A 72,089-nucleotide genomic window follows, 5' to 3' on the forward strand; every position below is an offset into this window, starting at 1 on the left:
TTCAGTGTGTGATGTCACTGACAACGCAGTGGCCAAATTTTAAATCAAACATTAGTGTAGCAGGACATTTTTAATATATCGTCACAGCTTTACAGGCTTGTTTCATTTCTCAGAGACACATATTAAACCTAATCTCTCTCCATTGTTGTGCTACTTCTTGGTACTTGGGACTCAGTTACACTTGTAGGCCTGTTTTATGGTCTTATATTTGTCATTTAAAAAAACGTTCCCTCACCTTGGTTTGTTGCACAGCAGAGCAGCGACATCAGGACTGAAAGGAAAGCCCAAGAGATAAAGAATCAATAGACTTTAATGTGTTTTTGTTTAAATACTAAATATTCAGTACATGAACAGTGACCTCAAGCTGAGTGTGAGACTGATAAACAGGATGTGCTCTGTAGGTGGAGGTGAGGATGCAGTTTAACACCACCATAGTTTATCTGCATCATCGACCACTAAATCTGAGTTTTTAACTAATTTAGTGACGTGAAACTATGAAGCTGTTAAAATCTCCTGTTAAAGGCAAAAACCAGCCGGATTACAGCACCTGAGGCATCCACCTGTACTTCTTTTTATACTGTGTAACCACATTTACTGTTACAGCATTTTTCTTTTGTTATTAAAAGGTTTTAAGTCTTAAGTAAAAGCAAGTGCCTGGCTCTAACCCACAGGAGCCAAAAGATCTTAAATATACATATGACAAGAGCATGTGGTACTTACAGAGCGGCCACAGAAGAGGTGTTTGTCCCATCGTGCCATACAGATCTGAGACCTTTTTGTTCCACTGCAGCACTTGAGCTGCTCCTCCTTCCTCTCAGTAGCAAAGTTTGGGGGCTCTGTGGTTTCTCTGCAGCACTTCTCAGGGAAAAAAGTCCTTTGACCTTTTAGTTTTAACCTGAGATGTGAATCATGAGGTTTATTAAAGCAACAAACTGAAACTGAAAGAATAAAAGCCAGTTTTTAGGGGGGGGGGGGTTGTTTGTTTTTTGGGGGGGGATATTTATATCTGTCTTGTATTCTTTCAGGAATTTATTTGCATTAAAAATCAACACAGCTCTTTCTAATTAAAATAAGAACGATAATAATAATAATAATAATAATAACATTAACGCTACACTGTTGTTTCTTGTAGGAGAGGGATCAAAAAAAAAAAAGCGCCACGGCACATTTGTGCCAGCTGCTGGTCTAAAATCATTTTTCAAAGTTAAGGAAAGTGGAAAGAGATCCACAGAGAAACGCAGTTTTGCTGTAATAACACATGTGGGCTACACATAGCTGGTCTTTTATTTAAAGAACATCCTTATTTTCACTTTATTTTGTGTTTTTAATTACATCATTTTTGTTGTTGTTACAATGAATGAGATTCCCTGTCGTCTGTCTGAATGAAGCCTGCGTGTCTTCATCGTCACAGCCAGCGGGGGGAGCTCTGAAGTAAGCTCTGAAGTAAAAACATTGACTGAAGCGCTTTTACCCACGCACCCCACGCATCAGACAGGCACTGACATCCATTCAGACGCAGATCTCTGAAAAAGCAGTTACGTTTCGGTCATGGATCAAAGTTTGTGTTTGTTGTCACTTAAGCTTGATTTACACTTTTATTTTTTCTGGATGGAGGGGGTTTTTTTTGGGGGGTTATATTGGTTGGGTCTGAGTATTGTGAGGGTGCTCACAGGCAGTAAACAAAAATCAGGAAGTCCCGAAGTTACACTCTTTGTTCAGGGACCTGCATGCAGGCAGCTGACCTTAATGTATTCTAGGCTAGCAGTAAGAAAGCATCATTTCAAAAATGAGTTATATAAAGAGTGACGGTGGTGATAAACAGATGTTTGATCCAGGAACTGAGAGGAAATAACAATGTGATTAAGCTGTACAAGCTTACATAAGCGACATGTCAAAATGAAACCAAAAGTACTTCCCTTTCAAAACAAAACAAACTTCAACTTTCAAATTGTGCGTGCCTCTTCTCGTTTAATGTCTGCACAAATGTCGTCGGTTGTGGTCTTCTTCTTCTCCCTTCACATCTTACTGGCTTCTGGATTGAAAGGTGAGTTCATGCGTTTAGAGACAGGACGAACTAGCAGTGGAGGAAATGACTCAACCTTTGCTAAAGAAAGTGAACACTGCTTGATGATAGTAAACAATGCATGATTAATAATACTGTGCAGTGCATACATGATGTTGTTATGTTGCAGTGTGTGCATGCACTGCACGGTTGCATCGATAAAAATGTTAGGAGCTGGTATATGAGTAATTGATCTGATACCAAAGATGGAATAAAATGTTACTTTTACTTCACGGTTTGACTGTACTGGGCATCATCACCACAAACAGAAATGATTAGCTTATAAAGCACATTTCAGACAGACACAATTTACAATGAAGAGGACATCAATACAGGTTAGTGGAAATCTCACAACAGTGGCATGAAAGGTGTACAAATCCAAATATCGACAATGTTGATACCAATGTTTGTACTGATATTGAGATGACACTTTAGTTTCTGTTCCTCTCCTGCATATAATGCTGCAGTTTCATTGAAGAGGAGACCATGCTGTCTGTGTAGGAGCTGCTCTCACATGTCACAGCAAAAACTTTCTATTTTCAACCGAAAATGTTATTCACTGCATCTGGTGACGTCATCTCAGCAAAATGTGTTGTAGGATACAGCATCGACGGAAGTATAAAGTTAAAGTAAAAGTCATGATTCAGAGGTTGTTCAGAGGGTGAGGAGAGGATGATTTTTAAATGTACTGATTAAAGAGTGTGAACTCATGATTACATATTAAATCTAGAAAGCTTGAATGCAAATATTGTACTTTTCTTAATACAATTTATTTTAAAGCTTGTGTGACTTAATATTTTGCTAATTTAAAACAAAAGTGATAAAATATGATTCTTTACTGTTATAGATCAAGCTGCTGAGCAGTATGTGAGTCATTACAGTCCTCTCCCGCTGTAACATTAGAGCAATAGACACATTAATGAAACATGTATACTATTTGTTAATAAATAATAGTTTTATTACTTTAGGCACTTTAACCACATTTGGAAGCTCCAAGTTTTGTTTTTGAAGTTGGATTGCAACTGTCACTTAAATATTTATTCAAGTATTGTTTTTGCTGCTTCATACCAGGTTACCATGGTGACCTCACAAGCTGAGAGCCATTATTGTGACACTGTAAACTCTGACCTTCTACTTGTTACAACAACAATTCAGAGTTCAGTACTTGCTGTGATCCATAGTGCTGCTGTCAGAGGTCTCAGGCTGTGACTGTCTGCTGAAGTATAGGTGGTAGACATGGAATCCAACATGTTCTTCTGCATAATGCGTGTCCATGACGTGCAGTATAACACGCTATTAATGTTTTGTTTTTTCTCCTCTTTCTTTTTCATTCGCACAGAGCTCAGAGTGAGGCCTGGACAAGCTGCCACTCTTCAGTGTTGGGGTCCCAGAGATGCACACATCACCCTGCTGGAGTGGAGCAGGCCTGAGCTCATCTCACAGGGTTATGTGTTCTTCTTCCAAGACCAGCGCTCGTACGAGAACTACCAGCACGAGTCCTTTAAAGGCCGAGTGCAGCTGAGAGACTCATCCATGATGGATGGAGACGTTTCTGTGATTGTGAGGAACGTCAGGGTCAGTGATACGGGAATATACAAGTGTGAGATTACAACCAGCAAGACAAGCAGTGGCCAGAGAGTCGTCAGCGAGTTCAAGCACTCCATCAACCTCACAGTCACAGACACAGGTGAGTTCGTAGAGGTTGAGCTGACTGCTTTAACAGCACAGCTGTTTATAAGGGTTGCTGTTCCATGCTCAGAGTGGTTCTCTGTCCGTGTATGCTAAAAGCAGTGCCTCATGAAATCCTCACAGCAGGCTCCAACAGTGGGCTCATTTTCCTTCTGCTTCTATGTGATGTGGAAATAGTTTTATCCAATAAGAAGCTTCCTGTTGTGGTGGGTGGATTCTTATACCACACTTGTTTACCTTACAATGTAAAGCACCTTGAGGGTTGTGATTTAAATCTGAATTAAATTAAATATTTCTGCTTGTTTTATGCATTTATTTTTGAAAGGTTCTGCACATGATAGACATCCAACAGTTTGAAAAAGAAAACAAAAGTGACACACTCTCTGTCTAAAGCTGCTGAATGATCTTTTTCTGCTTCTGTTAACGCAGAGGTTCCCAAAGTGTGGGGCCCGCCCCCTAGGGGGGGCGCAGAGCCATTGCAGGGGGGGCGCGGTATGAAAAGAAAAAAGAAAAAAAAAGAGCGCTTGGACACTGCTAATGGACAGGTTTTTGACGGGGCTCCCACACAAACGCAAAGCAGGAGATGAAGCATCGCCAAATATGTTTCCAAACCAACTTCCTTCCAAGCCAAAGACTAGAAAATATGGTGAAGCATATCTTCCCTTTGGCTTCACCTGCACAAGTGCCAAGGTAGGTCTCCCCTGCAGAATTAGTTTTCCCTGCGTCGGGAGCAGCGCTGGGCTCTCCAAATCACGGACAAACAGTATCCCACATTCTTGATTTTTAGTTCACAAACACTTCTTGTAATAACTAACTACTCCTGACATACCTTTGACGTTGCGTGACGAACTCTGTAATCCTCGTCCACACGTAAACGCAAAAAAGGAGTTTTAAATAATCTCCGTTTTCGGTGAATCGCAACGCCGTTTACGTGTTGACGAAAAGCCCAAACGCATAGACACAGCTGAGTTTTCAAAAATACCCGTGTAGGTGTGGACGCAGCACTAACAAGAGTTAGTAGTATATTTTATTACTACCTGTAATTTATTGCCGTTTACTTGTATTTGCTTAATTGTTTACTAAATGTTTGAGGTGTGAAATAAACCGGAATGGAGTTTGTAAACAAAATATGGGTGTGTGTGTTTGAATTGAAATTTTTATTTCAGTCAACAATAACACAACAAATTATAATTTTTTTTGGAGTTTGGAGGATGTGTTTGTGCGGGGGGGGGGGTGTTAGGTGGTGGGGGGCGCGAGCATTTTTCTTGTAAAAAAGGGGGGCCTGGCAAAAAAAGTTTGGGAACCACTGTGTTAACGGATAAAAGTGTTATGAAACATGAGCACAGAGATGCTACCCAGCAGTTATTAACTAAATGGCTGCAGATACATTCATTACTTACTTTTCTGACATCCAGCTCACTGCCAGCAGCTTTGACATCACCTCTGTTACAGATATTTCAAAGTGTAAAACAAGAACTACTTTTAGCCTACCTGGTAGCTGAGTCTTCACACTTTTTTTTGCTCTGCAGGTTTCACAGAAGAAGACTCCAAAGAAAGAGGACACAAGGATGGAGGAGACAAGGATACATCTTTTCCTGTTATTATATTAGTTCTTCCATGCGGACTTCTTGTTGTTGTTATTGCTACTGTAGCTGTAAATATCTACAGGAAAAAAGGAAATCAAAATGCAAAACATACCAACATGATGGAAAGTGTAAACACTTTAAAAATGTAAATGTCATGTTAGCAAGCAAAGGATACTAACAGAGGCGCTGTGGGTATCAGAGTCAGAATATTTTATTATATCCCAAGGAAATTATAGTAGCACTGTCCCCTCAACCCTGCAACAGGGGTTCACCACCTCCCAACCCAGAGTCAGCTGATCTTCACAGCTCACATTTAGGAGTCAGAGTCCTACAAACATTTAAACTCCAACACTACAGCTTGACTGACCTGTTGTTAACTGGATAGAACACCTCTGAAATGAATTAGAACCTCACAAATGTGGTTCTGGAAGGTTCTGGTCAGAATTCCCATAAGCGCATTTGTAAACCCTGATATAAACATCTATCTCTCTCTCTCTCTCTCTCTCTATTATGTTATGTAATTTATATGTTTAAACCTTCCCAAATTTCCTTTGTCTTCTGAAAGATAAAAGACCTTTACAGCGTGTCTTTTATCCTGTCCTGAGCCCTATTCCTGATCCTGGTTGTTGTAAAGACCCACCTTTTAGCACATCCCAGCACACCCACTCACTTCACCAGATACACCTTGTTTAGTTCTCTCACCTTTGATTGGGTGTGGTGCTTGTCCTTAATTGCACTCACCTGTCACATGTTATATAAGGACTGCATTCACTTTTGGCTCACTCTTTCTTCACTCCCACATGGGGCGGCAGTGGAGGTGAGGTTCTGTTTGGGTTTTTGATTTCATGTGTTGTTTAAGGTAATTAGTAACTTAAATCTGTTTTCTTTCAGCGTTGGCAATCCATGTCTTTCCTTTCTGATTTTGAGAATAAAAGGAGAACCCTGTGAGTTAGTGATGGCCAAATGAAGCTTTCTGAAGCACTGAAGCTTGTATTGAAAAACGGTTCATTACTCGAAGCTTTTCAACACAGTCCTCTCCGGTGACATCTGGTGGCGAAAATTATGAAGAGCAGCTTGAATCTGCAAAATAAAACGGACTGCTTAATTATCACTGCTCACTCCACAGGGTGGAGTTCTCTCTGATATTGGGCCACCGTTGCGTTGCTTTGAACATGTATTTTTTTTTTCCTCGATTGGGGGGCTGAAAAAATTGTACTGCTTATTTGCTTAATACATTTTGATCAATAAACTTTCCTTATGTAAACATGCACCATGGTGTGGCCTTTCTTTGCTTATGACTCCTTGATGTTGGTAAATACAATAAGTGAGCAATATATATAATATACATATGATAATGTACAGCACATTATGGAGTCTGCTCCTGCTGTGAAGTCCTGCCTCTATATACTTGTGCATTTAATCACTGGACAGCTGGACAGGTATGTTCATACAAAATATTAGATTAGGCCAATTGTCCTATACATATTTTTGACCTAGGGGTAGGATTGATTGTGAACTGGAAAGGGAAAATGCTTAGGGGGCTGAGTACGGCTGGGTATCGTCACCTATTTGTAGAATCATTTTGATTCGATACAGGATCCGATTCAATTTGATTGGAATCTGGAAAGTTTTGCCTCAGACAATCAGAAATATTACAATTCTGATCATTTATCAGTATATATCCATATTTTTGTATCTATTAAAAGAAAGCTGACACTTGTGAGACTTAATTAGAGATGTAAACAGAGAGTTATGAAACCTGCAGCTGCAGAAGCCAGCGGAAAAAAAAAGATCAACACAGCGCGGACCCGCCGACACATCAAAATTTGATTCTGACGCGTCGGGTCCGCGCTCTGTGTTTACTTTTGTATGTTTTAGCTGTTTGGTGTTTGACGAAATTTTGTGAGGTTTAACCTGAGATGCTGGCGTTTCAGGCAAAATAACGTTTAATTTACAAATCGACTCAGGATTTTAATGAATCAATATCACTTTATTCAATTTAGAATGGATTGTAATCAGAAAAGCGATAATCAAAACCCACCCCTAATCATGAACTTGCAAAGTAAAAACATGATCTATGTAAGGTAGCCCTTTTGTTATTTTCATTTAAAAAGAGGATTAGTGTTACTGTGCGCTGGCCGAGTCTGTCTCTTTTCTTAGAAATAATTTCTCCTACCCAAGAGAAAATCCTCTCGCATGGAACAGAAGAGGCTGTGGAGTGCAGAAACTACACTGCAAGTTGGTAGATATGCAGGTATACGGTCTTATGGGTCCTGCAGACTATCACCTAAAAACAATAAACAAAATGACTTTCTAAAATGTGTAGCAATGTAATTTACCTATAGTGTCAAATAAATTTTTTTAGTCTTTATTAGCTTTAATTCACATGGAAGTGTTCCTAAAGTCATATGCTGTAATGATATTTACATTATGAAAAGATGATTTTGGACATTTCAAGTTTTTCACTTCTGCAGATAAAATAAATTGAGCAAAATCAACTCAAAATCCCGCGAATGATTCACTTCCTTATAAACCACTGAATCACTTGTGTTCTAAATGAAGCTTCGGACGTCACTGATCACGTGACTCTGGCCAAACGAAACAGTGCTTCTGCAGTGTGTTGTTTTTTGGGTACGCATCGGAGCGCCAGCTTCAAGCGGGCCATCATTAGTCTAATGGATAGATTTAATCAATAAACCATTCTTATGTAAACATGCACCATGGTGTGGTATTTCTTTGCCTGTCACTTCTTGATGTTGGTAAATAAAATAGATGCAAAATACATATAATAACATACAACACATTATGGCGCATGCCTCTGCTGTGAGGTCCTGCCTCCAGGTACTTAGCAATTAACCACTGGACACCTGGATATGTATATATATATATATATATTATATATATATATATTATATATATAGTGGAATGATCACCTCTTCGCTATCTGTCACCATCAACACACTCCACAAATCCCGTGAATGATTCACTTCCTTATATCCATTTGAATCAGGTACCGAAGCAGTTACGTGCGTAATGAAGCTTCGGACGTCACTGGTCACGTGACTTTTGCCAAACGAAGCAAGCTTCGACACAGTGCTTCTGAACCAGTGTGTTGTTTTTTTCGACACACGCTCCGGAGCGTCAGCTTCACGCGGGCCATCACTAAGTGTGAGTGATTGATGACTGCTTATTCTCATTCTAATCGGATGAGCCCATGATGATGACTACTTAAACTCTGAGCCTTCCTTCCTTCATAACACTGGTTCTGCCAGGGGTTTCTTCATGTTAAAAGGAAGTTTTTCCTTCCCACTGTTGCCAAAGTGCTTTCCCATAAGGGGTCATATGATTGTTGGGTTTTTGTATGGTCTACCTTACAATATAAAGTTCCTTGAGGTGTCTGTTGTGAGTTGGCGCTGTATGAATAAAATTGAATTGAAATTTTTCTTTTCTATCCTCTAGGCTGCAGCCTCGGTGCTGTTAAAGGGTTTGGGAGCAGCTGTTGTGCGGATCAATACTGAAATATCGATTCTAAGAGAGATTTATGTTCTAGGACTGATTCTCATATTAAAATATCGATGTTTTAGTAACGTTGGGGTAAATTGTTAGTTTATGATTAACAGGACACAGTGGAACGTGTCTAAACGATTGGTAGGAACTACTTTCTTCTTCCGTCTGTCAGTAATATGCAAAATATAAACTGTATAAACGCATCGCTGATACGTGCTCCTTCACTCAGTTCATTATAATAAGCGGAGTCACGTGTGGAGCAAAAGTGCTGATCTTTAAAAAATGGAAAATCCCCGCATCCTGTAAACGACAGATTCTCATTTGTTCAAATTGTAGAACCTTTAACGTGGATCGTATATGCTGGGTGTCATTAAAACATACACATACAGTACTGTACGCTTTAAAAATAAAAATGCAAGTCAAAATGTTTCATACATAAGACAGAGGCTAGATAACGTGTATCGTGTCATCGTTGTCGATGCTGGAGGAGGGGCTTTAGCGGAAGACCCGCTGTAGGCTGCAGTCTCTGGTCTGAGCAGGTTGGCATTACTCTGCTGTGACCTGGTGAAAACAGTCTCTCAGAGGAATGTGGGAGTTCCAGTCTTGGATCACAGCTTCTTCTTTTTTTTTCTTTTTTTTAACTGAAGACAGATTTGCTCTTATTTTTTCCTCCTTCGAAGTTTCTTATCTGGCTGCGGAGGCGCCTGACCGGGCTACCTGAGGATGGTGGGGCGTGCTGGCGCTGGTGTGATCTGGCTCCAAGGCGAGCCGGTGTTGTGCCAAAAAGTGATTGCCTGCCAATCACTTTTTGGCACAACGCCCGGTCGACAAGGGGGAAAGTTCAGCTCCGCCTCCGGACAGCGGGAGATAAACCAGACAGTTGTGTGCGAACGGAGCGGCTCACACCTGGAGCCCAAAAACAATGACTAGGTGAGTTCTTATTTCTTTATTCAGTGCAATGGCACCGACACCAAATCCCCACGTTGACTTCCTGACATTTGTATCTGCTCAAACTTCTTATAACAACCTTCATCCTTCACCATCACACATACGCTACACGTGTCTGTGGATGACCTTGGTGAAGCTGTGGGCTCTATTCCGTGCTCCCCCCCTCTCTGGTAGTGGGCGGAAGTCGATTTGAAGAAGCAGCGGCTTCATTTTGTGAGGGAGGGTTAACGTGTTGCGCTTTTCATGTGGCTGCTGTGAACTGCATGATTTTTCTCTCCACTTTACACTGTAAACCGTGTTTGTGGGAAATGTGCTGGATCAGCTCGGCTGCTGCTTCTCGCGGTAATGAAGCTGAATTACAGTCAGCTTGTGCGCGTAAAGTGAACTTCTTGACTCAGGGAACACAGTTTCAGATATAATAGCGACCTTTCCTTATATTCATGTGACCATCTCATGCTGGCATCTCATAGTTTTATATCGTGTAGTGTAAGTCAACATTTTATTCGTTGGGTAAAAACTGCAACCCTGGTTTTAAGAGCCGATCAGCAGCAGCAGAGGGCGTCAGTGATCAGCTTTGGTTTCAAGTCAGTTGAGCTTCGCTGTTTCTTTTAGTATTTGTACGTGCAGCCTGCCCACAGTTTAGAAAAAAAAAGGAAGTACTGAAGTTACACTGTGTGCAGGGCTCTACGTGTATTCACTTGGTGGAGCAATAAACGAACGAAAGTCTCAGAGCTGTAATGTGCAGCTGTCACTGTAGAAAAGCAACGACCAGCAAATGATAAGCATATGAGAGCGTTATGATCAGAGTACTGCTACACAAACAAACAGCATCACCTGAAGTATAGCAGATTTACACTCAGTGTCCAGTATATTAGGAACACCAAGCTCACACTGAGTCAGTCTAACCCAGAGGTCGTGCAGCTCATTTAATCCTCACTGATAATGGTTCAGCAGGATCACTGCTTATTATAACTGCTGTGGTCATTTTAAAAGCCGGCGAGGATTACTTCTTACCAGGGTCTGTGTCCTGATTTAAAATTATTTTGAACTACGATCTTTAAATCCTCCGCCTGTCCCCACCCTGACAAAGAGGAAGCAGATGTTGAAACAGAGATGCTACCAAAATTGGCCTATATGCTTGTGTTGTAGTCACAGACAATATTAAATTTAGTCACAGAGTGAGGTAAAGAAGGAAAATAAAAACAACTACATAAGCTGCCCGGTTATTCTGTACTTTTTTTTGCTGGGGGCCTTTGTGGTGGATTTCCTTCCTCCTCTCGCCCGTCCTCAGAGTCACGTGACATTAAGAAAACAACAACAACTGGAGGAAGTCCCTGCAGAGACGCATATCCTTACAGAGTTTGCAGAGCAAAGTAAACCACTGATCCTGTCACATTAGGATAGATTCGCTACCAATATCGGGCTTGTATGTGCCATCTATATTTGGATCGATCCGCCCACTACTACCAAACAGCGGGCCGACCGTTGTGCAACCTGCAGAAATGTCGTCTGTTGTAGTTTTCTTCTCCCTCCCGATGTTGGTGGCTTCTGCGTTGAAAGGTGAGTGTTTTGAGGTAACATGAACTGACAGGCTGCCAAAAGAAATGACTCATCCATCAAGGATGTAAACAGTGAAACAACGCACCGCAGCATTTTCACGCTTCCGGGAATGCAAACAGCTGCTGCAGCTCGTCTGATATCGTAGATGGAAGAAAATGTGAGCGACTTCAGAAAGAATTTGGCAACAAAAAGAATCTGTGTGATACTAACATGGTGCCAGGCAGTGGCGGGCCTAGCCTGTTTGGCTGTGTCAGTATTTCTTAAACAACATCTAAGTCAAAAAACGGAAATTAGTGGTGTGTGACACTGCAAATCTTGATAAACACAGTGACAGTATTGCAAATTTACTAAAGTGTTTCTGTATTTTACTGTTTTCCAAACTACTCCACTCTATATTAGATGTAATTTGTGCTCGATATAGTTTATTTTAAAATGTCAAATTTAAATTTAAAATTGTGCAGGTTTTAAAAAAATAAATCTAATGTATGTCATTATACTTTAAGCTACCAAGCAGTATGCAAGTGAGTAAATTTTCTCCAGCTGCAACATTAAAAGAATAAACTCATTATTAACAACATGGTGTACATGTTGTTAATAATGAGTACTTTCATTAATTAAGCTTTTTAAGGACATTTGGAAGCTCCAAGTTTTGTTCTTGAATATCTATCAAGTCTAAATACTGGTTTTGCCAACAGGTTAGGTATGAGTTACATGATGATCTAATAAGGTGAGAGGCACCTTTCATGATACTGAAAACTCTAAGTAATTTCTCCTGCTTTGCAGTAAAAGCCCTCTGCTTAATGTCAGAGTTTAATTACTGACAAACACACTTGCAGCAGGTCATGAAGAGGATTCCTCTCTGGTCTTGAAGGTTTGTCAGTCCAGATTCACTGCTGGGGTTTGTTGCAACACTCATAACTGAAGAACAGTTCACAAATTTAAATGCATGTTCATTTATAGAGACATGAGACACATGAGTATCATGTCGGAGAGCTGCAGGTATCCATTACTTTGAGTAATCAACTGATGCGTTTTAGACTTCCTCTGTTCAGTACTTCCTCACTGTCCATAGAAAGAAGCTGCAGTGTTGTTCTGAACAATGTATTTCCAACATGTGCAGTATAACATGCTATTATGTTTGGTTTTTTTTCTCCTCTTTCTTTTTCATTCACACAGAGCTCAGAGTGAGGCCTGGACAAGATGCCACTCTTCAATGTTGGGGTCCCAGAAATGCACACATCACCCTGCTGGAGTGGAGCAGACCGGAGCTCATCTCACAGGGTTATGTGTTCTTCTTCCAAGACCAGCGCTCGTACGAGAACTACCAGCACGAGTCCTTTAAAGGTCGAGTGCAGCTGAGAGACCCATCCATGAAAGACGGAGATGTTACTGTGATTCTGAGAAACGTCAGCGTGAGCGATACAGGAGCATATGAGTGTCAGATTACAACCAGCAGCACCAGAAATGGCGAGAGAGTCGTCAAAGAGTTCAAGCACTCCATCAACCTCACAGTCACAGAGTCTGGTGAGTCTGCAGAGGCTCAGCTTACTGCTGAAGCTCTGCAGCATGTTTACAGCATGAGTGTTTATGAAAGAGTGCTATGGATATCTGAAGTGTGGCATTTTTTTCCAGCTCAGATGAGCCTCTGGAGGCAGTTTTATCAATCCTTGTTTGGTAAAGGAGATTTTTTGTTTTTGTTTAACTGGAAACTTAAATAAAAACACTGCAGAGGATTTTAAATGTTTTCCCTTTGATTTGAGGCATCACATAGTCTTTGTACAGAAAATAAATGATTAAATAAATAAGACATTAGCTCAGACTTTAGTCTGGCTCATAAAATCTTCATTACATGTTTCAACAGTGGTCTTTAAGCTCTCTGCTTTTGTTTTCTATCTGTGTTAATATTTTGATCAAATGAGAAGCTTCCTGTTTTGGTGGGTGTTACCATGTTCGATACAGACTTCCTCGCAGTTATATTTATTGGTTGTTTTTTTATTTTTTTTGCATGCTATGGTTTGAGTTGTCTTTGCATGTTTATTTTCATGCTGACAAACAGCTGTAGTTGTGCGTCTGCCTCACTGAGCTCAAACAAGGGCAAAGAATGCAGCAGTTATTATTGGCCACGAGAGTGCTCAAAATACTCAGTCAAGCAGCTACATTGATCTGATGAGCTCTTATTGCTCATCAGTTTTTGCATGGTGAAACCAGCTGAGTGCATTTCACAAATCCATGTGCTGGCACAAGGGACCAAGAACCAGTCAGAAGAAACCTAGGCTTCATTTTTCAGGCAGTGACACTGTGACCTGCTCTGCCCTCTTTGGATATGCCCAGGCTTCACTTGTCTCTGTGAGATTATTGTATTATTTCTTAGTTCCGCTGTTTGTGTTACACCTTTAATGTGAAGCACTATTGCAGCTTTTGTTTTGAAAGGATCGTTACTTAACGAGCATACCGCAGTTTGGGAAAGAAAGTAAAAGTACTGTGTGCAGTCAGTGTGATCTGACCCTGCTTGAATGGTGGGGGTTTTTTCCTGCTTATGTTAGCAGCTAAAGCTGATGTGAATCTTGACCACAGTGATGCTTGTCAGCAGCCAAATGCTTGCAGATAGTTTCATTACTTTTCTGACAACCAGCTCACTGTCAGCAGCTGTGACCTCTGACTGTTAGCGATGTTTTAAAGTTAAAAAAAAAAAAAAAAAAAAAGAGAGGGAGGAAAAAAGAAATATTCTCAACATTTTTGTTTGGCTGTAGTTGATCTAAAGTCAATCAGCAATCTTCAGGCTCGCTATCTATCTTCCTCCATTAGACTAAGATAAATCATGGCATGAATAATAGAATTTTAATATGTGATTATACAATAACTTCATACTTTATGTATGTATAAAAATATAAGTATTTATGAAAAAGATATATATTGCATTGTTGTATGAGCTGTAAGTAAAAGAGAACCTTATCAGTGATTTCAGTTCAGCTGATCTCACATTAAAGGTCATTAAACTCTGGATTGTTTTCACTGCAGTTGCTGTTTTTAGATCTCAGCAAACATCCTGTTATGTCCACATGAAGTTGTTCCTCTGATGGTGCACGATCTTCTCTAGTGAGTAGACAAAGTGACATCTGGCAAATAGAGTTAGTGCAGATTTTACAGGGATTTCTCCAGAACATGTGTTCATAATTTTTGATAGTTGAGTATATAAGAAAATAACCTTGTTTAGAATCGTCCAACAATTTTGTGCCTCGTTGATTCACAGAGTGACGTTATCAACATCTGGCTATGACAAAAGCATTTATCACTGTGGAGGTGGATTTGAGATTTATTTGAAACTTTAATATAATTCTGGCATAAGTACAAAAAGCCTCAGCTGGCCGTCCCATCACTCCTGTCGCCTTGTTTTTCTTCCTGAGCTCCTCGGTTTGCATCTCTGGTAAGAGTAAGACGCAAGGACAGAAATCAAAAGTTTGCACTTTGGGGGGATCTGTATTTGTAGCTCTTCGTGGTGATCAGTGCTGCAGAAATGAATGTTTGCACTTTGTTTTAACCACTCTATGGTTCCTCTCTTTCAGTTCAGATAAACATCACAGCTGGACAGAACGTAATTCTGCCATGTCGAGCTCCAAACATCGACAGCAATTCCAAGGCAGTTGTAAAGGGGAGCAGAGCTGACCTTGGAAAAGATTATGTTCTTTTGTATCGGGATGAACAGCCTGATCCAGAAGAGCAGCATCCATCTTTTAAGAACCGGGTGGATCTGCAGAACAGACAGATAAAGGATGGAGACGCGTCTTTGATTCTGAAGGATGTCACGACTGCTGATAGTGGAACATACGAGTGTCGCGTCTTCAGAAGAACAAACCGCAGGAAGAGAGCTAATCTGGAGACTGACCCTATCAGTGTCATCAGCCTGAAAGTTGATCCTCCAGGTGAGTGAGTAGAGTTGAGTGTGTGTGTGATCAGAGGTGAAGCTGCTTCCTGGTTGTTGATGTTTGTTTCTAAAGATGTTGTTGATGAGACTTTGTAGAAAGCAGCTGGTCTGAGTGATGTGATCAGAGTGCAGTAGATAATGTCTGACAGCAGTTTGAAGAGGAAATGGATTCTGTTCTGTTCTTCACTCATCACCTACCTGACAGCTGACACCTCACACCTGTTTCTCACCTGCAGGTCAGACAGGAGGAGACACAGAGGATGGAGTGAGCAGAGGACATGCTGGACTGATGGCGGTTTTGTCACTCTTTGCTGTGATTGCTGCTTTGGCGATCTTTATAAAACTAAATCCACCTCCTCCTCTTTCTTGTCCTTCTGTCTGCAGAAATGTACTTTGATTGTAGTATGATCCTGACATTAAGATTAAGGAAAAATCTTTCAGTAAATATGATTAAGACAACTAGAATGATCATTATTGCTACTGAACTGACTGTTGCACGTGTCAGAAATTACAGTTGTTCTCAATCGATTTGGTGCAATTCTCACAGCACAAACCTCATTCTCCCTGCTCTTCATGAAGTCCTTAAAACAGTTTGGGCATTCTTCATAATTCAGAATCATCTGTGCAAAACACGCTCCAAACACGAATCAGTCACTTCAACTCTGTGAAGTGAATGGATAAAAAAAAAAAAAAACTTTCACCGCCTCTTAAAGAAGTCATCAAAGTATTTTTTTTTCTCAAAAACGTCCTGACTTTGGAAAAAATGTCTGACCTTGATGATGATGGGCTACAGTTACAGGCGAGCACACAGGGGGCCACACCTGTCAGCTATCAACATGAAACTGGGGCTGCATTTCACACAGACAAACATATTGAAAACATTAGATTGAAATACTGAAAAACAGTAATCGGAGAAATGAGCGATCAAGAGCTCTAACTGACAAAAGTACAAACTTCTGTTTTGATGAGTTTTCAGATTCAAGTGACAAGTGCATTAACGCAGCAACAAAGATCACAAGTATGGATATAAACAAAAGCAGTGTTTATAAAAACAATGAGACCGTCTAATGTTCATAAGGAAATGCTCAAACCGATTTAAGAACTGCATCAAAAATGGTGAGAATGACTTTTCTCTCTGTGACGGATGGAGAAAAGCTGTAAAGCTGGCCCACGTGTCCGCTTCAATCCGTGCTCTCGTCACAGTGGACAGTTTGTGAACCAAGAACTAACTGGGCACTCAGATAGTTCTTAGGTCATGTGACAGAACAGTTCACCTTTATTTCAGCTTTTTCATTCAGACTTCCTTCACTGGAAAATAATAAATAAAAATAATACAAAACAATACATTTTAAAAATAAATACAAAAATAAAAGCTGTTACAATAAATTGTCTTCCATATTTTTATTTTATATCCTATTTTTCCTTTTTGATAAAATAAATAATATTGTGAAAATTGTCGAATGTTTTATCTGATTTTGAGTGTGAACTGTAGCTTTGAATATGTTAAAATATATTTGCATTAGTAGCTGTGATTGGCTCCAGCCCCCCTAAAGACTCTCATAAGGCTACGTGGAAGAGGATTCATGGATGGATATTTACCTTTGATGACTTCGCTTGCTGTAATCGTGCTGAAGGAGTGTTAAAGAGCAAACAGCTCACACACAAATGGAGAAATCCAGAGACATTTATTCACAGAGGATTCAAAGAAAACAGTCTGATGTGCATCTGTTCATGTCTGAAGCAAAAGGAAATTCTAGTTGATCAAATGAGACTTTTATTCCTTTTAAATGCTTGATTGTAGATTACATATGCTGCTGTTGGTCACTGTTGTTTTCATTACTGTTTTTGTTTTATTGTTCTCAGACAGCTCCTGCTTGTCGTAAGACCTGAAACATCACACATTTGTCTCTTTTTATTTCCATGTTGTTGTACTTTTTCAACATGTTCAAAATAAAGATTCAATCAATCAACATCATGGTTTATTTTCAGTGTTAGATTTTCTTTATAGTCAGATTTGATCTGTAGCACTGATCCCCTCCAGCTCTGCTGACTCTGGAAGAATCGGAAAGAACAACAGTTTTTGAAAGTTTGAACCAAAATATATTTTCATTTGCGTAAGACATTTAGGCAAACGTTTGCAGTGCACACGGTGAAATACTATCCTTAGTGTTTCCATGACTCTTGAAGGTTCAGGTTCAGCAGTGGGATCGATGACTCAGCTCATTTCTTTTCAGCCAAAATCACTGAGTGCAATATAAAGCTTCATCACCACAGCTGAGAGCCAAACGGTGAGCGTTACAGAAGAGTTACAACAGGACAGAACATATGAGAAAACAGTGCAGAGAGTGAAGCTGAGATCATCCGGACATGTCAATAAGAAAGTCAGTGATAAACTTAAACTGTGTTAGAGCTCTGATTTAAGGTAATGACTGTCATCTGAGCAGCTGAACGCTTCTGAATTATCAAAGAAATCAACCTGAGCTACAGACATGGGCCTTAGACCAGGGTACAGAGTAACAAGTGGATCAGAGAGGGAAGTGTCAGGAGTCAGAAATGGTCAAATAATTAGGGTATTATATAAATGTAAATGTTCAGTGCTCACTGGATGATGATAAAACACTACCTGCCTTATTATTCTTTCAATTCAAAATGTATAAGAAAATATCATCATAAGGATATTTTTATTATCCGTGAAGATCAGTTTGTTATAGAGTCACATGAGGATCAAACATTAAAAACCTATAACAATTGATACATTGTTACATTTATATATCGATTGTTATGTAGCCCACATGTATTATCACAGCAGGGCTGACCAGCTGTACTTCCAAATGTGCTGTTGGGTGTCTTCGTGTGATCTGCATTTTGTTGAAGCAATTGGCCTGAAAGATTTGACACATTCACGGGGCTTCATCCCACCATCACTACCTCATGCTACCGATAGTGAGACTGAGCCAAATGAAAAAAATGGTGAAAAACTGTCAAAAGAGGAGAAGAGAAAGAAATCTGAGTGCATCCGGATTATACTAATGTCACATCTCTTCTAAATTCTCATAGGTTTTTCTGTTGCTTACACCGAACCAGAATGAGGTTTGTGTTACATTACAAACTGTACCCTTGCTCAACAGAGGAGACACTAGTTTTACTGACAGAATTGTGAGGACCTCACTGGCATGAGTCTTCCTGCCATTCAGGACATCTATCTTCAACGGTGCCTCTTTAAAGACCACAGCCACCCAGCACGTCAGCTGTTCTCCTTGTTACCATCTGGGTGAAGTTACAGGAGTCTGTCTGCTCGGACTACAAGACTACAGTTTTTACCAACAACCACAACACTGCACACAGAAGCTGTCCTACAGTTTCACAGGTACATACTACACTCTGCACTGGTCACTTCATTTTTATTAGTATAAAAATAAAAACCCTTATATACGATATTTAGTTTGTTAACATTTTTTACTATGTTTTTCACTATATTTTATAAATATTTTGTTTTTTACTATTTTTATTGTACTATACTGCTGAGTGACTCGTCTTCTGCTTGTCAAATACATTTCATTGCAATGTAGACCCTGTGCTTACTTGCATATGACAAATAAAACTGAAACTGAACTGAGAATTGGTCTGTGGCTTTTCGTCAGACTCGGGGGCTTCGGTGCTGGTTTTTGTCGCCATTTCCCCTTTACCAGGTTTCAAAATGGCGCTTTTGATTTTTGTGAAAGAGACACTCTCATAACGCTGTTGACCAGCAAATATGAGATATATAGTCTGACAATGTCACATGAACCCTGGCTGAGCAGGTATTATTTTAGTATCTGGTACCAGGTAGTTTTACCTAAAGGAAAAACCTGGTGAACCGTTGCAAGTTGATTCGAGTAGGTAACAGTAACAACATTAACTACCAAAGTAATAAAATTAACAACATTAACAAAAATTAAGAACAACTTTAGTAGCAATAATAACAACAACATTAACAGTAACAGTAACAGCCATGGTAATAACAATAACAAAAGTGACACTGTAACAACAAAAACATAATTAACAACAAGAATAACACCCAAAATCCACTGTTAATATCTGAGACTGCAGATATTAACTGTTTTCAAAGATGAGCTTTTCAGGCACAAACATGCAGACTGACGTCTGTTGACTCTTCTTTAGGCAAGAAAACAAGCTTCCTTTTTGAATCTCAAATGTTTCACAGGTGTATTCAGTGACTGTGTTATATTTAAGGCACTTTATTTTAGAAAAAACACTTTGCACTTCATCCTGAGCTCTACATTCAAACTGCTCCAGTGCAGCTGTACGACTGTAAACACACACATGCTTAAATAAATAATAAATAATATAGAGAGGAGTGCAGGGATCTGTTTAGCAGCCAGTTGGACAACACTACACAGACTGGTTACACTGTGGTGAAGGTGTGTGGGTCAGCTTCAGTGAGGAGTAGATGACCGCTGACTCTGGTGGAAGATCTGAACACAAACACACAGATTAGAGAAAGTTTAGATGTCTGGAGGAAAACATGAGAAAAACCTGCACCGGCTCTGTTTATTACAGAGGGGATATCCACAGAGTCACGTGAGCAGGAGGAGTTTAACACTGCAGGAAAAAGAATAAAAATAACACTGTCTTATACACTGTATAAGACAGTGAATTTCCTAAATTTCAGGATTTCTGCAATTACTATATGTACAAACATTTATTCGTAGCTGTAATCAGATCTTTCGAGTCTGAATGACAGAGTTGTTGCACTGATAACTCTGCTAACTTACAAAAGGATTCCTTGTATTTCCACCTCTTTTCTGACTAATTTCGTCATAAATTTTATAGACCTTCTGCTCATTATTTAAATTTTATGGTCCACAGTTTGTAAAATTGTAAAAATAAAATTTTTAAAAGGCATTAAAAGCATATGTGTATTGGAATTTTTTTCAGCATTCAGTATAGCAGTCAGCTTGCAGACTGCCTGATTCCTCCTTACCTGTAGAAGCTGTGGTATTAGGATAGGTTGGATTTGGAGGTGAGGGGCAGTGTCTTGTATCCGACAATCGATTGCACCATGTGGACACAACCACCTGGCCTTGCAAGACTCACATGAAATAAGCTACTTATCCTTTTTTCATAACTTTTAATTGTTTTGCTATTTGTTTTTTTATGTTAGAAAAATTTTACATTGACAATTGGGTTGTTGTGTTTTTCATGCATCTTAGCATATTTTAAACTTAACCTAAATTTTCAGAGTCCTCGAAAATGCAAAAAAAAAAAAAAAAAAAAATGCATATGTTTGCCAAATGTGTTTCGTCAGTGGTAATTAAAGTACAATTGACGTACCAAAGTTGCTCTATTAAGGTTACATTTGCTCAATCTGGTACAAAAGTTTAATAAGAAAAGCATTTTCTTCATTTTCGTAACTGAGACTTTTGTGTTAAAAAGTATTCCATGTGATTTATTTAGAAATACTGTAAAATTACATATTATACAGAAATTTTCACTATTTGTCTTTTGCACCATAAAGTTTGTATAATTAGTGCATGCTCAAATATGCGATTTTGCAGGACTGCTTGAATGTTTTTTTCATGATTTAACCAGCCAGTAGGCATTTTTGATGTATCTAACCCAACAGATTCACTTTTATAGTAAGAAAGGCCAGCTAAAATTTAAGGCTTATATCTTTAATAGTACATGAAATTTTCATGTTCAACATTGCCTCAGATTTCAAAATGCAAAAAAATTCATATATTCACACCAATTTATATTTAAAGAACATTTTTTTCATACTATATTTAGATCATATGCTTTCTATCTCACACACAAACCCTGATTTCTCTCCAGAAGTTGTGTGTTTAATCTCTTCATACCATATCCTTTTAATATAGTTTTCTCTTCCTTTGTATTAGACCTGTCTGACATGTGGAGCTGATAACCACCTTCATTTCACCAGGTTAATCCCTCCACAGTGCAGAGGAACTAATGGTGCTTTTCACTGCGTTTGCTGCTGCAGGCTGAGATCTGAGCTTTTTAAAATTTCAATTTAGGTTTGGAATTTTTCTATACATGAGGGAGATTTTGGAGTCAATATCGAAGAGCTGTACCTCTCTGTCTGCTGTTTGTCCTGATGGTGATTTCTCCATAGCTGACGTCACCTGTTCTGTGCACTGATGAATAAACTGCAGCTGGATCACGGACTACAAAACAAGAGAAAGTCATGTAACTGACACAGAACTTTTTATTTTAGGGTGAAATAAATCTATAATAAAATTTAAATCTATAAATTAGAGTTGAAAAGTACGGAGACATATCCAAGCTTTAAGCTGAAGGAACTTTAACAACTCTACTTAGTTCTCAAAACAGGAAGCTTGATGACCACAGAGTTGCTCATGTGTCAAAACAATGTAACACTTTGACACAATGCATCTTGTAAAGGAAACAAACTTGCAAACCTCTGAAACTCATTTAAAATAAAATTACCAACAATAAATTTGTATCTGACAGCCTGACGACAATTACACAAGGCTACGCCAAAGGTTATTTTTTCAAGAATGAAAACACGGAGCCGGAAATAAGCTGAATAACTCCGCTTTAACGTGACAAATAAAAGACGTTTCTGGCTCTGAGCTCAGAGTGAAGTCTCTGTTTCAACTTCTTTAACACAGCTGTGCATGGGCCTCAGTGTTTTCCAGCTTTCTGCACTAATTGTATTTCTTTATAAATATTCTGAATCCTTTGGGTCCCTCTGCTGTGTGCTTTGTACTGCCTGTGCTGCTTAAGTTAATAAGGAAGTCCTGAGGTTCTGTCCGACTGTAGAGAGGTCACCTCTAAATGCAAATAAGTTTTTTTTTTAATAATATGAAGTTTTATCTTTTGAAAAACTCCCTAAATAAAGTTTGATTTCTGTGCTGAGCATGTGCAGTGGACTAAAATATTTTAAAGCAATTTTTAATCCAACTAAATCTCCGCCTTTTAGTCCAGTGTGTTTTTCTTATAAAAAAAAACAATGATCTCACTTTAATGTGCTAGCATGAAATCCACAAACACAGACAAAAAACTGAATATGATAAAATGATGAAATGATGATAAAACAATTAGAGGATGACCTGCAGTCCATCCTGCAAGAATCTCCAAAATCTGAACCAAGTTATCACAATGCATCTAACACATGATTATCTAACAGGAAAGTTGACCTGTACCTCTCATCATCTTTGATCCATGTTGGCCTTCTGCTGTTGTTTTTCTCACTGATGAGTAAGTGACAGCTGCTGCAGGATCTCTCTCTGCAAAATCAAATGCAAAGATTTTCTAATATTAACAAAACTGTAACTACTACTGCTTCATCAGTCGGAAGATATTTATAAATTAGTTAATAATGAGTCCTATAATAACAATGCTGATGATGATAATAATAATAATAATAATAATAATAATGAAACTAGACTGTAACAGAGCTGCTACTTCTTCTTCCGCACAATGACGTGTAGTTCATAAACACAGGATTAGGTCATAAACTGAAGCTTTGAAAGTACTGAAAATATTGACCTGATCAAACACCAATGTCTGAACCAACACATATTTATTAAAAACTCCAAACATTAACTTCTTAGATTGGATAAATAAGAGGTTTATTGAAACCTCAGAGGAAGATTAAAGTTTTGAGCGTTTACCTTGTAGGAAACTTGTTGCACCTCTTGTCCTGTTTGACCCATTATAGTCATCTGCTGATACTTTTCTCCCTGATAAGCAGGTGTCACCTGCTGCAGGATCTCTCTCTGAAAAGCAAATGCAAACAATAGAACTGTTACTGCTGTTGTTTCATCATTTGGAATATTAATATTTATAAGGCAGTTAATTATATTTAAAAATGGAAAGTAAAAGAAAGATTTGATTAAGTATAAAGTAGGGTGAAGCCAAAGAAAGTAGAACTATTTCTATCTTTCGGAGTTCTGTGGTGAAACAACAAGTAAAGGTTAGTTTTGTTCTTCCAGAAAACAGGAAACTGGACTGCAGAAGAGCTTTGCTCACATTGACACTCTGACCACAAAATCTCACACACAGCATCTCAATTCAGACACAGGAAAAAACTAACTGAACTAACTTAAGTATGTGATGCACAAATATAGCATTTAGATGCACTGTAATGACCTTAATTTAACTCTCTGTGGCTCAAATTTGTCCTCACAAAGACAGAAGTGCGAAAACTGCACATGCTGTGCATCATGTAATAGTTTTTACAGGAACAGTTCTCCCCATAATCACACCTACATGTGTTAGGTCTGCAGTGCTGTTTGAGTTGCCCACTGTTGGAGTTATGGGCTGTAGAGACGACGCTCAATGTGTCAAAACTCAACAGAGAAAAATTGTGTAGATTTTGATAGACTGAGTCTTAGGTAATCTGTCTTTCAAAACTAGTATAATAGTTAAGGGTAAGCAGAATGTGACTCTTACCTTCAGGTTTTCTCTTTACACATCGTCTCACCAGTACAACCAGTAAAACCAACAGCAGCAGCACTCCAATTATGGAGGGAACAGAGACCAGCATGGAGAGAGGAACAGAGGAGTGCTGAGGAGGAGGAGAGGAAAACGAGGAGGAGAGGGAGGTAGTGGAGGCTGATAGAGGAGGAGAGGTGGGAGAACCTGCATCTACTAAGAAATACAAATCGTTGTGGTCAGTTTGAGTCTCTTTGGACCTAAAATGTGTAAAAGAATCTGAAGCCTCACCTGTGACAGTGATCCAGCTGGATGGAGACTCTCCATGACCGCTGATGTCACACTTGTAGAGGCCTTCATCAGACCTGGAAACATGCTGGATGGTCATGTGACCTGTAGGCTGCTTCCTGATGAGGGAGCCATCTTTATAGAAAGCAGCTGGGAGGTTGGAGGGAGTGGTCTTTGTTTTACAGAGCAGAGTGACGTCATCTCCCTCCATCACAGGGAGGACAGGACTCTGCAGGATCACTGATCCACCTCAACACAGAGACAAACTACAGCATTTCATCCATTTACACACAGCTTCATCAACACTAACTCCACACACTCAGCTTACCAGTGACTGTCAGGTTAACCATGTTACTGATGGGGCCCTCTCTGGACTCACACCAGTAAACTCCACTGTCTACTAAGACGATGTGGTTGAAGGTACAGGAAGAACCAGCTGATTCTCCAAACCCAGCTCCACACTGAGTCCTGGTTTCTTTGCTTGTGTTTCTCCTCAGAGTCCATCCAGCAGAGCTGTCGTCCTCCTCACAGCTCAGAGACACAAAGTCTCTAAAAAAGAATTGAGAGCTGCTGGGACTCACAGTCAGACGAGCTGTGAGAGAAATTATTACAACAAAGCCAAACATGAGGAATAACTTTGTCACAAAGAAAACATACATTTGTTGAAAAGCAAGAGAATCTTTGTTGGTGTATTTAAGGTGCAGGCAGAAGATGATCCAGGAGTGTAACACGTGTAAAGCTTTGGAGGTGCTGGTAGGTAAATTTTGTTATGTTGCAGCTCCTCAGTTCGTCTTCAGTCTGAAAAGTGCAAATTTAGCTTTTCCCTCTTTTTCTTTTTTGTCTAAAATTTGCATGATGTGTCTCTGCGTATATATGACCACATATGGCCCTAAAGGTCCAGCTGTAACATAAACATCTGCTGGCTGATGCTGATTGTGTGTTACAGCACCAAGAAAACCTTGTTAAACAGTGCACATGCTGGTTATCATCCACTCCTAAATCCTCTTATTTTAACATTATATCACTTTACATTTAACAACCCCTTCTACTGATGTTAAAAGAATAAACGGATATTTAGAGACTATGGTACTAATGCCTTCACATTTATTTTTTAAAATCCATTGTTATTGAATCAGGACTTTTTTTTTTTAAACAATCATCACAATTTTATAGGCTCGTTTAATTTCTCACAGACACAGTAAACCTAATCTGTCTCCATTGTTGTGCTACTTCTTGGTACTTGGGACTCAGTTACACTTGTAGGCCTGTTTTACGGTCTTTTATTTGTCATTTTAAAAAACGTTTCCTCACCGTGGTTTGTTGCCCAGCTGAGCAGCGACATCAGGACTGAAAGGAAAGCCCAAGAGATAAAGACTCAATAGATTTTCATGTGTTTTTGGTTTAAATGCTAAATATCCACTACTTGACCTGTGGGGCAGTGACCTAAAGTGTCAGACTGATAAACAGGATGTGCTCTGTAGGGGGAGGTGAGGATGTAGCTTAACACCGCCATAGTTTACCTGCACCGTCGACCACTAAATTTGAGTTTTTAACTCATTTAGTGACGTGAAACTGTGAAGCTGTTAAAATTTCATCTTAAACACACACACACACACACAAACAGCTGCATTACAGCACATGAGGCATCCACTTGTACTTCCTTTTATACTGTGTAACCACATTTACTGTTACACCATTTTTCCTTTTGTTATTAACACAGGTTTTAAGCCTTAAATAAAAGTGACTACCTGTGGCTCCAACCCACTGCCACTCTCAACCAGAATACCTTAAATATACATATTACATACTGAGATTTTCAAAAGAGCATGTGGTACTTACAGAGCAGCCACAGAAGAGGTGTTTGTCCCATCGTGTCACACAGATCTGAGACCTTTTTGTTCCACTGCAGCCCTTGAACCCTCCTCCTTCCTCTCAGTAAAGTTTGGGGGCTCTGTGGTTTCTCTGCAGCACTTCTAGGAAAATGAAGAAAAAAAAAGTATCTAAAATGTGAATCGGGAGGTGCATTAAAGTGACAAGTACAAACTGAAAGAATGAAAATATCAGTAGGGTGTTTATTTCATTGTATTAATTTTTTTTTCTGTAATCCCACAAAAAGAAAAAGGCTCAGTATTAACTTGGGTTTTACGACACAGCAAAAGTGAGAAGTAAGCAGAAAGAAATGTACGTTGACTGTGTGTACCTGGGTGACAGTGGCACAAGGTTTGTTCATGTTTCCTTTAATGTAATAAGTCATGTGGAATCAGAATGTTATTGAACAGAGTTTATGTGAAATTGTAAGCTATTGTGAATCAGGTGAACTCTAGTAGTGTCATAACAGTACTTTTCCAGTGAAAGGACTTGCAGCCTCATTTGATGTGTTATGTGGGAGATATATAACAGCTATGAGAGCCTGTGATATGTGAGTAAATGTGATGTGCATGTTATAGTTTATGTGTGTGCATGAGAATTGTGCGTTACTTTAATATTTTTATTTTATGGTGGTACTGTAGAGGTAAACAGTTTCTACACCAGAGCTATCGATTCTCATTCCTGGTTTATTCTTCATCACCACACAACTGCTCCAAAACACAGCAACACACTTCTGTGGTGAAAGTGAAGCCCTCTAGTGGACCACCACAGTAATTTATATATTTATATATTTCTGTTTTCACCGAAAAGTTCCAATGAACCACATCTTTAGTAAAGTTTCTGTGATGCATCAGTTAAGGAGACCACCATTCAGCCTGGGATGCGACAGTTATCAATCGATATCCTTTCTTTTTCCAGCTCATTTTCGTTACACAAGAATAGCTTTGCAATTAAATCCCTGCATGCGCACAGTAAAAAACAACACACATTCTACAGGCGTGAGAACTGGAGTTATATAAAGCACGCAAAACGTCCTTATTTTATATTTTTCAATCGCAGGTTGCTACTTTTAAAGCCTCCGAGAGGGGCATATATGCGGCAGTCTCGACTGCTTGCACTATGATTGTAAGCCCAACGAGGGACATTCATAGACATGTGTCAGAAAGCAAACTGGGGTTTTGCATGTCAAGGATATTTGGCATGCAGACTGGTATCGAACTGACAGTAAGTGACCCGCTCTACTACCTGAGCTACAGCCACTTCCTGACTGCTTGTCACGCAGTGATTTTCCTTTATTTACAGTTTTTCTCAGTCACTTTGGTGCTTTTCTCAGATCAAAATGAAAATTCTCAAAAACATTAGTGCAACCTCTACACCATTTAGTCATTTGTGCACATCATAGTAGCAATTTCTCCTTCCTCTGAACAAATTGCAAATGCTCTTGGACATGTATCAGGTGCTTTCATACAATTCTCTGCCATCGACAACATTATCATTTGCTTATGTCATGTCAGTCAAAATGAACTGTACTTTTGGATGCTAAATAGTCGTTCCCAATAAAACTAATAGTCTTTATTTCATTGCTTGAGTCATTACATACAAAATTGGTGAATTAATTTTCAAATGCTGTCAAGAAAATTTTATACTTTTTTTCATTATTTTTTCCTGTCCCCAAAATTGAACAATTTCTCTCATGCCATAGTCCCTGAGAATGAGAGGGGTGGAGGTCAACTCAACAAATACGTTGTTGTGTGGGATAATGTCCCTTTTCACTACTCACATCAGGTCAGACAGTGGTTTGCAGCACATGACAGAAAGCCTGTTGAATATCTCCCTCCCTACTCCCCATTCCTTAATCTGATAGAAGGGTTTTTGTCTGCCTGGAGGTGGAAGACTTATGACCGGCATTCACATGCACAAATGGCCCTGCTTGCAGCCATGTATGCAGCATGTGACGACATCACAGAGTCATGCAGAGGGTGGATTCGCCACTCCAGGAGATACTTTCCTCACTGCATTGCAAGGGATGATATCCGTTGACGTAGATGAGAACATGTGGCCAGACAGACAGGAACGTCTGAATGTGCCAGAATGATTTACGTATGTTCAGTTACAATATGTACTGTTATATTGTTCACATTTGTGCACAGCTCTACCAAAAGGGTGTTTCTCATGTTTATTCTAAATACGTGACTGTAGAGTATTTTTCTTTTGCACAATTTTGTAGAATTACAAACAGCCTACACCGTAAAAATGTGAAACATATGTATTCAGTGTCTTGAACTCACTTACTTCCATAACTACAGGAATGTCTAACTTTACTGTAAATGGCTGTGCAAAAAGTGTATAGTGCTGTGACCTTTTTTTTTTTTGTTGCATTGGAAGACACTGAGAGAATACTGTAAACTGTCATAATGAAAACATGACAAAACTATTTGATTATCTTGTTCATAAAGATGGTGTCAAGACTTCTCATTTTGATGACACTGGCAGTTTCATTGACATGAATACTTGCTTTTGATGGATGGATTATTGATTTTGAGCAAGTGACCTGCTTTTGCAGGTTATCCACTAGGTTTTGCAGTTTGCACTAATTGTTTTGAGAAATACACAAACTGCTGTGCAAATGTTACTAGTGACGTGAGAAAAGCACCAAAGCGACTGAGAAAAACTGTAAAAGAACCGGCGGATCTTTAAATCTCAGATCTCTGTGGTGATCAAAACAGTGGGATAAAAAGGCAGTCTTTTGGAGGAACGTAGAAGTTCCCGTCGGGGATCAGTCTTTTTCTTTCCTCTGCAGAGAGTATTACAGTTTTTCTCAGTCACTTTGGTGCGTTTCTCAGAACACCATTAACATTTGCACAGCAGTTAGTGCATTTCCCAAAACAATTAGTGCAAACTGCAAAACCTAGTGGATAGCCTGCAAAAGCACGTCACATGCACAGAATTGATTATCCATACCGCAAAAGCAAGTATCCATGTCAATGAAACTGCCAGTGCCATCAAAATGAAAAGTCTTGACACCATCTTCATGAACAAGATAGTCAAATGGCATTGTCATGTTTCCACTATGACAGTTTATAATTTCAGTGTTTCCCATTGCAAAAACAATTGGTGACACCTGAAAATGCTGACGACAGCACTATGGCCTACCTGTACAGCCATCTGAAATGTGCAGTGAAGTCACTGTAGATGTTATGGGAGTCTTGGGAGTAACTGAGACACTGAATACGTACGTTTCACATTTCCATTGTGTAGAAGTGTTTGTAATCCTACAGAATTGTGCAAAAGAAAAATATGCTACAGTCACTTGTTCACTGTAGAATACATGTAAACATAAAATCACCCATTTGGTAGAGCTGTGCACTAATGTGAACAATAAACAGCACATGTAACAGTACAGTAAATCATTCTGGCACATCCAGACGTTCCTGTCTGTCTGGCCACATATTTTCATCTACATCACAACAGATGTTATCCCTCGCAATGCAGCGAGGAAAGTATCTCCTGGAGTGGCGAATCCACCCTCTGCAGGACTCTGCTGTGATGTCATCACAAGCTGCATCCATAGCTGCTAGCAGGGTCATTTGGGTATGTGGATGCCTGTCATATACCTTCCACCTCCAGGAAGAGAGAAAAACTCCTCAATTGGATTTAGGAATGGAGTGTAAGGAGGAAGAAACTCCATAAGCATCCTGTCGTGTGCTGCAAACCACTGCCTGACTACACCAGAGTGATGGAAGCTAACATTATCCCAAACCACTACATACATTTTGCAATTGTCACCAGGATCATCCCTTTCATTTAGATTCAGTATGCACCTCATGCCAATCCTGTCTGTTGGTTTACATTATATATATACTTGTAGAGTAGGGGATACTGTAACGCGATTCACCTATGACTGGGTAGAAGAGGCTTTTCATTGGTTGCAAGTAAGAGTAACACACACCAATTTTCATTAGTGTGAGATAAGGTTCACCTGAGAAAAGTAATTTATGGAGATTTTCATGGAAACTCCTTAAAAATAGGGTTTTCAAAATGGGTGTACAAATTATTTGACAAGATGTTCAACAATTTTGAGTGCACTGACACAAGCAATGAAATGAAGATTATTAGTTGTATGGACAATGACTATTCAGCCGGTACAAGTATAAATAATTGTGACATTCATGATGAAAGCAAGGAGATAGTGACCATTCTTTAGATATTTGTACTTACTCAACTGCTTCATGTCCAAAGGCATTTGACTTTGGACGAAATGAACATGAAACCGCCACAAGGTTGTGCCAAAACGACTACATGTTGTGGAGGTTGAACTAACTGTTGTGCAAAGTTTAATTCTGTTGTGAGAAATGCACCAAAGCAACTGAGAAAAACTGTATTTGGGCAATGAGGTGCTGGCCTGGCCTGGCCACAGAGCTCGGAGCAGCGACCGAAACCACATAGTTGTCTTCCATGTTCCATCTTTTACCTGGAACCCAAAAAAGAGAGAGAGAGAGAGAGAGAGAGAGCGAGAGAGAGAGAGATAGATAGATAGGGGTGTGTATGTGTTGAAAGCGAGCGGCAAAATAAAAAAAGGTGGTGGATATTTTGTTATAAATTGATATAAGAAGTATATAAAAGAGAACGGTCTTTTTCGTTGTATTGTTTATAATCTTCATAGAGCCCTTTCGCATGACTCTCTGATAATGTCTGCTAACTGGAAGAGGATTCAAATGACGCGCCAAGTGGCGTCTTTTCTGTGAGCAAAGCAGCGTAGCACCGCACGTGCAACGTCTTGTTTTTATATTGCGGAAACAGAATATAAACGTCGTTTCCGTAAATGAAATTCTTCATGACTAAAGCTGAGAAACAGCTGGTAGACATCTGCCCACATGCAGAAGCAGCTCCGTTTTCCATTTACTGATATGTGTTAAGAACAGCATATATGTGACGTTTCTATGAATAAGGTCTCTACATAAAAACATCTCTGCACCTGAAATGTAATAACCATACACTGATCGTCCAGTAAATGAAGCTCACCAAGCTTACACTGAGTCAGTGTGTTTAATCTATGGTCCTTAATAATACTGGTTGTGGTATTTTGTTGAACTAACAGAGCTGCAGTGAGAAGGTAGACATAAAATAGTGCCGCATCTATTTTCATTAACAATTAATTGCTGCCAATAACTAATTATTAATTATAACTATTAAAAGCAGGCTTTGTAGCTTGATTTAAGATGGTCTTAATTTTGACCTACAATTATTCCAGCCTTCACTAAACACTTACTCTAAACTCTTCAGGGGGGATGAACAGGCAAAACGGCAGTATTGTTCAAGTTAAAAAAAAATAAATAATAACTGACATGTCACGCTTAGGGCTACGTGGCTGAGTTCCTGTTCAAAAACAACAACCCCGCCTCTACCAGCACCAAAACAAACGGCTTGCCCAGCTCGATCGTCGTTTGTTTTCTTGCAGAAATGTCGTTTTTTGTGGTTTTCCTCTCCTTTGCATTATTTGTGACTTCTGCATTAGAAGGTACGTTTCATATTATTAGCGGTAAGATAAACTGGCAGGCACAATGTACATAGCAGTGCAGCAGCTGGTGCATTTGTTTTGACAGCACAGATGGAGTAAAATGTAAGCTTAGAGTTTAGAAAGTATTTTTTAAAATATTTGTCATGAATTGTTGGTGGGTAAAGTCATCACTAACATGGTGAAAAATTGCACTTTGCACTCTGCAGGGAAAGTAAGACTCGTATGCACAGAATGAAAGCGAAACTTTACAGGTTAATCGTTGGTTTCTGCAGGGGCGTCGCAGCAGGGACATGTTGTACTCTTCTCTCTCGTCACTCCTCCCAGATAACAAAGACATTCACAAAGTGTGTGTGTTTGTTAGTAAATCTTGTGTGACGTTTTCTGATCATTTTGCTTCATGTTTGGTTATAACGAGTTATTTGAGCTCACTCACACAGAGACAGAGAATCTGGCACTACATAAAAATAATTCAATCGAATCAGTTTTGTTGCTGATCTTTTGCGTGTCCAAAACACTAATAACCATCAATACCCCACCCCCATACTATTCATTACATGGAAAACAATACCGTTTTTGTGGGGTTAATAATAAACAATTATTAATTCTTATGTTAAGGCTCAAAATTAATGTTTGATCGTTTTGATATTTCCTCAAGTTAAGTGAATTATTATTTAACAAAAATAGCTGAAAACTATTGTTGCATGAGGATTTTATGGCTGATTTTTTGCTTGTACGTTTTTGGCCTCAAAGGTGTCAAAAGGGTGCAAAATACATCAGTTCATATATTGATAACATGTAAGAGTAAAAGACACTGGATTTCAAAAATTTTACTAAAGTTTGGAATAAAAGTACAAAACTACCAGAAGAGGGCATAAGGGCTAAAATGTTGTTTAATGAATGAATGAATAAATAAATGAATAAATACAAGATGTCCAAGATGGACAGTATAGCACATTATCAATATTTGCTTTCTTTTTCTTTTCTCTTTGTGTTTAGATCACACAGAGGTCAAAGTGAGGTCTGGGCAAAATGTCACTCTCCACTGTCAGGGTCCCAGAGGTTTAAATATCACCATGTTAGAGTGGAGCAAACCTGAGTTCAACTCAGAGAGTTATGTGTTCTTCTTCCAAAACCATCGCTTGTATGAAAACTACCAGCATGAATCCTATAAAGGCCGAGTGGCACTGAAAGATCGATCGATGAAAGATGGAGATGTTTCTGTGATTCTGAGGAACGTCAACATCAACGATACAGGAACATACAGCTGTGAGATTACAACCAGGATGAAGGGAAGAGTGGTTCATGAGGTTGTGCACTCCATCAACCTCAAAGTCACAGACTCAGGTGGGTTTGTAGAGGTTCAACTTACAGCTTTTAGAGCACAGCTGTTTATGGAAGGGTTTCACTTCTTTTATTTTGAAAGGTGTTTTACTTGGTACACATGCAGCAGTTGGAAAGCGAATAAAAGTAAAAGTAAGAGTCTTTGCACTCAATGTGAGCTAATACTGAAGTTTTTTCTTCCCCTTCCCGTTAGTGGCATAAAATGGTGTGAAACATGATCACATGGATGTTCTCCAGTGATTGTATCTGCAGTCACTTGATCAGTAATCATTAGTTATTGCTTCATATTATCCAGATCACTGCCAGCAGCTGTGACATCATGTCTACTGACTGTTAGATATGTTTTAAAATTTAAAACAAGAAATATTGTCAGTACAATCAGCAGAGTTCTCACAGGTGTTTCTTTCCTGCTTGTTTCACAGATGAAAACATCAAGGGTGGAGAAGAAGAGGATGGAAAAAACATGAATAAGACTCTTCTAGTTTTATTTGGTGTGTCAGTTACGTTTGCAGTTATGATATGTGTTGTAATTCTAATTATAGTAATCCCCCGCAGAACACAAAAGGAAAACTCACACATAAATTACACAAGTGTCCATTTGCAAACAAATTTTTGCCAGCTGATGAGAAAACTTTGCTCAGTTTCTACTTAAATGATTGTGGCTTTTGCTGTTCCATAAAGTTGTAAATATTTGAAAAAGGTTGTGCGGCTTTGCACTTTCCTGAACCTTTAATCACAGCTAAGGCTTAAAACACCCTGTGAGCAAGCTGATTAACAAAGGTGTTGTGCACAGCAGTGTAACATCACAACCTCAGGACACATCCAGGAAGCCGATTTTAACATCCATCATTAGAACTCATGCTAGTGCTGCGTTTTAGCATGGTGTAGTACATTCCCTTTGCAGCATAAACACTGTGTTGGTGTGTCACTCAGTAGCGACATCTGCTGGATTTAAAATAATCAGATAAAGAGTGAGGAGAGCCACTGAACTAGAATTATTCATTCCAACATCTAGACACCAAATGAGTGATGAATGGTCCTGTTTACATAACCAGCTCATCATAAAGTACTGAATCGAAGAGAATTTTATATATTCCAGTTAATTTGATTATAACAAACTAACATGATTGAATAACACAGCATGTCAAATGTAGAATTTACAAAAATAAAAACCAAACAAAATGAAAAAAATAGCTGAAAATACAGTGAAAGTTTGTTTAGGACACATAAGTGCTTGTGACAGAGGGAGTGCCTGTGTACTTGTAGTTGAGGGGAGCTGACTCTTTTATCGTAAAATAAAATTAATAATTTTAATTTTTTTTTTTTAAAAAAACAACTAATTTTTAAATATTAAAAAATTTAAGCAGAAATTAATTTGACAACTGAGTCAAAGTGGAAACAGGAAAGGAGACACACTGAACTTGTTTGGCGTTATGAGATCAAAATGATCCCTGACTGGAGAATTTCGTTTTTCTTAAAAGTGTTCTATCGTACAGTAAATGATACACCAGCCACACAAACAGCTCCAAAGACAGTATCTCCCCCTTAGCACGAATGCAAATGAGTCGAAAGTTGCGCTTCTCAATTTTGTACCTCACACAGTGCAGCTGTATTGGTCACGTGATTTATTTTCTCCTAAAGTATTACACGCACACATGTGGGGTTTCAATGGGGTTTGTGATTGATGCAAGTGCCAATGATTTGTATTTTAGTGATTTACTGTCAGCAGTTTGGTGCAGAGCATGAGGTTGCTCTGAGAACAGGGAGCAGGTGGGGGGCTGCTCTTCACCCAAGTAAGCATGTTCAAGCTTGTAGGTAAACAGGACAGTGAAGATCACGTTGTTCATCAGTCCCCCCCACCACCACCTTTATGTAAAGCAGATCCTTTGTGCGGTACTTTTTGTTTATATGAATTGTTATAAATAGCAATAGAATCACTGTTAACATGTAAAACTGATTCCCACTTCATTATATTTTTATTTTGTGCCTTTAAGCGCATTCTGTTTAACTTTGGATCTGTTGCAGCCAGTCAGCTGCTTTCTGTATGTTTTTTTTTTCTTTCTTTTTTTAAATTCCTTGTTTTCTGGTGTTGGTGGACCACAATCTCAGTGAAAACAGTTCTTGATGCCAAGCAAACCATCCAGAAGTATGTGTGTGTATATGTATATATATATATATATATATATATATATATATATATATATATATGTGTGTGTGTGTGTGTGTGTGTGTGTGAGAGAGAGAGAGAGGGAGAGAGTGAGTCTATATTTTTATATACTATACTTTTATATATTTTCTTTTCTTTTCATCTGTCACAGATCTTATGACATAAGATTCCAAACATATTGTTGTTACACTTTCATGCAGCTGTTTTTCTTAGATTCATATTGTACATTTTACATATAACAGTGAACTAACTTCATTTTTACTTTTCCTTGTTTATTGTCACTGTTGTGTGTGTGTTTGTGTGTAAATTGCTGCACTCTCTGATAGTATAAAATAGTTCAAATTAAAAATGTTCCTGCAGTCATTTTGCTTTCTGTTCATTTATTTTAACTGTATGTGTCGAAGTTGTTTACAACATCTAATTTCATCATAAAAATTCAACTGACTCCATAATACATCGCATCTAAAATACAAAAGGGTTTGTCTGGTGGTTTTAATGCAAGGGTTTTATTTATTTATTTGTATGATGGTCAGATGAATCACCACATTTAAGAAAAAGGAAATAGAAAGTGTTAAGAAATATTTCCTTTAAAAATGACTGAAGTGTTTCCATATTTCCACTTTTTGACCTGTAACAGGAACGACTGTAGCTTGTTTAAATTAGGACAAAGCAAAAATAGTCATCATTGGCAGAGAGTTTAAAATACTCTATTAAGTTTACTTTCTAATATTTCTTAGATTAAATGTGTTTTTTCCCTTTATTTTATTTTATTTATAGAGACAAACAGAAATAAATGAAAGCAACACACTCTCTGTGGTCAGTGAGCTCTAACGCTGCTGAATGATGTTTTTCTGCTTCTGTTAGCGGCTAAAAATGCTGTGAAACAACAAAACATGATAGATGAGTGATGCTTTCTACAAGTTATTAACCAAGTGGCTGCAGGTATAATCATTAGTTATTGGTCTGACATCCAGGTCATTGCCAGCAGATATTCAGAAAAACAAACGATATAACTGACACTCCTTCTAAGGTGAAAAACAGAAACTGGAACCAGTACATATGTAAGGTTCATAAGACTTTTGGAAGTCTTTTCAAAGTAACCACAGAATCAGTATTAAGATTTGAAACTGTTAACATAAGCTATATCAAAAATGTAAACAAAATATGGGCAGGTGTATAAGCATAAAATGGGGGAACGGAAGCAGATTTGCAAAATAAATAAAATAAATAATAAAAAAATAAACTTGACAAAGAAATTGACTCTTTATTAACCTCTTTAGCTCTATAGTTTTATTTCTATTTGTCTTTCTGTTTATGTATTTATGCTTTTGATCCAGCTGGAGCCAATCACCTGGAAGTGTCCTGTCTATTTCCTGGATTGGATTAAGAGAAATATCATCATTTGCAAAGAGTGGGAAGGACTTATCTCTAAATGTGGATTAGTAATAAAAAAAAAACAATCATTCCCTTCACTACATTAGGTTGTAAGATTTGAAAGTGGTTGATATCTTGTTTGGGTTTTTTGCACTTACCTTGACATAATTATGTGATTTAAAAACTGTTCATCACTCTATAGCATTGTTGTATTCATTTATTTATTTATTTTTGTTCACTGAGCATGTATACGGTAATGTAATCGAATTTCACTGTTCACCAATTCTCCATATGAAATTCAGGCCAGTTTGAAAGAGCAGATGGTGTTTTCTCTCTCCAGAACTTTGAGGTCCAAGGTGAGATTGCAGAGGGCTCAGTGTAAGCAGTCAGATATGGGCTTACATGGAAAGCTCTAAAAGAAATAGAAGTGGACAGATTATAAGATATTATAAGAGAATGTGTGAGATATTGTGTTTTGTCCTGGTACAACATGTCTGTAAGGATCCCCCCCCAAGAAAAAACACCTCATAGTTGTTGAGCCTGTGTTTCATTGTTTCATGCTTCATTTATTGCAACAGTTGCATGAGTTTAATAACACTCTGAATTTCTGTGTTCTTCCCCCGAACTTTAAAATATGAGCAAAATGAAACAACCCATAAAGTGTCAAGTGATAGTGGAGGTGTGGCTGTGATACTGAGGAAAAAGGAGTTCGAGTGGGGGTGTAGGAGGTTAGTGGTTAGTTCAATACAGGCCCCCACATGCATGGATAATTCGTCATTGTTTTTGCTAGTGATTATGAAGACTGATATACCCTACCCATTAACCACCAAGTACTTTTAGGTGGGGATGATCCAGTGTAAAAACATAAATAAAAATGCCAGAAAAAAATCATTAATTATGTGTCTCTGATTCTGAAGGATGTGACAATTGATGATGCTGCAACATACAAGTGTCATGTCGGCCAGAAATCGGGAGAATTGATGAGGCTAATCAGCAACATCCACCTGAGTGTTGTTGATCCTCCAGGTGAGTGAGTAGAGTTGAGTGTGTGTGTGATCAGAGGTGAAGCTGCTTCCTGGTTGTTGATGTTTGTTTCTAAAGATGTTGTTGATGAGACTTTGTAGAAAGCAGCTGGTCTGAGTGATGTGATCAGAGTGCAGTAGATAATGTCTGACAGCAGTTTGAAGAGGAAATGGATTCTGTTCTGTTCTTCACTCATCACCTACCTGACAGCTGACACCTCACACCTGTTTCTCACCTGCAGGTCAGCCAGGAGGACACACAGAGGATGGAGTCAGTAGAGGACATGCTGGACTAGTGGCGGCTTTGTCACTCTTTGCTGTGATTGCTGCTTTGGCGATCTTTATAAAACTAAAACCTCCTCCTAAAACCCTTACAGACGATATTTAGTCTATTAACATTTTTTACTGTATTTCACTATATTTTATACATATTTTGTTTTTTTACTGTACTGTACTGTGACTGTCTTCTGCTCGTCAAATACATTTCATTGCGATGTAGACCCTGTGCTAACTTGTATATGACAAATAAAACTGAAACTGAACTGAGAATTGGTCTGTGGCTTTTCGTCAGACTCGAGGGCTGGAGGGAAGGAGGATGGAGGGAAGGAGGCAGGAGGAGAGAAGAGTGGATGGATGGATCTGTTGGGATGGCAGTTGGTCTTATAGTTCTTGCTTTGCTTCATGTTGCTGCTGTTGTTGTTTTGATCTGCAGAAAACACAACAAGCAGCATTATACTAAACTCCTGTTGAAATGCACCATGTTTGAAACATCTCACAGCTTTTCCACCTGAGCTCTAAGTTTCCACTGTTGCTCCAAATTCCCAGCGTGTCACTCAGCGCAGGAACAAACTGATGATCTGAGGACATGTAAATCATGAAATTTGGTTTTCAGGGTTTCAGTGACTGAAAACCTGATTGAAATTCTGGATTATCTTCTGTTCTTCACTCATCACCTACCTGACAGCTGACACCTCACACCTGTTTCTCACCTGCAGGTCAGACAAGAGGACAAGTGATAGATGGAGTCAGCAGAGGACATGCTGGACTGGCAACTGCTTTGTCACTTTTTTTCTGTGCTGCTTTGGTGATCTTTAGAAAAATGAAACTCCCTCCAGAGCCAGCATGGAGTAAAACAGTTAACATCTGTAATTAGGATGGAAGCAACAGCAGCAGGACTGTTTGAACTTATGTGTCATACTTCATGAAATAATGGAAATCACAGTCAGCCATTGGTACCATTCTCAGACACTGGCAGCACTCAGAGCTTTTTAAGAATTAATTGTTCATGCTTTTCAACAATCCAACCCTACCTGAGGAGAAAGGACATGCGCTGCCACCTGTTGGCTGTAGTTTGTCACTAAAGTTGTGATGAAGCATGGACATGAGATCATTTTTTATTTTGCATTGTTCTGCAGGAAAAGTTCCTTTTGTGCTTCTACTTCCTGCATTTGCTATTTTGTGCCTCACCACAAACCCCTCTGAGTCATTAATGCTGAAGAATGTCTTGATTCTTAAAATGCATTGTTGTAATCAGTCGTGATGAGAAAGGAGGCTCCAGGAGGAGCTGTAATGCTCAACATCAACATCTGAAAGAGGCGTGGCCATAGCGAGAATATATGAACCATGGAGGGAGGAGGACTCTTTGAATAACTCCTCCCTTTTATTTATATGCTTCAGTTCTTTAAAATGATCTTACTGCCCATCATTCACTGTTTTACTATGTGTGTGAGAGAAATAAATAATGATAAACAACCTTGTGACAAGGTGGCATTTTGTGAATTTTGTGCAATTTCATTTTAGTTGGGTTTATGTGGTGAGTATAAAGTTTCATAGAAATCCCTAATAATGTTGTTTTTTCTGTCAGGGTCACATATTGTGTTCCCAATATTCAGGAAATGTTGCCAGCCAAGTCTTTTTACCATGAATTAAGTTTTTTTTTAATAATATTAATTTCATTTAATTCTTTTTTGCGTATTTTGTTCAGTATTTCCTGTTCTTGGTGGGATACGTAAGCTTCTTCTAAGGATTTGATGGTTTGATTTTTTTGTAATCCCTCAATATTTTTGTTTTCTTTTATCTTTTTATGTGATGAGAAAGAAATTATTTTACTGCTCATCACAGCTTTTCCTGCTTCCCAGACTGTCACAGGGCAAGCATGCAGAGAAAAATAACCATTCAGAAGTAACTAGAGAGAAGCCACACAGAAACATGAACATGCAAAGTCCACACAGAACAGTCCCAAACTGGATTCAGACTCTGGACCTTCTCCCTGTTGACTGTGGTGATGGTGCCACCCTTGGTTGTAATCATAAACAGCAATTGTTTATTTGATACATGAATTGTCACGGTTCTGGGTCGGTGTGACCCAGTATTTTGAGTTGTTATGTTTTGGTTTTGAATGATGGATTTTTCCCTGTAATACTGGTGGTGGTGGTGATGATTATGATGATGATAGATTATTATTAGAGTTCCATGTTTCTGTTTATTTGTGTTTCAGGATTTGTGTCTCATGTTAGCATTTAGGTTCCATGTGTTATTTTCTGTCTGTCTCTTAGTGTCGAGTCTGCGTCTTTGTGTAATGTTCTTGTTTCCTGTTTTATTGTGAAGGTCTGTGTCTCATGTGAGTGTGTTCAGTTTTACCTCTGTCTCGTCTTGTTGATTACTCCCAGCTGTGTTCCCCACCTGTGTGTAATCTCCCTGTGTTTCTCTGTGGCCGTTTATCAATGCCCAAGTACGCGAGTACGTACTCGCGTTCTCGGTGAGTACGTACCCGCCGAGAACACGAGCACGGACTCGCGATATGTACAATTGGAACACCTGCGTACGTGATGATGTCACAGGTCCGGAGTTTTTACTGCCGTCCCCTCTTAATTTAACTGTGAGCAGTGGCGGTCCTAGCCTGTTTGGCGCCCCGGGCGAACACGCCCCCCCCCCCACACACACACACACGCACACACACATACAGTTAAGCCCATAATTATTCATACCCCTGGCAAATTTTGACTTAAAGTACTTTTACTCAACTAGCAAGTTATTTATTTTTTGACTGAAAATGACACAGGCGTTTGGGGGTGTTTTTTTAGCCAATGGACCATGGAACCTAATCACAGTAAACAGCACCATGAAAAAAGAGCAATACATGAAGATTCTCAACATTAGGCAGTCTGCAGAAAAACTTGGCCTTGGGAACCAGTGGACATTTTAGCACGACAATGACCCAAAACATACAGCAAACGTGGTGAAGAAATGGTTAGCAGACAACAACATTAACGTTTTGCAGTGGCCCAGCCAGAGTCCTGACTTGAATCCAATTGAGAATCTGTGGAGGGAGCTAAAGATCAGGGTGATGGCAAGAAGACCCTCCAAACTGAAAGATTTGGAGCTCATTGCTAAAGATGAATGGGCAAAATGCCTGTGGAGACATGCAAAAGCTGGTCTGCAATTATAGGAAGCGTTTGATTGCTGTAATAGCCAATAAAGGCTTTTTTCTATTGATTATTGAGAAGGGTATGAATAATTCTGGACATGATACTTTTGCTAAAATATAAATAAAACCTGAGAAATATTTTTTCCACAATGATGCCTCTTGTACATCGTCTTATTATCTTTGGGGAGACACCTGTGTCGTTTCTGCTCAAAAAAGAACTTGCTTGTTGAACAAAAGTAACTTTAAGTCAAAATTCGGCAGGGGTATGAATAATTATGGGCTTAACTGTATATGACCCTATATATGAAGAGAGAGAGAGTATACATAGTATGCAAACGGCTACCAAACAGACATCATAATTCGTCATATAATGGGAACAGGACAAATCAACAATTGACACTGACTAATTAATATTATATTATTGTATATATTGTTTGGAGTTTAGTCTCTTACTGATAGGTTTGTAGCTTAAACCTATTCGCTGGAACGTTGAAGGCAATGTAATTACACAGCAAGCAAGACACGAAGTAGGCAACATTCTTTATGTTTCACGTGCACGGGAGAGAACTGGACAGGCGCCGTTCCTTCGCTTGACCCCAGTTGCTCTCGTCCGCTCCCCCGTAACACTGCTCTTTTATTGTGGTTACATGAATATGCATAGGTTCATTAACATATAACATACCTTGTGTGTGTGTGTGTGTGTGTGTGTGTGTGTGTGTGTGTGTGTGTGTGTGTGTGTGTGAACCCATTAATGACTTCCTAAACCTGCTGGCCTGGAAGTCCAGCAGTTCATCTAAACAAAATGCACTTAGCCTAAAACAGACATAGATACGTTTATCCTACCATAAAACAATAAGACAAGGTACGACCTCTCCCATGCTCCCAGGATGTGGGTTTGAATACCAGAACACCCTGGAATGCACACAAAGCTTGCAGACTATTAAGGATCAAACCTCCTATCACTCTACACCTAATTATAAAACTCTAAGCATATATAAGTAGATATTTCTAAGCATAAATGACAATCACAATACAAATCTAACATTTCCCCCCTTTTGGCAATTATGCTAGAAAAGTCCCCAGTTATGATCACGTCACGTCTGACAGTGTCAATGCAAACATTTTATACTCAGCATATGTAAACGTACACAGTTTGACAAATATATTAGCAGTTATCCAATTTCTCATTAATCTCATTCAATGATAAACTGCATCCTACAAGTAAACAGATGAATTGTTAACAGTCAAAAGAGAAATTAACATTTTCAAAAACACTCCAGCTTGGTGGTGCTCCTCTGCAAGACATGTAAATCTCACGTCTCTCTGCAGAGTGGTTTAAGTTCTGCAGGGCGTCATAAATGTCTCTTCCAGTTGTTTCCATCACCGTCCATAGGACCAGAGTCCAAATGTATGTAGAATAGACATTCAAACATACCAGTTGAGTTTATTGTTTGTTAACATGGGTCTCAGCTATCGTGAAAGCTGCAGACCTCTTCAGCACTCTAGTTTTATGGCCTCTGCCAACCCCCATCACCTCACTTCAGGCCTCTGTCCTGTGGGGGATACATATGACTCCTCCATTGTCCATCCTCTACAGGAAAAACCCTCTGTGGAAAGGGTGTTGGATCCAGTTATCTTACTGCTGTTATGATCCCAGCAGTCTTCAGAGTGTCATCGTATGCACAATATAGTGACACAGCATTAGGTGATGTTCCTAGGAAAGTGCTGTCATCACCACCATAGCTTCTGGTTCCTGTGCTTTTCACAGAATCATGATGTCATCCTTGGACTCCCCCTGCGCTGTCGGTGGAGCTTGGCACGCTCCCCTCATCCTTCAGGTGTCCGTCTGTCGTCCACAATCTCCTCTGTTGGCCTCTGGAAAGCCCCCTTGGCACAGCTCTCATTCCAACGCAGCTTCGTGGTCCTTGCTGTGGCTCCGAAATCTGATCTCCCAATGGGCCCCAAACAGCTCAACCTTTGACCTCAACCACTGCCTGGACGCGGTTATGCCTGGAATGGGTTGCTTCTCACTGGGCCTCTGAAGATTTCTCAGGAGATTCCTTTCAGCAATACTCTGACTGCTGCACCTGTATTTCCTTGCTAGGAGGAAAAACTCCTATTTCGAGAGCATGTAAACCATCATCAAACCACATTCTTTAGTTCAGTGAACTTCACTTATAGGCCATCAAAGCCTCATCTGAACATGGATGCACCACTTTGCATAGGTTAAATACCCGCTGACTAACTGTTAATCACACAAAAATCATAAAAACATAGTTTAGAAAACATAGAAAAGATAATTTCATGTAATTCTGGACCCCGCCTCTTGACGCATGGACACTCCCATGAGTCAACTCATCAAAACCAGATTCCTGTCTGAAAGAAAAAGGTTAGCTAGATCATGTCCCAGGCAACATCAGGGCATCTCCTCTGGAGCAGCACCACCCCGGACCTATAACCCTGCAGTAAAAGATGTTAGTGTGTTTTGCATAATAAGTGTGCTCAACGTCTGGCTCCGCCTGGAGCCATCATACACACCATCATGGCCTGGAAAACAAGATCTGGAAGTAAAATCAAACTCCACACTTATAAACAATTGTATAATAAGAGTAATAAAGCATCAACAGGACAAGTATCATGTGCAGGTTTTCTCAAATCAGTAAACTACAATTATCGGCATAATTTGCCTCAGACATGGATCATCCCATGTACTCAGTTAACATTAATGTAATCGGTGACTTCCCTGAAGCAAAGTCACTCCATGAATTTAACACTAGGAGCTCAGTAGTGGCCAGCTAATGAGCCCCATATTAAACTATTCCATAAACACTGCATCTCTTAGTTGCTTTCTCATGTTACTTGTCCGTCTCTGCTGAATCCTCTACATGCACTCTTAGAAAAACAAACATTAGCAACTGTTACAAAATCAGTTTTACCCCGGTTCGTAGATTCGTCAGAGGGATCCAGAAACGGCACCGGAACTTCAGTAGTTATTCTTAGAAAATCTTTATTCATCTTTATTCATCTTCATTTAAGCATGCACTCCTAGAAGGGAAGACGAGGCCGGTGTCCCTCTGTAAAGATCTTCACCCCTTTGTTAGTTCCAGCCAGCTTTATAGAGGCGAGCCCATCATAAATCCCCCACAGTGTGCTGGAAACTCTGTGTCTGTGTCTATGTGCACGAGCACGTGAGTGCCTGTGTGTGCACGAGAGTGAATGTATGTGCTTACCTGTGTGTATGTGTGAGTGCACGTGAGTGAGTGTGCATGTGGATGTGTGAGTATATCAGTTAAAACACTGTGGGTGTGTGTCTCTTCCTAGGGGCCATAAATACCATCTCCCCTCCAGACCACAGTTATCAAGTTACAAATCTACTTCTAAACTCACGACACAATCAGGCCTTTATTATATTGAGGGCAGTGTCAGTGTCTCTACAATAATTCTACATTCTATCTAACACATTTCTAAACTCTAAAACAAACTAAACATTCCTACATGTCTAAACTCTAAAATAAGCTAAACATTCCTACAAATCCCCCTTTTTATCTGCCCTATGGCAGATAAAACTACACTAAATCTTTCACCATAATGTTTTCATACTGTGACTCCCCATTTCCAAAAGTGGTCTCCTGGTGTTGGACTTTGTATCAGATTCTCCCACAGCACGATTTATGAGTCTTACGAACAAAGCTCTGATACAAGACACACAACGACACCCACACGTCACTAATATGGTGGTAAAAACAGACAAAGAAACCATAATTGACATAATGAAACCTTTCCATTGCCCAAAGACAGAAATCATCCACGCTTCCAGCAGGTTATCCAATCCCGAGTGCTCATATATTGTGGTGGAGAACGTCCTTAGGCCTTCCAGAATTCGGGTCACAGAGCTGCCTGGAGCTGTGTTATTTAAAATAAAATAAAAAGTACAATACATATCCCCAAACATCGCGCAAACGCCCCCTTTTTATCCCAACAACATATCTAACGCCATCCGATTTGTACTGCCATTAAAGATGTTGGAGCCAACTGCTCAGCAAGCCCTTGGACAATTTTCAAATCCTCCAGCAATTTGATCAGCGGACTTAAATTCATTTAGGCACACCCCTAGGAACCCCAATAGCATCTATGTATGTTGGTGATCCTATTATAAGGTCAAACAATCCTGGTGACTGTTTGGCCAACACATGACGTCTGCACATGGCTGTCAGTTGAGCGGTGCCGGGCTTAGCCAGCCACACCCCCTTTTCACCTACTAAAACGAGAGGTGCACCTAAACGTACCATGGCACAGAGACCAAAAGTCCCACTAGGAATTCTAACATGCAATCTATACCCACCATAATAATACTACAAACCAGCACGTGCCCACAGGCCTATTTCAGTGCCGGTGTCTCTTGATAGCTTTCCTCTGGCCCGGTACGTCACAGTGCACCAATCAGCGATAATCTCCCCGACCTCATGCTCATGTCTGTCAGGGAAAAACACCGTAAAGTTAAAACATGTGTAGTTGGCTTTTCTCAGTGTGAAAAGACCAAGTACAGTATCATTACCTATTGGTGGAAACAAACTTGCTAATGTAGTACAATTACCTTCAGAAACCGCTTCTCTAGTGAGTCTGAGCATGCACTCAAATCCCCACTGGTCTTCGGGATGTAAAGGAGCTGGTTTTGTGAAAGATGTGGGCGGGCAGCTGTGCACGCCACACAATCTGAAAAATTCTGTTCCCTAGCATTTTGGATGAGCCATTCAGGCCACAGATTTGCTTTCACAGTAGCCAGTGGCCATTGAAATGAACTGTTTAGGTTTGAGTCTTGTATAATCTACCTCAAGTATTTGTAGGCCCGATTCTGAAAGTGACAATGATGGGGGAGGTGTTAATTATTTCAGCCACATCAAGTGCAAAATCTCTAAAATTAATTTACCCAGACCGCATGGGTCCTTCCCTGAGACATCTACTCCTATGAATAAGTACACCACGGATCGGGCGGGCCCAGACATCATATCCCCGCCATGAACTGTTTAAACCTTTACATTTAATGACAGCACAAAGATCAAATGTATACGAAGCTGTGGACCCTTTAACGTGGTCCAACTCTATATCGCCATAATAATCAAAACACTCATCTGATTTACCCGTTTCCCTACGTTTGATTCGCTTCGCCGTGGCCTGTGATGGTAGAGTCGCCGGAGTGGATTCGGGTCTGTCTCTGGGCAATTCACTTATAAGAAAAATCACAGTTACAATAACAACAGTTATCACAGCTAACACTACCGTTTCTCTCCAATTTCCCCTTAACCAGCCTAGACAAGTTGACATGATATAACTTTAGATGAAAGGCTCGTCTGTTTACATCTTTTCCTCACAGAAGGCTTCTCTGCAGAGCATCAAATCATTTGTACTGTTCAGAGAATCACAATTCCATCGCTGGCCTTCCTCTGCGCTGTCACTTTTGGAGCTTGGCACGCTCTCTCCATCCCTCGATTCTCACGTTCCAACGCTGCTGAAGATTTTAAGGCAGAGCACGTCGTACACCTTAGTTGTCTTCCTCAACGTCAACGTCGACACTCTTTCATTTTATTTAAAATTTTGCTGTGCAGAGTCTCCTCATGACGATCTCCTGCGCGATGTCTGCTGTGCTGAAGGTGATCTTTGATCCTCCTGAAGACTCTCTCCTGGCCTCAGCTCCCATCTTGTAGACGATCTCCTCAGCCACTCCTTCTCGTCATGGCACCTCGCGACATCTGCAAATTAAAATAACACTCCTCTCGCCACATGGCTTCCGCCGTGTGTCAACTCCCCAATGAGACATGTACAAGAATGTTGCACCGTCTCTCTAAAACAATCTCCAGGGTTTCCCACTTGGAGCAGCCATACTCCAACCTGTAACCCTGTGTAAAAACATCAGTCAGCAATTAAATGTTTAGCTTGTTTAACTCCCAGCTCCACCTGGAGCCTGTATCCTGGAAGACAACGTCTGTTAAATCAAACTTCACATCTTCAACCGACTATAGATCATACGAATAATAAAGTATTCAGCATAAAAGACAAGTATCATGTGCAGGTTTTCTCAAATCATCAGATCACTATTATTGCCATAATTTGTCCCAAATCATGAATCATCCCAATTTGTTCCACAATTTAATCGGTGACTTTCCTTAAGCAATGTCACTCCACTCATTTTATCACTATGAGCTCAGTAGTGGCCAGCTAATGAGCCCATATTCAACTATTCCATAAACACTGCATCTCTTTATTTGTTCTCTCATGTCACTTGTCTGTTTTCTGCTGAATCCTCTACATGCACTCTTAGAAAAACAAACATTAACAACACAGATGGACAATCCTGGTGGTCAGGCGCAGGTCGACAGGTTCCAGAGGTGCTGTAAAAAGGTCATGAAGTTAAGCCTGCTGTAAAAGGAATGACACTGGTTTCAACACAGGATGTTTCTCACACTATTTTCACTTCTCCCCTGTAATAGTCAACATTTTCCCAAGAACACAGTGTAATAGCATAATCAACATATAGCCTGTAAACACAGTTCCCTTCACTCATAAACCCAGTAATCCTGTAGTAGGAAGAACATTAACCATTAGTGTGTCCTGCTGTAACTCACATAATCAAAGACATGATTAACTCTCTGCTGTAGAAAAGAAATGTAAATGTTAACGCTGCGCACAAGCCCATGAATAACACACCCCTGATAGATTCTCAAACACAGAAAGTGGCATTTCAGAGTTAAATCGGTCCACAACGTAGGATGCTGCTGTCATCTTCCTGCTCCGGTAAAAGAAACCACACATAACTTCATCCACCCTTTTGTCCTGTCTAGGTGGAGGTTAACCTTGAGTAGTGGTCAAGTCTTGTCAGCTATTGTCAGCTTTTACCAGTCAGTCAGTTTTTTTCTCTCACTCATTCATTCATTCATTCATTCTTTCTTTGCTGGAAGTGGAAATTATCATCGCATTTTCATTTCCACCCACAGCAAAATGACGTCATTTCAAAAAAGAAAAGAAGAACTTTTAGATCGGATTATCTCGCTGAATCCTTTTTGGGCAGGGACTCTCATTTTTTAATTGTCCCAAATAAGCGGCTTTCTCCAGAGCCCATTGTAATTTTGGAGAAACTCACTTGCAATGGTTTTCTCGACGTCTCGTATAGCGCTTTTAATTCCCGTCGTGCAGATCTGCTTAAAGAAAAGAAATTCACAAACACAAGTCAGTGCACTTGTTCAAAACAAAAATAAAAATAAAATAACAAACAAAATTGTCAAACAAAACTCCCAGTGCACTGTCCAAAAAGGCCAAAAACAAAATAAAAATAAAAATAACAGATCAAAATGAAAAACAAAATTAAATAAAAGTACAGAAGCCCGGTCTTAGGACTTGTCCCAGAATATTCTTTTTCTAATGGGTGAAAACACGCCAAATCTAAAACTTGGTGCCATGGTACAATCTTCCCCATACATCGGAAACAAAAACAAAACAAAACAAAAAACAAAAAATCTGCTAATTTTATTCATTTAAACTCTGGCTGCAGGATTCTGTCCACCCCTGTTATCATGTTCCCCAAAATAATACTAATTCAGTTGTCTATAGATCACTTCTCCACCCACTCAATAAACCAGACAGGATGATGGTAACAGTATTTCCTACTTAAAATTGTGTTTGATCCTAATGAGCTTCATTGCGTGTGTGTGTGTGTGTTAGTAGGGTTAAGACATTTACTATTTCTGTGTGTGCTTTTATGTACCTTCCCCCTTTTTTCTGAAACAAAACTGCGTTCACTCCAAACTTTGTTTCAGAAACATCTAAATGAAAATCTCTGTCATAGTCAGGCACAACTAAACCCCAAATGCTTGCAGGTTGCCCTTGGCAACCACGCTGTGTGTTATTAACCCCTTCTACAAATACCCTCTGTTGATCTGTAACACTTTATGTATGATTTTGTATTCTCTGTAGTGCATATCACGTGCATGTGTGGTGTTGTCTTCCATTTTCTCTAACAGTACTCTTGCATACCTCAGTGCTTGTCTTCCTCCCCCTTTTGTGGTGGTCTGGACACTTTGTCAATCCTCCACTTCACGGCAGTCGTTTGTCTCCCCAGATTCCTTAACCCAATTTGATTCCCCACACTAAAACAGCATTCCTCTTCTTTCACTCTGGTCCTCTCTCTCCGGTCTTCTCTCCCACTTTGCAGTCCAATCGCAGTCAGTCTTCTTCAGCTTTGTCCCGTGTATCTCTTTGTCCCACTGTCTCTTTCATTGCCATCTTGCTCCAAACATGGCAAATGTCAAACTCAGACAGTCTTCTCAAAGGTCCTTCACACACAGTGAGGTTGCAGCTTGCTGGAAACGCATCTCCATTCATCCAATCAAGATGATGGATCTTCTCTTTCTGATGCCGTTTGCCCATAGTGCTGCTAGACCTCTCTGCTCAGGTCTCTGGTATTGTCTCTTGGACTGCTGTCCACTGTTGATGTTCATGGCTTGTGCTTCTGGAACTGCACTCTGTGTCTTCAGGGAGAGATTAGCTTCTTTGGAGCTTGCTTTTTCAGGATGAGGACGGGAAGCTGCAAAAACAATTCAGCCAAAAATTCTGGCTGGGTGTTTCTTTTTTTTGTTTTTAATTTCTAATGATCTTAACCTATAATTTTCTTCCGACTGCCGCCCATGGAGAATTGACCCAAGTCCGTTCCCCACCTGTAATCGACAGACTGAGAGACTTTCATTATTCACTGTGACCGCACATGTTTTCATCACTCCTAAAGCAACACATCTCCGCTTATTTTGTTTTGAACTCTACTAACTTTAAACCCCGAAAATAAAATTCCTATTTGTTCTTAACCGCAAACACACAAAAAAATCTTCTTGATGTTGTTGTTAATTATTTTCACCCACAACACTCCAATTTATGTTTTCTTTTGTGTCCAGCAGGGGAAGAAGATGACCTGTAGTGTCACTGCTTTCCCCAGTTGGAGACGATTTCTCACTCACACTTCCACACTTTTTATTTTTCTTTGTTTTCATTATTTTCTTTCTCTTTTTTCTCTTTTCTTTTACCCCATTGTTTCACACCCACACATTAATCCTGTTTACTCACTCCTCCAACCTCATTTTCCTTTCACCCCAACAGCTCTCATACAATCAGCAAACAAATTCTCCATTCATCCTTGAGTACTTGGTCACCTTTAAATGTCACTATTAATTTTATCAATTTATTTATCATTACCTTAACACTAATCCACTGTTTAGTTTTTTTTTCTTTAATTACTTTAGTTCACTTTCTCCTATTTGATCACTTTGATTTCTTAACTATCATTATTTCACAGAAAATCAACAAATCTACTTTTTCTCCCTCTTTTGTCATCAAGGAATTCACACACACACACACACACATTTTACTCCTCCTTTGTTCCACCTGTGAACCCGCCCCTCGAGGCTGGCTCACACACACCTCATGCTTCTCGCAGTCCCATGCAAACTTTCTGTAAGACACCTTCTCTGCTGATACAGGACAACGCCCTGATCAGCACAAAGAGCGGGTGCCGTCCGCTCTTATACACCTCAACCTAACTAGGACAATTAGGCTCATGATCTTCCGATCGCGCCACATTTGCCTCACGAATTATTCAAACTGCGCCACGGACTGGATACCGCAGTTTCTCTTCCCCATAAAAATAAAACCAAATTAAACCCCCCAATTGACTTCACAGTTTGCAACAATTCGCGACACGGCCTCCTGCCGCGATTTCTGCACACCACAAACACACATTTTTAGACTCAAATTATTTTTGTTACTTTAATTGACACCCGTACTTCAGACGAGACACAGACTCTAACTGCGCTTTCAAACACACTACACAGCCCTCCTTCTGCATCAGGCACTGGTTCAACTCAGCTCGGAATCTAACCGGCGAAAGCAACCGATCCTGGTTTTATGCATACTTCAGACTGTGACAGGGACCTCTCCCCGACTTAGTTATTTAAGGAGCCACGAATCCCCAGGTCACCACCCTGGATCCCCTGCCCTCACAGGTCCTAGCCCCGCGTCCGAGACTAGGTGGGGTAACCAAACCCGTGACACACACGGCCCTCACCGGTGACGAGGCCTTTCAGCCCCGCTTTCTAACTAATAGTAACACAAGTTTCCTGCTTTAACGCACGGAGGACGGATCACAACACCGCCACTTTGTTCCTAATAACTAAGACGGATCACACACCGCCACGGATGAAACACCGATTCTATTAATTACTAACTAAGACGGATCAAACACCGTTTCTTTTAACTACTGAGTGAAATTACACTGAGATACGCTCAACTTAGCGAACAGATAATTTTAGGCTTTAAACAATATGCACGGTTCGAAAATAAACAGGTCGTGCTTACCTTTTAATCATGTGAGCTAGCTCTCTGTTCGCCTCGTTTCACGATCTCAGCTCTGCCAATTCCTCTCTGGGCCTCGAGCGAATCCCGGGTTTCGGCACCAAAACTGTTACAAAATCAGTTTTACCCCGGTTCGTAGATTCGTCAGAGGGATCCAGAAACGGCACCGGAACTTCAGTAGTTATTCTTAGAAAATCTTTATTCATCTTTATTCATCTTCATTTAAGCATGCACTCCTAGAAGGGAAGACGAGGCCGGTGTCCCTCTGTAAAGATCTTCACCCCTTTGTTAGTTCCAGCCAGCTTTATAGAGGCGAGCCCATCATAAATCCCCCACAGTGTGCTGGAAACTCTGTGTCTGTGTCTATGTGCACGAGCACGTGAGTGCCTGTGTGTGCACGAGAGTGAATGTATGTGCTTACCTGTGTGTATGTGTGAGTGCACGTGAGTGAGTGTGCATGTGGATGTGTGAGTATATCAGTTAAAACACTGTGGGTGTGTGTCTCTTCCTAGGGGCCATAAATACCATCTCCCCTCCAGACCACAGTTATCAAGTTACAAATCTACTTCTAAACTCACGACACAATCAGGCCTTTATTATATTGAGGGCAGTGTCAGTGTCTCTACAATAATTCTACATTCTATCTAACACATTTCTAAACTCTAAAACAAACTAAACATTCCTACATGTCTAAACTCTAAAATAAGCTAAACATTCCTACACAACACACATGGACAATCCTGGAGGTCAGGCACAAATTGACAGGGTCCAGAGGTGCTATAAAACGACCATAAAGACCATAGCTGTGGACAGAAGTGGCACTAGTTTCAACACAGGGAATGTTTCACATGTTATTCATATCATCAAAGTAACCTTCACATTTCCCCAACAACACGGTGTAACAGCATCACCAACTCATAACCTGTAAACACAGTTTTCTTCACACATGAACCCAGAAATCCTGTAGTAGAAAACATCAACCAGCTGTCCTGGTATAAATCACATGATCAACTCACATGAAGAACTGTAATGCTGTAGAAATGTTAGCGCTGCGCAGGTGTATACACACTTCCTCACAGTCACCTCTGTGAACAACACAAGGTAGTGAATGACACCCCTGATAGATGCACAGACACAGAAAGTGGCATTTAAAAGGTTAAATCATCACGCAACCTCGAATGTTGTTGTCATCTTTCTGCTCCTGTAAAAAGAAACACACATAGATTCATCTGCACCTTTGTCAGGTGGGGGTTAACTTCGCACAGTGATGTCAGTCAGTCTGTCAGCTTCTGTCCGCTTTTACCAGTCAGTCAGTTTTATTTTCTCTCACTCATTCATTCATACATTCTTTCTTTGCTGACAGTGGAAATTATTGTCGCATTTTCATTTCCACTTCTCAGCAAAATGACGTCATTTCAAAAAGAAAAGAAGAACTTTATATTGGATTATCTCGCTTAATCCTTTTTGGGTAGGGACCTATTTTCTAATTGTCCCATATAAGTGACTTTCTCCGGAGCCCATTGTAATCTTTTGGAGAAACTCACTTGCAACAATTTTCTCGACGACGTGTCGTATAGCGCTTCCGTTCTAATCGTGCAGATCTGCTCAAACAGAGATTATCAATAAAACTTTCAGTGCACTGTGAAAGTATCAAAATAAAAAGGCCTCATTAAGTCATGACACACGCTCCTCATCTCAGGAGGGTAAATCATACCATTCGCATGGTTTATCAAACCATCATACTAATTGGCAGGCTCAACTTCACAACAAAAGAAAAATCATCAGCTAGATTAACTCCAAACCAACCATCAGCCGCACAACACACAACATAAGCCTCATGTCTTATTAGCTATGAATTTTAATCCCCAGGACTGTACTTTTTACTCATTTAGGCCACAAATTTTATTTAGTTTTCCTTTTTCCCCATCCTCATAAAACATGTGACATGTTGTCATGCACTTCACAAAAGAAGTTTGTTCTCATGTATTCAGAGTTTGGTATTTGGGTGCAGGAATCACTCGCACATCAAAACAGGAAACTCAGTGTTTTAGAGTCTCCACTCTAACAAACTCCAACACATCCCATTCACTCGTGCTAGAATTCAATCACCTTTCATTAACCTAAGAACCATCAACTAATTTGCATATCAGCTATTAACCCACTAAGATGACAGGACAACAGAAATGCATGTTCAAAATATTATCACAAAAATAGAATTTCCCTCATACAGTAAAATATTTTGTGCTGCATCAATCAGGCAGAAAGCATCCCCCAATTTACTACATTACCAACTAAATTTATTGTCTGATCACTGGTTGGTCAAACCAGAATCTTTTTTTTTCCCACAAAAATTAAACTGTTGTCCTGCAACATAGTTAGTTAATTGTCAGCATTGGATAAATTCAGCATTTGATAACCAGTGTCTGTTAAATTTACACTATTTTAACACTGATGAGAGATAACAAGCTGATTTTCATTGCATGTATGTTTGTGTTATTAGGCAGGTTTAATCAATGTGCCTGTGGAGCTGCATCTCCAGCAGGGCATGTTCTTAAAGCTGCCTTTCCTACACACTTCTCTGCTATTATTTGATCATCATTTTCAACTAATGTGCTATGAGTCCACTGGTCTTTGCATCACACGAGGTGACTTGGACAAGATGATGAACAGACTCACATGCTCAAGATGGTGTCTAATCTTCATGAGCTCTCTTGTGTTTGTGTTAGTAGGGTTAATGCATGTTCTGCTTGTGTGTGTGATTTTGTATATGTTTCTTTTTGCAGTGTTTCAGATTCCTTCACAATTTTCCACTTAAGCAGTCAGTTTTCTTTTCCCCAGGTTTGCTAACCCAAATTTTGATTTCCACATTAAACAACAGCTTTCCTCTGTGTCCTTACCTCCTCTCACTCTGTTGTCCTCTCCCACTTCAACAGTCCAACAGCCGGCAGTTCTTCTTCAGCTTTGTCCTGTGTTCCACTGTCTCTTCTTGCCATTTTACTCCGAAAGTGGCAAATGTCAAACTCCAACAGTCTCCTCATAGGTTCTTTTCAAAAGTTTTCTTCACAGGCACAGTGAAGTTGCAGCTTGCTGGAAACACAGTGTCATTCATCCAATCAGGATGATGGTTTGCTCTTCTTCTCCACTGCTGTTTGTCCACACTGCTGCTGCTTGCTGGGTCTCTCTGCTCAGGACTTTGCTGCTGTCTCTTTATCTGCCATGTTATTGCTCTTTGGAACTGCATTCCTTGTCTTCAGGGAGGAGTGAGAGCTCGCTCGTGAGGATGAGGGACACATGGAGCTGTAAATAAGTTAGCCAGAAATTGGCCTGAACATTTCCAATGATATTAAACTATAACTTTATTCCGACTGCTGCATGTGGAAAATGATCCAGGTCTGCTTTTCATCTGAAAGTGACAAAACTAAGACATTTCCATTATTATTATCACTGCTTAACCAACACACATCTCTCTCTGTTTTTTGAACTCTTCTTCCTTAAAGGCAGACAATGAGATTGTAGTTGTTCTTGGCTGATAAACACAAAACCTTTTTCCTATTATTTTTCATCTACAATATAAACTTCGTCTCTTTTTTACTCTTTCTTTCTTTACACTAGCTGGTGACCTGCAGAATCACCGCTCTCACAATTTGTGACAATTACTTTTACACAGCGCACACACACTGTGACGTCAGGCACATTCACACTCACTTTTTTCATCTGCATAAATAAATCATATGGCTGATGACATGTGCCATGGTGATCCATAAGTATGATCACAAGTTTATTTAATTATTTTTCAACCCAACAAAGCAAATAAACAAAAACATGATGCTGATGCTATGAACACTCTACACATATGAATCAAGATCCAGGAAAACTGCTGCGCATCTGAAAGAAGAAGCTGAACTCATGGATACGCTACATACTCGAGTTATCATAGTTCTCTTCCCCTTTCTTTGATGAGTTCTCAGCCAGCTCCTGATCTGATAATGTGTAGCTTGCTCATCAGCCCAGAAGAGACAGCAACGCAACCGCACACAGTGGTTGGGTGCTTTGCCCACAGCGGCAAAGACTTACATTTTCAGCTTTTCCATCATGTAGTTTTCAGCCGTTTCACACAGGGTTCAGCATAATAGTTGTATTCACAGGTGTGCTCTCTATCTCAACAATGGCTCATATTAGGATGACAGTTTTCAAACAGGTCAAGTGCCTCCATGCACGTAATTAGTTTAAATATTTATCTATTTTACTTCATCTCATATGTCATTGTACTGTATTTGAATTAATGGTCTGGAGCACAGGCTGTTGTTGATCAGGGAAATCATCTAAACATTTTATGTCAGCAAGGGGTGGGGGAAAGCCATTCACCAGAGCATAGCTTAACTGCTGCTGATGTGAGCTGGCCTTCTCCACACGCTCTTCAAGGCTGTTTTCCTAAAAACTTCTAACATTTGAATCTCTTCCATTTATAAGCCTGCGATTAACCGCACGGCTCAGGTCCGCGTGAAACCCGCGCGACCGTGCTCGCGCGAACCCGCGCAGCTAAGGAGCCATCACTTTTTTTTTTTTTAAATACTTTGCGCTGCCAGGAGCGAAGTCCAGCATAAAAGTCTGTCACGCTCGGACGCACTCTTGGTTGCTTAGGAACCCATGATAACAACAACAGTCAGCGTCACAGACCACGTGTTCTACTCCGCAGTCATTCACACAAACACACTCAACACAACAACAACAACAACACAAAATAGGCCTATTGTCCAGCACAGTCTGGACTCCGCGGAACTTCTCAACGCCTCACAAAGTGGCGGAGGACTCACTACAGTACCTCACAAAGTGGTCTGTACCTATCGCTAGCGAACTTCTCAACGCCTCACAAAGTGGCGGAGAACAACACAACCACACGGTTATAGAGTCGGGCTCTTTGAACTTACTCGGTGTTGCTTAGCGTGTAATACCAGCCTCGGATCCCGCCGATCGTCATTCATCGAGGAGAGGAAACGGACAGCTCATCCACCGGCCTGATGACAAATTCTCACGTTTCGCTGACGTCAGGGTTCTCTCCTCGGTGAATGCCGACTCCAGGGCTCCGGCGTCGAAGGACCAATTAATGATAGGTTTGTAGCTTAAACCTATTCGCTGGAACGTTGAAGGCAATGTAATTACACAGCAAGCAAGACACGAAGTAGGCAACATTCTTTATGTTTCACGTGCACGGGAGAGAACTGGACAGGCGCCGTTCCTTCGCTTGACCCCAGTTGCTCTCGTCCGCTCCCCCGTAACACTGCTCTTTTATTGTGGTTACATGAATATGCATAGGTTCATTAACATATAACATACCTTGTGTGTGTGTGTGTGTGTGTGTGTGTGTGTGTGTGTGTGTGTGTGTGTGAACCCATTAATGACTTCCTAAACCTACTGGCCTGGAAGTCCAGCAGTTCATCTAAACAAAATGCACTTAGCCTAAAACAGACATAGATACGTTTATCCTACCATAAAACAATAAGACAAGGTACGACCTCTCCCATGCTCCCAGGATGTGGGTTTGAATACCAGAACACCCTGGAATGCACACAAAGCTTGCAGACTATTAAGGATCAAACCTCCTATCACTCTACACCTAATTATAAAACTCTAAGCATATATAAGTAGATATTTCTAAGCATAAATGACAATAACAATACAAATCTAACACTTACTGTTACTATTTTTACCATTTCTTCTTGGAGGAACTGTAACCCACATAATTTCCTTAGGGATTAAGAAAGTATTCTGATTCTTAATGTTATAGGATACATGACCTGCCATTATCCAATGACACATCTGCTTACCTGTATCTTTTGCTCGTTTCTCCTTGTAGGAGCCATAATTAAATGTATTGAATTTTAATGATCACTGGGTTTTCATTTGTTTGGCTATGGTGATGTGTAACGAGAGTCACGTGGGACATTAAGAGGGCGTTGTCAGTCTGTCTTTCACTGGTTTGATTTTGACAGAGCAGGGCTGGGTAGCTGTAGTTTTTGTTGACCGCAGCACAACGAGTTTCCCCTTGTTGCATTAGAGCTGTGATGTTTTAAGAGTTTGAATCGTGAGCTGATCACATTGCTCTGTAAACTTTTCAAGCACTTTAATAAACAAGCAAGCAATTCCACCTCTCGCATTATTGCGTACAGTTGACAGCGCATCAGGCAAATAGGCAGGCTCAGTCCCGGCCTCTAGCGACTGTGGAAGTCGCTACACTCCTCTTCTTCTTTTTCTTTTTTTTAAACTTTAAAACGGGTTGTGTGTGAGACTTTAAATCAACAAAATATAAAATATACATTTTAAATTGTTATTGATCCCTTTACCCCGAGTCCTAAAGTGTATATTTATTTTCTTACTCTTCTTATATTTATTGTTTGTTTACTTGCACTGCTGTAACTGTAGCCTCGTCGTCACGTCTCTCTATATACTGGACTGTATGTAGCGGAGATGACAATAAAGTTTACTTTGACTTCAGCAGCGAGCAGGCGCACCGAGGGCTCTCGCGCTCACTTTTCGCCTATAGAATTTCGAAAAAACATCGGTGCAAATTATAAGTCTGTATCATAATGTCTGGTGTTTTCGTGTTTGTTGGTTTGTTTTTATTTTGTTTTATTTTGCAAGTTGGTTATTAGACGCTGCTCCAGCCAGCCAGAGAATCCCCCGCCGCCCCGCCCTCTCCTCCCTGTGCCGCAAGCAGCAGGCACCACCGCAAACGGAGGGCGCCTTACTCCCAGCAAATGGGCGATAGAAAACCGATCGGTGCCTATGCCATTCCCAATATGCGCTGGCATGATGTTGGGGCAGCATGAGTACGAGCAATTTTTTTTTTTTGCCGATGCCCGTGATGCCGCCCCCCACCACGATGCCGCCCCGGGCAACCGCCCGTGTCGCCCGTATCTAAAACCGCTACTGCACACGGCTCATCTCACTCGCCGTGACATGAATGATACATAAATGAGAAACAATTTGATATGTTTTACTCAATTTTATGTTACATTTTAAATTACATGATCTTAATAGAACAAATAAATTAAGAGTAAACTTTCACTTAACGTTTTTGTAACTGTAACAACCGTTCTGTGTCTGTAACAGGGAAAATAACAAATTCATTAAATGCAGTTGTGATTCCCTTCAAAGCTCTGCATTGTTTTTTTTCTATGTTTTTTTTTTATTAATGACAAACACTTCACAAAATTTTACACCGAATTTAATCAAACTGCCGACTTCAGCTTCCCCCATTTAATTCTACTCTTTGCTTTCGCTCGCTCTGTCCTGTTGATGTCCAAAGTCATCACACACACTACCATCTCATGCTGCCTAGCTACCTTCTCACTGACACCACCTTGCAATCTCTTTCAGATTATACCCTCTGCATAAGATGTAGTCCACCTGTGTGCTGTTTTACAGTAAGTGTGAAAAAGGCAGCAGCTGTACCTCTGTGTCTGCAGTTTGTCCTGATGGAGTTATTAACTGTTCTGTGCACTGAAGAATAACCTGCAGCTGGATCGCTCTCAGTCGTACAAAATCATGTGACTGATACAAAACTTTTGTTTTAGGATGAAATGTTGGACTTTATAGATTAGCGCTGCAATCATGAGGCCACAGCTCATCTTCTCTTTAACCTGAAGTGACTGTACCACCTCTGCATCACAGGTCTGATAAGCTGCTTTAATATTAACTGGCAGGAGGGAGTCAGTCTTAGAGAGACATGTGGCACTCAGAAAATCCTGAATTCAAATCTATGACAGACAGCAACAGTAAAGATGGTTGCAGAGGTTGAAATCCCATGTGTGAAAATGGGGTTTTTAAAACCTTATTTTGGGGCAAAGTCAGCAAACGTTAAAAAATGCTTGATGTCAAATTTGACTGCTGATCCTGTACATGCAGTGTTTATGTCCTGGTGACCATTCAAATAAAAGACAGTGCAGATAATGCTTCATAAATAACTACCAATGCAGCATTTCATGATGGCTGCAGTGTGATCAGATCTGCTTCTAGAAGGAATTTCCTGTGTGACGCCAAACTGGTTACCTTTAAAATGTTTTATTAAAGACAAACAAACTTTCCACTTCATCCTGAGCTCTACGTTCAAACTGTTCCAGTGCAGCTGTACAACTGTAAACACACACAGAATATGATTGAATAAATAATATATAATATAGAGAGGAGTGCAGGGATGTGTTTGAAACTGAGCTGGACGTCACTGGTCAGACTGGTTAAGGTGTGGTGTAGGTGTGAGGGTCAGCTTCAGTGAGGAGTAGATGACCGCTGGCTCTGGTGGAAGATCTGAACACAAACACACAGATTACAGAACGTTTAGATAAACATGAAAAAAGACCTGCACCAGCTCTGTTTATGACAGCTGTAGAAATGTTTAGCTTATTTTAGAGTTTAGACATGTAGGAATGTTTAGTTTGTTTTAGAGTTTAGAAATGTGTTAAGATAGAATGTAGAATTATGGTAGAGACACTGACACTGCCCTGGATATAAATAAAGGCCTGACTGTGTCATGAACTTAGGAGTAGATCTTAGGAGATCCTCCCCAGTTGAACTGTGAAAGTAAGACAAAGAGGAGTCAATGCTGAGTGGAAATTCCCCAGAGGATACCTGTGTGGGGGTCTCAACATTTAACTTGATAACTGTGGTCTGGAGGGGAGATGGTATTTATGGCCCCTAGGAAGAGACACACACCCACAGTGTTTTAACTGATACACTCACACATCCACATGCACACTCACTCACGAGCACTCACATAGACACGCGGGTACGCGCACCCACAGGCACTCACGTGCTCGTGCACATAGACACAGACACAGAGTTTGCAGCACATTGTGGGGGATTTATGATGGGGTCGCTGCTATAAAGCTGGCTGTGACTAACAAAGGGGTGAAGATTGTTTCAGAGGGACACCGGCCTCGTCTTCCCTTCTAGAAGTGCATGCTTAAATGAAGATGAATAAAGATGAATAAAGATTTTGTAAAAATAACTACTGAGTTCCGGTGCCATCTCTGGATCCCTCGACGAATAAAAGAACCGGGGTAAAAACTGATTTCGCAACACAGCAGAGATATTCACTGACTGATGTGAGCAGGAGCAGGTTAACACTTCTCTTCCTTGTGGAGCTGATAACACCTTCATATGACCACATTAGTCTCTCCACACTGCAGAAGGACCAAAGCGCTGTAATGTTTTTGTTGTGGTTTTCCCAGTGTCTGCTGCTGCAGGCTGAGAATTAAGCTTTTAAAAATTTGATTTCGGGTTGGACCTTTGAAGAGGAGCAGCTGTACCTCTGTGTCTGCTGTTTGTCCTGATGGTGATGTCTCCATAAGTGACATCAGCTGTTCTCTGCACTGCAGCTGCAAAACAAGACAAAGTCATGTGAGAGTACAGTACCTTTTGTGTTAGGGTGAGATAAAGATGGACTAGAGTTGCAAACCTGAGGCAAATTCTTCACAACGCATCCCCTCTTTAACCTTAAGCCACTTTAACACCTCTGATCAGTTTAGCTCTCACAACAGGAAACTTAATGACCACAGAGATGCTCATGTGTTAAAACGATGCAACTGTTTACACTTCTTGTAAAGGAAACCCTTTTTTAAATGATTTAAAATAAATGTTTTTACCTGACTGGCACAGCATCACCATAGAGCTGCCCTGTGCTCATGTGGTATACAGAAAACATAAAATCTTCTGTTCACTGTGAGAGTCAAATGGACAAACTTTAAGAGTTTTTTTAAACAACTTCTCTGCAGTTAAAGTGATCATATTGCTGTTAACATCATCAATGAACAGTTTCAGTTCTACCTCATGTCTTTTTGTTCATTTCTTTTTTCTTCATTTCCTCTGCACCTCCTGATTCATTAACCATCTTCCATCCACCCTCTTCGGTCTGCAATGTTCTATATTTCCTCTCCTCAAAGTGCAACTTCCAAATCAAGCATGCTGATCAAAAAGAATGGGAAAATGCCTCTGCCAGTATTACAACAAAAATAAACTCCATTATAAAGAAGACTGGGGTTCTCTATGACAGTTGAGAAGTCATCTCTAAATAGAAATAAGGTCAATTTTCCCACTAATATTATTTGTTTTTTACTTTTTGTGTTTGAAAGGTTGTGTTGGAGCATCAAGAAAGGTGAGCACAGAGGTTTTCTCAGTGTTCTGAGCATGTGCAGTGGACTTTGTGCAGGCAACTTTGTAATCCAGCAGTATAATTACTCACACAGTATGCTAACATATGATATTTAGTATTAAGCCAAAGTATAGAAAGTATTGAAAATGATAAATGTTGGCCTGATGAAAAGTCAGCACGTTTAAAAATCTCAGCCATGGACGTCATGGTGCCTCTTGTGGAAAGAGCAGAGGACTTTTAAAGAGTTTCTAACAGGGAACTTGTCATACGTCTTCTCCTGTTTGACTCGTCTCGACCATCTGCTGATGTTCTTCTCACTGATGAGGAGGTGGCAGCTGCTGCAGGATCTCTGTCTGCAAATACCACAGATTTCCCTCTGATAACACAAATCATTATTGTTGCTGCTGGTTTGACAGCTGGAATATGAATATTTATAAGAATAATGTCAGATGAATGAAACATTTTAGTCAGTAAAGCTGGAATAAAAAGAACTCTTTCTTTGTGAAAGCTGGGGTAAAAGGAAAAAAAAAAGTTTGCTTTTTTTAGTCATAATACAGGAAACTGGATGCCAGCAGAGCTACTCACATCAAAACTCTGTGACCACAAAGTCTCATCATTGAGTACATCAAAGTACATCATTGCAATCAACACAGGAAACATAAACTAACTAATCTAACTATCCAAATGTAAAAGTATATTTTAAACAAATCACAAAATTATTATCAAATGCATGAGGAGAAAATGATGCACAAATAGAGCCTGTAGTTTATCTTTAACTTAACCCTCAGGTAGTAATGTGAAGGTCTGTGGCTCAAATCGGTCCTCACAAAGATAGAAGTGCTACACTTCCTTTGCATCATGTGTTTTTGTATGTATGTAAGGAACAATTCACTCCATAATCACACCTACATATGTTTGGTTTGCAGTGCTGCTTCTGCCTAGATTAGTGTGACTAACACACTGATCTAATTCAATAGAATGAAACTAACTTTCAGTTACCTTTTAAGCCTTAAGCAGAGAAAACCGAATATGATTTTGAGGTGAACTGTCCCTTTACATGTTAACTGTGAGCAGAATATGTGTCTCACCTTCAGGTTTCCTTGGGACACATCGTCTCACCAGTACAACCAGTATAACCAGCAGCAGCCCAAATATGAAGGGAACAGAAACCAGCACAGAGAGAGGAGGAGAGGAGCGCTGAGGAGGAGGAGAGGAAAATGAGGAGGAGAGAGAGGCTGATGGAGGAGGAGAGGTGGAAGAACCTGGAATTAATGAGAAAATGGGATCTTTGTGGTCAGTTTGAGTCTCTTTGGGTCTAAAATCTGTAAAAGACACAGAACCTTCACCTGTGACAGTGATCCAGCTGGATGGAGACTCTCCATGACCGCTGATGTCACACTTGTAGAGGCCTTCATCAGACCTGGAAACATGCTGGATGGTCATGTGACCTGTAGGCTGCTTCCTGATGAGGGAGCCATCTTTATAGAAAGCAGCTGGGAGGTTGGAGGGAGTGGTCTTTGTTTTACAGAGCAGAGTGACATCATCTCCCTCCATCACAGGGAGGACAGGACTCTGCAGGATCACTGATCCACCTCAACACAGAGACAAACTACAGCATTTCATCCATTTACACACAGCTTCATCAACACTAACTCCACACACTCAGCTTACCAGTGACTGTCAGGTTAACCATGTTACTGATGGGACCCTCTCTGGTCTCACACCAGTAAACTCCACTGTCCCCTGGGAGGATGGCAGTGAGGTTACAGGCAGAGCCAGCTGGGTTTCCCCAATCTTCACACTGAGTCCTGATTTCTTTACTTGTGTTTCTCCTCAGAGTCCATCCAGCAGAGCTGTCGTCCTCCTCACAGCTCAGAGACACAAAGCCTCCTTTAAGGAATTGAAAGCTGCTGGGACTCACAGTCAGACGAGCTGTAGGAGAATTTATTGTATCTTGAACAAAAAAGTTACAAAAAAAATTAGTGTTTGAGGTCAACTGAAGTTTATTCAACAGATCATGCCAGAACACTGCACACATGTCATAAACTAAAGCTGGTTGGTAGATTTTGCTGCCTGGATGTAGCTCCTCAGTTCATCATCTGTTTAAAATATCACAAATGATCTCCTCTGCACTTTTTTCCTGATTGGCTGCCTGTCCTAAACAGACGGTGTGAACAGCAGCATGGACCTTCCTTTGGCTTGAACCTTCTGGTGTTGGTTCTCTGTACACACACATAAAATAAGGAACTGACTGTATATTAGTGGTGTTATCTTTAACTAGTCTAAACCACTGATTTTCACCCAAATATTAAACTGAACCACATTTTTTAAAGAATAATTGGAGTTTTACCTGATTTTTAATTTTTGTTCTTTTTAATTCTGAGCTTCCCCTAACACACACATCTGGGACTAATCTGTCTTTTATTGGTCAGAGATGCTCTTTGGGTCTTTTTAATTGTTCTTTGTGTTATTCTGTCATAAAAACAGGTTCACTAACCTTGATTTGTTGCGTGGCAGAGTAGAAACATTAGAACTGAAAAGAAAGCACAAGATCATAAAGATTCAGTGTCTTTTAGTGAGTTTTTGCTTACAGGAGCAGTGACCACAAACTGAGTCTCAGACTGATGAACTCAAAACAGTTACTTTGAACAGGATGTGATGATGCAGTTTAACACTGTGGTGGTTTACTCAGAATTTCAATGAATTTAAAGAAAGAAAACTCTGAACCTGTTAAAACCTCCTGCTAATGACAGAACCAGCTGAATTAAAACACCTCAGATCGTCACTAGTATTTCTTTTTTCATTGTACTTAAAGTTTCATTTTCTTTTTAAGAGTTTTGTCACTGTTTCTCTCATGGTCATTAACTTCTATACTTAAGTAAATGCAAATATATCTGCTTTATCTCACTGCTGTTCCCATCCAGAATCCCTTAAATGCACATATTAAGATTTAAAAAAAAAAAAAAAAAACACGAGGTACTTACGGAGCAGCCACAGAAGAGGTACTTTTCCCATCGTACCACACAGAGGTGTGAGATCTTTCTGTTTCCCCCCAGGCAGTTAAACCCGCCTCCTTCCTCTTAGCAATTTAGAGTCTGTGGTTTATTTGTAGCAGGTCAGAAAAAAACAAGGGGTTATAATCCTTTAGGTTATAAATGATACGTGAATTGTGAAATTTAATAAAGCTACGAACAAGAAACAATGAAAATATCAGCAGGGTTGGTTACCTGATTTTTTTTTAATCATAGAAAAGTGATGTTGAAGGTCCGTCTGTTATATTTAAACAATGATTAAATATTCTAAGGAGCTTGCAAAGAAAAGCGTCTGGACTTCTTTAAGTTGCTTGAAGACGTTTCACCTCTCATCCGAGAAGCTTCTTCAGTTCTAAGGTCAAATGGCCGAGAGTCCCAGATTTAAACCCAGTGGGAGTTTCCCCCCAAAGAGGGACAAAGGACCCCCTGATGATCCTCTACCTAATCACATGAGCCAAGGTGTGAAAGCGGGTGTGGGTCCCAATCAGCCAGGGTTTCCGGTGAGCTCATTGTGAAACCTGGCCCCACCCTATCATGTGATTTCCTGAGGTCAGATGGCCCAGGATGTGAGTGGGCGTTAAGGCGTCTGGGAAGGGATTTCAAATACAGATGTAGAGGTCTGGGCATTCCTCGCTACATTATACAGAGGAATGCCCAGACCTCTACATTGGAGAGACCAAACAGCCACTTCACAAGCGCATGGCACAACATAGAAGAGCCACCTCCACGGGACAAGACTCAGCTGTCCATCTGCATCTAAAGGTCAAAGGTCACTCTTTCGAGGATGCCAGTGTTCACATTTTGGACAGAGAGGACAGATGGTTTGAATGAGGAGTGAAAGAAGCCATTTATGTCCACTGTGAGCGACCATCTTTGAACAGAGGTAGTGGTTTACGACACCAACTGTCTGCCATCTATAATCCAGTTTTGATGAAACCCTGGCTGATTGTGACCCACATCCCTTTTCACACCTTGGCTCATGTGATTAAGTAGAGGATCATCAGGGGGTCCTTTGTCACTCTTTGGGGGGAAATGCACCCTTAGAAGTGAAGAAGCTTCTCGGATGAGAGGTGAAACATCTTCAAGCAACTCAAAGAAGTCCAGACGCTTTTCTTTCCAAGCTCCTTAGACTACGATGACCTGGATGACTGAGAACCTTCACAGACAATGATTAAATAAGATTATTTAAACAAAGGGTCGCACAAAGGCTCCTTCCAATTAAAATCACATTTTAACCTTAAAATGTTTCTTATGGAGGAAATCTCCTGTTTCTGTGGATTTCTGAGACACAAACACAAATAATCAGAGTTACATAAAACGTCTTTTTTAAATTTAATTATTTTTTCTTTGTAACATTTATTTTTAGTTATACCCGTACTTTCTTGGGCATATGCCTCCCTTTTTAGTTCCATATGACAAATAAAATATAGTTTTAACCCGCTGAGAACGTTTTTGTGTTAATAAAGTTTAATTAAAAAGAGTGAAATGAGTGAGGATACGCATGTCTGATCTATGCTCCAGTCCATTAGGTGGCGGTAATCCACCTCTAAGCTGCCAAAAGCAGAAGAGGCTGCATTTAATTCATACAGCTGGCGACTGGACGACAAGTGTGCTGACAGCAAGACAAACCAGTCTGGAGGTCCTCCAGACTGGTTTGTCTTCCAGTAGAAGAGTCTGATGCTGTCGGTCTTGGCTCACAGCTTCTTGTTGTTAATTTTTTCTGCTGAAGATGAACTTTGAGGGGTTTTTTTTCCCTGTGGAGTTTCTCTTCTGGCGACTTGAGGGGAAGAGCTGAGCTGCTGCTCGAGAGAAATCCCGAAAACATGACCTGAAAGGAGCGGATCTCCCAAAGAAAGTGACTTGATGAGTGTAACTTAGTTTAATGCTTCAGACAGGCTACTTTCAGTTGCTTCCACAGTCAAAATTTCCTTCTTTTTTTTTTAACATGTACCTGTATGCAGCACCACATAATGGCAGCAGCATGTTGCGTGTTTGTTATTTCGCACTGTTTCCAGTTTAAAACACAGTTTAGCTTTTCTACTGTGAGCCAACGCGTTGTTCACTGTAGGTAGGTAAGCCTGCTGTAACAACTGATGAACACTAGAGGACTGTCAGAGAGGAGTCTAGTCAGAGTGGGAGGTTCTGTTTATGTGGTATGTTCAAGAGTTTCGGGTTAACACGGGTCTGGGAGAGTCGCCGTTACATCCGTCATTTGTCTTGTTGAATAAAACCGCAGACACAGAGTTCCAGTGGTGCAAAATGTCTGCAGGAACTTCCCGATGTCAGAACATCTGAAACATGTTTTATGTTTGGCTCTCATTTTGTTTGACCCTCACAGCTCGGATTGTGACAGACCGAAGTTCATTCTTCCTGTCTGATCTTCGCATAATTTCACTTGAATGGTCGTAATCTAAAATGATCTCCATCCTTATTTGTCGGACTGTGGGGCAGCGAGTAACCTTCGATGTTTACAGTTTCAGTGCTGTTGTGCTCTGCTACAAAAACGACAGCGCCGATGAGGAAGCGCATTTAATGACTCATAATCTCTCACGTGTCGAACTGTCACCCCACCCCCACCCAAAAAAGGAAAAAAAAACACTTATTCGTTTCCAAAATAAACATCAGCTGTTTAGTTTTTCCTCACAAATGTCGTCCATTGCGGTTTTTCTGTGTTTGCTGGTCATCCTGGTTTCAGGATTAAAAGGTGAGTCACGGTTCTTGGAGACAGGAAGAGGAAAAAAAAATGTAAACATTAACGTCATCGTGTGTGTTTACAAGTTAAAACGAACTGCTGGTGTGTTTTAGTCTCTAGGTACCATAAACGGAAAACTATTTCAGCGAGTTATTAGAGGAAATAACTCCGTTGTGAAAAACTGCAAGCTAAACAGTTACAGTTACTTCCCTGTCTTTGCAGCGGCCTAAAGGACCGTCATTACGGTTTCATTTGGGAGTTTTGCACAAGACAGGGATATTTTGCGCTATTTAACATGACGACACGTACAAAGCAGTCAGATAATCATCAGGTTTGTGGTTGGTACTGATCTGGCATCGATGCTTTAGGGCAAGGGCGTAGATTTGGCATGGACGGAAGGGACATGTCCCCACCAATATCCAGCAATTATTGAATTGTCCCCACCAATAATTTGATTTCTTCGAGTAAAGAAAAACAAACCCGATAGGAAAAAAAAAAAAAAGATCTGTCAACGTTTCATTCACCCAGCGGTGCAGAAAGAGTTAATTATGTTCTCTACTGGAGTCCTACCTCATGTAACAAATATGGCCAATGTGATTGGCTGTGCCTTTCAGGGAGCTCTGTTTAGTGTTAGCAGCAGCAAGCCTGCGCTGCGATGACCTGCAAGGAGGAGAGGAGGATGGCAGCAAAAAGGAAGAACCTGGATATAAGAAAGTATTTTTCAAAGAAACCTGTAAGTCACTTAAAGTCAAGTTCACTCATAAAATGTGTCCGTCATAATAACGTTACAGGCAATACCAGGCCATACATGCCAACCCTCCCGATTTTTCCGGGAGAATCCCGAATTTCAGTGCCCCTCCTGAAAATCTCCCAGAACCACCATTCTCCCGAATTTTTCCCGATTTTCCACCCGGACAACAAAATTAAAAAACCATATCCCAGATCGTCCCAGCCAATTCCAGTTTCCAACAATGGCTACTACTACTGCAGCTACATAGCTTTAATATTACTATTATTAGTCTTTCTGGGTCGCAAAAATAAACTTTTAACATATTTTCAGGCGAGAATGTAGCTGTGTAAACTTCAAATATCTGAGTAAACAAGATTTTTTTCAACTGCATAAATAAAGGATACATAAAAGTCACTGCCAAAAACTGATTGCGGCTTCTACCTTGTTACAGGAATGTTGTTTGTTGCTCAAGATGACTTGATATCATTCACGAGGGATACATTTGACATATGTTTCACATATAATATGTTTCACATATTATAGACCAACAAGTTATTTATAGCAGTTTAAATACAAGCAATCAGTTTTTGGCAGGCAATCACAACACAACTGGTCCTCAGGTGGACGCAGCCTCTGAATTTGGACACCCTTAGCCTGTTTCTGGCCGGACAATAATAACTGTGACATTTAACTTATTTTATCCGATAAATAAACATTGTAAAATTCAAGTTTTGTGTATGTGTGTTTGAATGTCTTGCTAATTCTGAGGTCTCAAGGTTGGCAAGTATGTGCTAGGCTTTGGCCCACATCAGTCTAATATTGTATGTAACCATGAATAACGTGTTGCCATGTCCACCAGGAGAGACTGGAACAAATATGCCAGCAGTTTATCTCAGTTAACGAGAGGAGAAGTCATGTGTTTGGCTCCTTCACATAGTGGACATTGAGTTGTTGTGTGGGGCACCAGTAGTCCATGTCTGTTGCTGTAACAGTAGTTCATGTTTAGAATAAAAACTCCCAACTCACTGACTTGATCGGGGCAATAGTGCCTAAAATGTTGCATAATTTTGCTGAGAGATCTTTTACTTTGTGGTCATCTTAGATGAGTAGTTTTATGGACAAAATCCAGCAGGTCATTCAGTGTTCCCTTAGTGCTAATGTATCAGAGATGTTGGTGTAATATAACTGAAGTAATGTTGTTAATTTCTTAAAGTCATATTCCTTTATTGTCATGACTGTATTTGAAGCTATTTTTATTTTTGTATGATACCTGATTTATATGGAATATGGCTGAAGTAAACTAAAGTCTAAAATACTTAGTCAGTCATTTGTTTAATAGTAATTTAACATTATATAATTCACATATAAAACTATTAATTGTGATTTTTAAATGGTTTAAAAGCATGTAGAATAGCATATGAAGGCAAGTATATTTCTCCCTTTTTTTTATTAAGAAGCAAAAACAAAAAGGAAAAAAGGAAACAGGGCAGAGTTCGGTGGTTGAATCATCCGTCCCCACCAATGCCAAAACCAAATCTACGCCCTTGCTTTAGGCTTATCTTTTCTATCTCTGGTGTTATTTAACAATAGAGGGTTAGTCTGTCCTTGTAAACACCTGCGTTCTGACATCTGCCAGGCACATTGTGGACCCTGCTCCGTGTGGGGTGCTTTCCTGAATAAGTCGGAATTGGCGGTGATTTCTATTTTTATAGTGGTAAGAAAGCTAAATCTATACGTGAGCTGTGTCTATCATTGTTTCACAATGTTTTATAACAACTGAAGTAAAATTCAGAGTTGAACAGACAAAAACAAATCCTGTCACATGTTCTTTGATGTACTCTGTGGACATTCAAACAACATGCTGGCACAAGTCGCAAAAAGTTTGAGGCTTGCAGAGGAGCAGGTGATCGTTACATTAAGCACACTGCTTAATGTAATGCTCTTTTAGATTTCTTCATTTCAGTTCTCCCTGCAGTCCAAACGGTTCCTGTCAGAAGTCTCTGGATGGGCTCGTCTTCTGGAAGAACAAACTATAGAGAGGGAGTCCAACCAGTTCTTCAGTAAAGCATGTCTGATAGACGTGCAGTCTTAAACATGACTAATTTTTTTGTCTTTTATTTTTGTGTTTCAATCACACAGAGCTCATTGTGAATCCTGGACAAGATGCCCCTCTTCAGTGTCAGGGTCCCAGAGATGCAGAGATCACCCTGTTGGAGTGGAACAGAGCTGACCTCAAATCAGATGAATATGTCTTTATGTACAGAAACCAGCGCCCGTATGAAAGCTACCAACATGAGTCCTTCAAAGGCTGAGTGGACCTGATGGATCCATCCATGAAGGATGGAAATGTGTCTGTGACGCTGAGGAACGTCAGGATCAACGATACAGGAACGTACAAGTGTCAGATTACAACCAAGGAAACAGAAAGTGTCGTCCACGAGTGCTCCATCAACCTCACAGTCACAACCTCAGGTAAGTTTGTAGAGGTGGAACTTGGAGTTTATAAGTCTTCTCACTGTGGGATGTCTGGGCATCAAAGGTTCTTTCATTCAGGACAAAGTCTGTTGGTTTCTTGGTCTTTAGGCTCATGTTTGTCTCTGTAACCAAAAACGAATGTATGAGATGAAAAGTGGCGTCAGTCATTAATCAATGCTGATGCAGGAGTCTGAGAGAAAATAGAAATGATAACTTCTGCAGTGAGTGTGCTCTAACCCTAATGAATTCTTTATTTCTCTCCTTCTTCTGCTGGATGTGTTTATGGGTGAAAATGGTGTGAAACGCTGAGATTCTAGTTGCCTGCAGATAATTTCATTACTGCTTTTCTGACATCCGGGTGACTGCTGAAAGGTGTGACATCACTTCTGCTGAAAACAGGAATGGTTTTCCTGGTAGCTCAGTCCTCACACCTGTTTCTGCTCTGCTGGTTTTACAGATAAACACACCAAGGAGTCCCAGACTGAGTCCAAGGATGGAGGAGAGAGGGTTAAGTGTCTGTCTGTCATCATCCTCGTCCTGTCAGTTTTTGTTGTGCTTATTACTGATATTATGTAATTGCCCGCAGAACCTGAAAAATGTGTCTGATCTCTTTACTGACAGTGAGTTCTGCTCTTCAACAAAGACGAATCTTTCAAGTTAGAGCTTCATGCAGCACATTCACAGCACTGCAGGCCTCACCAATCATTACAGTTAAATCAGTTAACGTTAGATCAGTGCTATGGGTTCCCATTGTGCCTGTAAAAAGCTTTGAGTTTAACCCTGGGTTTTATGTACCTGTAGCTTTATTGTTTGAAGTCTGCAGCAGAGCTTGGCTTTCCTCTGGGAACAGGCAGCAGGTGGAGGAGCAGCTGGTGTGCACAGGGGAGTAAATGATAGGTTGAATCTTTCCAAACGAAAAAATCAATCTATCCTTTTTCTTTAGCTTATTTGGGGTGGGTTATGGGAGCACCAGCCTAAGCATAGAAGGCTTCTCACCAGCCACTTCCTCCAGGGTGTCCTGGAGCCTCCTCTCAGTGGAAAAAATGAAACGAGTAGGTGTTGTTGTAGTTTTTGTTTTGGGGGGGGGGGGGTTTGAGAAAGACCAACAGCATTAACATGTAATATAAGCTATATATATCACAGTGCATGTGGGCAGAGGTGGAAGCATGCAGTGCGTCTATTGTAGCAAGACTTGGAACATCTTAGATTCAAAAGTATATTACTGAATAAGCTCCTTATTACCTTCTTCAAGCACTTTATCTTGCACTTTTAAAAAATATTTGTTTTTTAACCAACTGCAGGCACTTTCCATCCTTTTTGCTGAGACCGTATCAGTGATTTCGAATCAGATGACCTCACATTTAAGATCACTGGCTCGGGCATCTCTGGACTGTTTCCAGCACAGCTGCAGTTTTAAGATCTCAGCAGACATCCTATTATGTCCTCTTGTACTTGTGTCTCTGTGATCAATCTTCTTTAATGAGTCAGAACTCGGACTTTTCAAATAATTTTCACTTTTGGGAAGTGGACAACGTCACAGGGAGGCTAATGTGGTGAATAGGGTGGTGATCAAAGATTTCACTCAGTAGACGTTAATGTACTGAGCGACAGTACAGAAAGGATCAGATACTTCCTACAATTTGTGTTTAAAACTGACTTGAATTTCATTCCTGAGCAATTTTCTGATGAAGACATTCAAAGACTGAGGGCAGGTTTAAAAACAGCAGCTGCACCTAAAACAGTCCAGAGGTTTCTGATTTTTTTTTTATTAATCTGTTTTTTGGTTTACAAAGAATGTACTTTTATTATATATGTGTATTAAAGTTATCTGTTAGTCAGTGTTAGGGGACCATGATCAGCTGTGACCATTGTTTATCGTGCTTCAGTTTGGTTTTAATGTGCAGCTTATAATCCTGACAA

At 40.1% G+C, this 72,089-nt stretch overlaps 2 protein-coding genes and 1 long non-coding RNA gene across 3 annotated transcripts; all 3 read left to right on the forward strand.

The window, feature by feature from the left end:
• Window positions 1-1,758: 1,758 nt before the first annotated feature.
• Window positions 1,759-6,607, forward strand: LOC120436269. Its single transcript, XM_039607001.1, has 3 exons — window positions 1,759-2,044; window positions 3,402-3,749; window positions 5,281-6,607. The coding sequence occupies exons 1-3, from the start codon at window positions 1,897-1,899 to the stop codon at window positions 5,484-5,486; spliced, it is 702 nt and encodes a 233-aa protein (XP_039462935.1). The 5' UTR covers window positions 1,759-1,896; the 3' UTR covers window positions 5,487-6,607.
• A 3,241-nt stretch (window positions 6,608-9,848) lies between these two features.
• LOC116318437 (V-set and immunoglobulin domain-containing protein 8-like) lies at window positions 9,849-17,256 on the forward strand. The gene is made up of 4 exons (XM_031737440.2): window positions 9,849-11,352; window positions 12,529-12,876; window positions 14,916-15,272; window positions 15,511-17,256. Exons 1-4 carry the CDS (start codon window positions 11,295-11,297, stop codon window positions 15,669-15,671), a joined length of 924 nt encoding a protein of 307 aa, XP_031593300.2. The 5' UTR covers window positions 9,849-11,294; the 3' UTR covers window positions 15,672-17,256.
• A 49,663-nt stretch (window positions 17,257-66,919) lies between these two features.
• LOC120436275 lies at window positions 66,920-71,272 on the forward strand. Its single transcript, XR_005610291.1, has 3 exons — window positions 66,920-66,976; window positions 69,834-70,166; window positions 70,627-71,272. It is a non-coding gene; the product is annotated as an uncharacterized LOC120436275 (long non-coding RNA).
• Window positions 71,273-72,089: the final 817 nt, after the last annotated feature.

Source organism: Oreochromis aureus, linkage group 3, assembly GCF_013358895.1.
Source record: "Oreochromis aureus strain Israel breed Guangdong linkage group 3, ZZ_aureus, whole genome shotgun sequence".
In the NCBI taxonomy this organism is placed as follows: domain Eukaryota; kingdom Metazoa; phylum Chordata; class Actinopteri; order Cichliformes; family Cichlidae; genus Oreochromis; species Oreochromis aureus.

Coding starts and splice junctions, on each gene's coding strand:
- LOC120436269 (XM_039607001.1), top strand. CDS start 1,897: ATGAAACCAAAAGTACTTCCCTTTCAAAACAAAACAAACTTCAACTTT. Junction 2,045..3,401: donor ACTGGCTTCTGGATTGAAAG/GTGAGTTCATGC, acceptor TCATTCGCACAG/AGCTCAGAGTGAGGCCTGGA. Junction 3,750..5,280: donor CCTCACAGTCACAGACACAG/GTGAGTTCGTAG, acceptor TTTGCTCTGCAG/GTTTCACAGAAGAAGACTCC.
- LOC116318437 (XM_031737440.2), top strand. CDS start 11,295: ATGTCGTCTGTTGTAGTTTTCTTCTCCCTCCCGATGTTGGTGGCTTCT. Junction 11,353..12,528: donor GGTGGCTTCTGCGTTGAAAG/GTGAGTGTTTTG, acceptor TCATTCACACAG/AGCTCAGAGTGAGGCCTGGA. Junction 15,273..15,510: donor CCTGAAAGTTGATCCTCCAG/GTGAGTGAGTAG, acceptor TCTCACCTGCAG/GTCAGACAGGAGGAGACACA.